Raw genomic sequence first — 64,495 nt, 5'->3', positions numbered from 1 at the left:
AAAAAAGTTTTGCTGATGAGGTTTATGTTAATCTGTAATACCACGATTGTAAATCCACTATGAATTACCCAATTTATAAATAAAATGAAGCAAAATTATTTTACTAATTTTAAACTCAGTATGTTTTCATAATTGTTCTGAATCTGATCTCTAACAAAATTCTTTCACAAAAATTCAATTATTTCAGTTTTTTTGCAATTTTTTTTTGTATTTTTGAAGAATTATAACCATATTTAAGAGTTAAAAGAGAAAAAATATAAATAGGATAAAACCATTTTTCTCATTTTGTTTGTTTGTTTATTATTTGTTTGAGAGCAGAGAGTCTGTTCTTTTATTTGATATATTTGTATGTTTATATATTTTTAGGAGAAAATTTTTCCTGGACTGCATTTTATGAAACTTTTGTAAAACTCACAAAAAATGCTGGCAGGCAACTAAAAAAAAAAAAAGGCTGGCGGGAAATGAGTTAAAATACACTTTCTATGTGCAGCTTCTGCGAGTAAAGAGGGTTGAATTTTTGTCTGTATTTTGTGTTTTTTATGATGTGTGTTTTTTATATTAATTGATGTATTACAGGTACTTATGGTTGTACAGCACTTTGGTACAATGTCCCGTTGTTTAAATAGTGCTTTAGAAAAAACTTAAATTAAACTAAACTAAACTGCAGTATGATAATAAGTTTACAAGTACAGTTTACTAAATGTACTAAATACAGCTCTGTATAATGTCACCTCTTTAGCTTTTAAGGCAAAATGTTACCCTAAAAAATATAATATAAATATAAGTGTATATAAATATATAAGTTATATATAAATAGTTTTCTCTAGAATATATTTTTAACCATCCTTTCTCACATTTCTTGGTAGCTTTTGTGTTTTAATGTAATATCGCCACCTATTGGTGGTACACAGACAGTAGATTAACCACAATCAGCTAAAGAATTCAAAAACAATATTAAATATCACATTTAACATTAATCTTGCTTTTTGACTCTTTAATAAAAAATAAAAAGATTTTCAAACTCAAATGCAAAAGTATTGTGACTAACCTCTTTGTGAAATCTCTGAGACATTAAATGTTGGGTATGTTGAGAGGTACCTACATCAGACACCTGCTCAAATCTCTCCTGACTTAATGACTGTGATGGGTTCATGGGGTCAGATTCATTCATCTGATGCTGCCGGTCACTCTGCATGTTTTCTCTATGCTGCTGGACAACAGGACACATGGTCTGAACTTTTGCCGAAGGGTCTGTTTGTTGACCTGAGCTGCTGGTTTCAATCACAGTTTGGTTTTGAGGTATTTCTGCAGACATTGCCTTTACTGTAATTTTACTGTAGAACTTCTGAAAGAGATTTTTGTTTGTTAGTTGTCATAAAACCAATCTGATCTATATATGCATAGTGCAACATGAGGGTCAAGGACAACTAAATCAAGCAAACTTTAACCCTTAACAACAGAAACGAGTCAATTAAAGTATTAGATGTCTCAGCATGAACAACTGAACGCAGTACAGCTTAATGTCAACAAAAACTGAACTGGAAAACAAAAACTGTTTGTGTCCATTTTACCTTAAGGTAAATAAAAGTAATGTATTAAATCATGCTTACCTTGTTCACTTCTTTAATCTTGTTTAAGTGTTCACATGTGGTTTAAATACACACAGCCATGCAAGCCCTGTGGCTGACAGCTTTAACTCTTAGTAGTTATAGTAACTGTAAACAATGAATGTTGATACCAGATTAAAGCAACAAACTTTGAATAGGCGTATAGATTAGATGAGGCATAAATGTTGTATTTTTTTTACAAGAAATCAATTTTAGCAAATCTTTTTCTTTAAACCCCTTTTGTCTTAAGATCTGAAAATAATAACATACCAAAAATGTTTACAAAACTCTTTAATTTTTAAAAAATCCCTTTCAGGGTTTTCTTAAAAGAAAACACCACAGTTTTTCAATATTTTGCTATGTTCTTACCTCAACTTAGATGAATTAATACATACCTATATTTTTTCAATGCGTGCACTTTTAATCTTTGTACAGCGCTTCTTGAATGTGTTAGCATTTAGCCTAGCCCCATTCAAATGGCTCCAAACAAAAGTTTTATTTTGTGCCACCATTAGGGTGGCCATTCGTGCCAGTTCCACCGGACACGTCCCGAACATGTTTTCGGGTGTGTTTTCCGGAAGTCGCGTTGCTCGACCGCATACGTCATCGAGGTTCTCACATTTCAGTTAAAATACATTAGAAAATTAAGATTTATTTCTTTTAAGACATACAATCATTGTAGGTTCATTCTTACCTTGAAATGTAACGGTTGCTTTTCTGAAATTGAACCCGAAATATTAAACCTTGATGACGTATGCGGCCGACCAACGCAACTTCCGGAGAACGAACCCGAAAACCTGTTCGGGCGGGACTGGCACGAATGGCCACCCTAGCCACCATACTTACTCGATTGCTCGAGTACTCAAGCGTGGCATCGATGATCGATCACAAAGACAATGATCATGTGGGTTTATTTATTTATTGTGGTTATAGCGGCATTTGGATGTCTGGTTAGCGTTACAAGCGTCTGTGGTTGTAAAGATTGGGTCTGGAGATGCGTGTTTGACGTTGTGTTGAGCTACGTGAGAGGTAAAGCTTCAACGGATAGGCTATAAACTGTACTTCTCTGCTTGTTGGGCTGTTTTAATACACTGTTTTTTATATTATGGTGTGAAATTATGTCATTATTATCTGTTAGCATGAAGCTTAGCACGGCGGTCGTCCATGTTTTCTGTTTAGGTTCCACTTCAATTGCCTGGAACGCTTTGAAGTAGGAGCTAGTACACTTCAGAATAAGGATTCAGATTTCAGAAAAAAGATAGGTATGTATTAATTTGTCTAAGTTGAGGTAAGAACATAGTAAAAAATAGAAAAACGGTGGTGTTTTCCTTTAAAAAATTAACTTGCCCCTATTGGTCCTGATACTTGATAGGCTGAGGATAACATTAGCAACACATAACAAACCACGAACAGCCTTTAAACATTTTTAACATTTTTGTGTAATTAGAGAGGCTAAACGTGATGGCGATACATAGTGCATGTTTATGCATGGGTGGAGTGTTTTGGCACTGTGATTCTGCTGGTTAATGCAATAAATGAATTTATTAATAACTTGTAATAATAAAACGCATATGGGATTAATAATAATTGAAAGTGATGAAGATGCACCTACCATCAGATGTTTATACCACTAGCATCTTGCACTGCTCCTAACTTAATTGTACCCATTGACTTCCATAGTAGGAAAAACAATGCTATGGAAGTCAATGGGTATTGGGTACCATCAGCTGGGTGCTTGCCATCATTTATCAAAATATCATCTTTAGTGTTCAACAGAATGAAGAACCTCATACAGGTTTTGAACAACGTAAGGGGGAGTAAATGAATACACAGGATTGTTATTTTTGGGTGAGCTATCCCTTAAAGGCTTCCTTTTTAGATTGAACTCTGATGCAAATATCAAACCTACAGGAATCTTTGCAGCCCTGTGGCGCGGCTACATACAGTAAGCCCATGGGTGACACTGGTCTACTCAGATTGACGGCTGGTCCAACCAGTTAGGAGAGATACAAAATATGTTTGTGGTAAAGCAGAAAAATTTACACATAAATGAAAATAACCGCATGAATAATAATCGCTTAAATACACATCATTCAGAAATGAATAACTATTTCACTGAAAAAAATGATTCATTGAATTTAATCAAGTGGTTGCAATCAATTTATTTAAGCTACATTTAAACAAAAGTTTTATATTTTATTTTACTTTACTAATCTTTTTTGTTTAAATGCAATTCATTAAATAAATTAATTAAATGAATTGATTGCAACCACTTACCTTAAATTTTTTTATTAAATTCAATAATCATTTTTTTCCAGTGTAGAAAGTTTATCATATGCATGTGTTTTTTTTAAACCTTGCAATGATTAACATTTTTATCTCTTACTTGACCATGTGACCAAACCCAACTTTATACAATCAAACTGACCAATCAGAAGGCCACCTTTAAACCTCACTGTACTGGATAAACAATCTCAGTCAACAGTCTGATTACCTCAGTGAGCACAGATGGTACAAGAAGTGAATGGGGTTGTGACAGTGAAATAGGGTGGACCTTGTAATTTGACCTTGGGTCAAATTTAGGAATGCATTACTCTAAGATCCACTCAGTTTAAAATGTCTGGCCTCGCCACTGACTTTACCCAGTAAAAATTTTGGCAGGGCAACTTAGAATTTGTACCACTTGCCAGACCAGGCCAGCAGAAAAAAACGACAACAACAACTTTGCGCCCTGCACCACAAAGATGGTTATTTTTTTCTTCATGATGAAACTGAAGTAGCGATTGTCTTATTTTCCCCGTGGTGACATATATCCAAGTGAAATGGCATTTGAAACTGAAGTTGAACTTAAAGGGGATACTTTTGAAAGATGTAAAATTAAGTGTCCCCAGAGTACATTTGTGAAGTTTTAGCTCAAAATATCATCTAGATAATTTATTATGGCATGTTTAAATTGCCACTTTGTATGTATGAGCAAAAATTTGCTGTTTTTGGGTGTGTCCTGTAACATGCAAATGAGCTGATCTCTGCGCTAAATGGCAGTGATATTGTTGGATAGTGCAGATAAAGGGGCATTATTATCCCCTTCTGACATTACAAGAGGAGACAAATTTCAATTACCTATTTTTTTACATGCTTGCAGAGAATGGCTTACAAAAACTAAGTTACTGGGTTGTTCTTTTTCACATTATCTAGGTTGATAGAAGAACCGGGGACCCAATTATAGCACTTACCCACTAAACAGGACGTCAGATAGACGTGCAGATCATGTCTATATTGGGTCCGTCGGTTCATGACCAATTCTGGACATCTATTCGACGTCCAAACTAGGTCCACTATTTCGGGCAACATTTGACGTTTTAACTGGGTAATTTTTTGGACGTCATTTGGACGTCTATGACAGGCCTATGTCTATATTACATGATCAGGCCTATAAAAATGTGTTTATTTACAAATATCAGCATTATTGTACCAACATGATTAATACATACGAATAGTCTATATTATTTTTACAGTACTGTTTTTTCTGCTTTCTTGAATTAAATACAAATTCAACTAAATGTACAATTAAAAATCTGTAATTAAATGTGTAGTTCGTGATATTAAAACTATATGACCATACTAACAATTTAACATGACATAATGCAATGCAATAAGTGTGCCTTATATATGATGTGAAGACATGGCTGTGTGGCCGAATGGTTACAGAGACTTGTTTGGAACCCAGAGATCCAGATTTCGAATCCCACAGCCGGCAGGAAATGACTGAAGTGTTTCGGTGTTGCAGTGGATGGGTGGAGTGCAGAGACAAATATGTCTTTTCGTTTTTTTCATGTCTCTTTTCCTTACACGGAGGTCCTACGGATGTCAATATTTACACGTGCAGAAGACGTCGCCTGGCGTTACAAAACAACCCCTTTTATGGACCGGATTCGGACGTCCAAAAATTATATGAAAAAGACGTAATTCCGACGTCACTTTGTGCAGTGGGTAAACATGGAAAAAGTCAGATTTTCATGATATGTCCCCTTTAAATTTGGCCGAGAACTGATTGGATCAGTTGAAGTTGGGTCATGTTGCAACCGTAGCCCTTTAGGAAGTTCAGACAGCATAAGTCCAAAAAGCTTGGCTGTCACGTGATTCATGGAGACTTCAGTTACTAACGGTATATTCACACGTGGCGTCAGCGTCAACTTTAAATGGGTGACGTCATGTGTTGCCGAAATTGTGGATCCGTCGGCGTCACGTTACTGCCGTTGCTCACTGCAGAAGTTAAATGTTTCTCAACTTTTCAAGCGCTAATGCGGGCGTCAGCCAATCGGATCGTCTTATGCAAATAACCTGGTGCAGACGCTAGCCAATTACATTTATGCAAGACCGGTGAACAGAGGAGAATGTGTTTCTGTCCACTGTGATTGGCTGTTGTCACTATGACAATCTTTTTTACTGCAATCCATATTTCCGCTATTATGCAGTATTTGGTGCTCTTACCCACCTTATAAAACACTATAGATTATTTCTTTCTTCTTTACGCCATTCCAGCATCTATGGCTATATTCATGGTGAGAACCGGTTAATCTATACACAAGTTGATCCAGACAAGTTAATCCATACACAAGTTGAGGGAGGGGCAATTTGGTATCTCCAATTTACTTAAACGGGCATTTGTAGTATTAAGTCACAGAATAAATTTGTGTATTAAATCTTTCTCTATTGTAATCCACCTAATGTGAAGCAAAGCCACATATATTACATTACATAATAATTATGCTAATGTTCATTAAAATCAGAACCAATAATGGTGGGTTGAGAACAAACTGCAAGGAAAACATAATATGACCTGATCAATGTCCTTGTTAGGATAATGATTGATAGATGACTACACTGTGATGTTTGTTGTACTCATGTTTAAAAGATTCAGAACCTCAGACTCTTTGCTCAGTTTGCTCATCAAAGCTCCCAAATGGGGGTTCAAAAGGCAGCTCTTTTATTCAGCCTTTTCTTCTTCTCAGGTAAGCCAATTGACTGTCATGTTTCTGCAAATATACTGCTGTAAAATAGATATACAGACTTTTGGTTAACTTAACATCTTTGACATTCACATTATCATGTGATGATAAATTCTGTTATGGCCAGTTTTCTTTATGATTGCATTAAAAGTGAAAACACTGGCTACACTGTAAAAATTTGCTGTAATTATGCAGTTGGTTGCCTTACTGTAGAAGATAAAGACTGAAAATGTGTCATGTTCATTTAACTATGAACAAACTGTAGCCAGTTAATAACATAAATGTAAAATCTAAAGTAAGTTACTGGCAGCTAGTGCCAGTAATACCCAGTAATACTGTAATTTCTACAGAAATGTTTTACAGTGTATGTGCAAAATTAAAACAAGCAAAGTGCTCAATACTTCATCCTATCACAGTCTTCTGATCGTGGGTGGGAGTTTTGTAAACAGGCAATTGTATTAAAATTGTTGTTTTAAACAGGCAATTGTATTTATTAATTTATCTAACCAGGAAGATCCAATTGAGATACAATACAGTGACAATAAAAAGTATGCGAACCCCTAGGAATTAACTGGTTTTCTACAGTGACTTGTCATAAAATGTGATCTGATCCTATGTGATCTAGGTCACAACAATAGACCAACACAATATGCATAAGCTGACAACAGACAAACAATTCTAATTTCATGTGTTTATTTTTGAAAACATACATTTAACATTCACAGTGCTGGAGGAAAATGTAAGTAGTGCACATTTGATTGATAAAAAGACACTCAAAACATTTTAAGATTGCTGTCCTTAGGAAGCATCAGCACTTTTGTTGCACTCCATAAGGCTGAAAAGGGATACAAAACAATTTCAAAATGTTTAGACATCCATCAGTCGACGGTTAAAGAAGAACCCCCGAGTAACAGCTAAAGGCTTGAAGACATCATTGGAGCTGGCACACATCTCTGTTCATGAGTCTACCATATGTTAGTTTTTGAGGCACGGCGTCTATGGCAGAACACTACAGAGGAAGCCACTACTCTCCCAAAAAACTCTCCTTCCATTGCTTTGAACCTTAAGTTTGCAAAATATTTTATGGACTGATGAAACAAAAGTTGAATTGTTCAGGAAGATTACTATGGCGCTAAAAGGGCACAACTTACCAAAATAAAAACATCATCCCAACAGTGAAGTATGATGGAGGGAACATCATGATTTGGGCATGCTTTGCTGCCTCAGGGACTGGACCACTTGCCATCATCTTGGGGAAAATGAATTCCCAAGTTTAACAAAATTCTTTTTAACCTGTTAACCTGAATCCCCGTTTTTGAACCCTACATAAAAAATGCCATGGCCGATCTCCACTGACTGTTATATACACTTCTGACACCTGATCTCTGACGTCTTCTTTTATGAGTGTCATAATAAGACTGTCTGACTCTAGCACCCTCCGGCTTCACGTATGAATGAAACACACTAAGTGTGAATGGCTGTAGACTCCAGCTGCTCATATCGCCATGTTTGTAATAAAAATGGATTAAATATCTCCCCTGCAGAAATTTGAAGTAAAAATATCAAATTTAATCAGTATTTCTCCAAATATGCATACTTTGAATTAAAAGCCCCGATGGATGTTGTTTTATCGAGTGCTCTCATGACGATCACGCACAAGTATTGATCAATGGGTGATCAAATTATTCTCTTTTTATCGCTTCTCAAATATGGAAAAGTTTCTTCAAAAATACAAAATTTTAAGCAAAAAGCTGAAATGATTACACATGTAAAGGACTTTTGTTAGAGCTCAGATTCAGAATGATGATCAAAAGATTCACAGCATTTTTACTATTTTGAATCAGTGGATGCTTAAAGGAATAGTCTACTCATTTTCAATATTAAACTATGTTATTACCTTAACTAAGAATTGTTGATACATTCCTCTGTCATCTGTGTGCGTGCATGTAAGCGCTGGGGCGCGCTGCGACACTTCAATAGCATTTAGCTTAGCCCCATTCATTCAATGGTACCACTCAGAGATAAAGTTAGAAGTGACCAAACACATCAGCGTTTTTCCTTTTTAAGACGAGTAGTTATACGAGCAAGTTTGGTGGTACAAAATAAAACGTAGCGCTTTTCTAAGCGGATTTAAAAGAGGAACTATATTGTATGGCGGAACAGCACTTTTGGGAGTACTTCGACTCGCCTGAAAAATCCGCTCCCCTTCTCCCTCTCATAATGGGAGAGGGAGGGTGTTACTGCGCCGAGTCGAAGTATTCCCATAAGTGCTATTACGCCATACAATATAGTTCCTCTTTTAAATCCGCTTAGAAAAGCGCTACGTTTTATTTTGTACCACCAAACTTGCTCGTATAACTACTCGTCTCAAATAGGAAATTTGTTGATGTGTTTGGTCACTTCTAACTTTATCTCTGTTTGATACCATTGAATGAATGGGGCTAAGCTAAATGCTATCAAAGTGTCGCAGCGCGCTCCAGCGCTTACGTGCACGCACACAGATGACAGAGGGATGTATCAACAATTCTTAGTTAAGGTAATAACATAGTTTAATATTGAAAATGAGTAGACTATTCCTTTAAGTGTTTTATAAGTTGGGTTTAAGTGCCACCTGGTGGATAATAGGGGAAAATACAGATTGCCAAAAAAACTTGTCGTTGACAGAGAGGTGTTTAGGCAGGCACGCCTAAACGGGAGGCACAGCAGGCCGCTAAAACGTGAGAAAACTATTTTAAAAGGGCGCTTCTCACTGCCATAAATGTGTTCTGTGTGATCGGCCCCTGACTGTCTGTTTAATCTCCTAATCAAAATAAGACAGAAAATTGTCTCACGCTCATTTGCTGGAGTTTGTTTCCTGTGATGTCACACTCTTCTGTTCTTGTTCTAGCTGCAGAAGATTGTTTTCACTGCACTGGAGATGACTACAGAGGCAAGATCTCCATCACTGAGAGTGGATACACCTGCCAACGCTGGGACTCTCAGACACCACACAAACATGAATTCATCCCTTCAGCGTGAGAAAATAGAACTTACTTAGCATGAATGAGGTTTAGTTCAATTTAATAAAAGTAGTAATGTTTCTTTTAAAATAGTTTTCCAGTGAAGTTCTTGGAAGAGAACTACTGCAGGAACCCTGATAGACTGCACATGCCCTGGTGCTATACAACAAATCCATCCAAACGCTGGGAATTCTGCTCTGTTCCTCGATGCAGTAAGCTTCAGTCCTGTTAGTCTGAAATTACTAATCAGTTATTTACTGGTTAATTTAATTATTGGTAATCTTTTTTTTGTAGCAACAGAACCGCCCACAGTTGTGCCAGAGCTCACCTGTTTTACCGGAGAAGGACGCTCCTACAGGGGCACAATTTCTGTGACTAAATCAGGGAAAACCTGTCAGAAATGGACATCCCAAACACCTCACAAACATGGCAGAACTCCAGAGAATAACCAATGCAAGTAAGCATCAATGCATAATTGGTTTGTTACAATTTAAGAAATTCTGTCATTATTACTGTAACACACTCTCGCATTTTTAGGAATTTTACTTTTCTGTGAAACACAAAAGGAGACTTTTCTTAACATATAACACAACAGTTAAAACAGTTCATTGTGACCACCTGTCAATTAGCTCCCCTCCCTCCCAAATCTAGGGGTCAATTTTTACCCCTAGATTTGTAATTGTTGGCACAATGTATTGGCTCAGAGAACCCAGATCAGCACAATGGGTGCCAGTGGTGCCACCAAATAACATAACTTCAGTCTTACTCTCATTGAAACTTACTGGGCCCTATTTTAACGATCTGAAACGCAAGTGCGAAGCGCAACGCGCAAGTGAGTTTGTGGGCGGATCTTGGGCGCTGTTGCTATTTTCCCGGCGTGAGAAATAACTCTTGCGCCGGGCGCAAATCAATAAGGGGTTGGTCTGAAGTAGGTTCATTATTCATAGGTGTGGTTTGGGCGTAACGTCAAATAAACCAATCAGAACGCTAGCCAACATTCCCTTTAAACGCAAGGGCGCAAGTTCCATGGCGGGTTGCTATTATTATGACGGATTTACCAGGCGCACGCCAGGAGCGGTTCACAGCCGAGGAGACCGACGTCCTTGTACGGGGGAATCGCACTCTTGCCAGCATAAATCGGGCACGCCGTGTAACGGGAGGTGGATCTGCCTCAGGACTTGACGCCAGCAGAGGACATCGCTGCGTCCACCCTCACCGCTGAAAGGGTTTGGGGGCTTTGAAATCGGACCCAAGAAACGCAAGCAAGGTCCAACCCCAAAGTACTCTTACAAATCAAGTTCATATACATTAAGGTTTCTTATGAAAACATTTTAATTATTATTTACATAAAATAAACGTAATACAGCCACACAACAAAGTTATGAAAATATTTTAATCGTTATTGTAACGGTGAATGACTCGGAGGAGTGGTAGAATCCATATGCAGAGTTTATTAGGCACACACAGTATAAACAATGGGTAAGGCAGAGTATCGTGGTCGATATAGGCAGGCAGTAGATCGATAACAAATAGGCAGTCCGTATCACAAACAAGTCCAAATCACAATCCAAGAGAACAAGGTCAAAAACAGGCAGTAATCATACACGTAGTTAGCAAAGAAGGCAATGACAAAACGCTTGGTAGAGACAGTGGTGAGCTGGCAATACTTCGCGCCATCTTAGACTCAAACAGGGGCTTAAGACAGTGAAACACCGGAAGTAGAGAGAGAGTAAGAGCACAGTCAATATTCGGGCGATGGCGCCCTCTGGGCATTGGATGAATGAGTGGCGGGTGTTACAGAATCCCCTCCCCTAGGAACACCTCCAGGTGTTCCTCGTGGTCGTCCCCTTGGTCGTGGTGCTGGACGATTGGGATGAGCACGGTGGAAGTCCCGGGTCAAAGATGGGTCCAAAATGTTCCTAGCGGGTACCCAAGATCTTTCTTCAGGACCGTAGCCCTCCCAGTCCACTAAGTATTGTAGCCGGCCCCCCTGCCTTCTGGAATCCATGATATCCCTTACCAGGTAAGCCGGAGCTCCATCAACATCCAGTGGCGGGGGCGGTTCCCTCTCCTCAGTGGCAGTCCCAGGAGCCGGGTGAGCAGGTTTCAACAATGACACATGGAACGAAGGAGAAATGCGATAATGAGCAGGCAACTCCAATCTGTATGTAACTGGATTTATTTGTTGCAAAATACGAAAGGGGCCTACATACCGTGGACTGAGTTTTTTGCTGGGTAGCCGCAACCGTAGATCTCTTGTGGATAGCCATACTTTCTGACCCGGTTGATAGTTGGGGTGGGGACGCCTCCTGCGGTCTGCTTTAATCTTCTGAGTTCTGATTGCTCTTTGTAACCTCACATGGGCGCTCTCCCACACCCTCTCGCTTCTTCTGACCCAATCGTCCACCGCAGGAACTTCAGATGGTTCACCAAACCAAGGGAACATGGGTGGTTGGAATCCTAGTACACACTGAAAGGGGGTGAGACCTGTAGATGAATGAGTTAATGAGTTCCTAGCGTATTCTGCCCAAGGAAGAAATTCAGCCCAACGTTCCTGTTCTTGGCTACAGTATGACCTCAGATAGCGTCCTAATTCCTGGTTAACTCTTTCCACTTGGCCATTGGCTTGGGGGTGATAACCTGATGTTAAGCTCACATTAATGTCCAAGTGCTTGCAAAATGCTTGCCACACACGAGATGTAAATTGTGGGCCCCTGTCAGAGACTATATCCTCTGGTATACCATAATTTCGAAAAACATGCTGAAATAATGCTTGTGCAGTTTCCATGGCTGTAGGTAGGCCCTTTAATGGTACAAAACGACAGGCTTTAGAGAATCGGTCACAGATTACCAGAATAGTAGTGTAGCCCTCAGAACTAGGAAGATCTGTGACAAAATCCACTGCCACATGAGACCATGGCCGCTGCGGGATGGGTAGTGGTTCCAGAAGACCAGCTGGAAGTTTTCGTGGTGTTTTGGATCGGGCACATACACTGCAAGCCTGAACATACATAGAGATGTCATTAGATAAATTTGGCCACCAAAATGAATTACGCACCAGTTCTTCCGTTCTTTGAATACCCGGATGTCCAGAGCTCAAAGATGTGTGTACCCACTGCATGACGCGTTGACGAAGGGCCTTAGGAACATATTGCCGTGCTGGTGGGCATCCAGGCGGTGTTGGTTCATTCTGTTGTTGTCTCTGAATCTCCTCCATGATGTCCCAACGGATCGGTGCCACAATCACTGACGGTGGTAATATAGGCCCCTGACAGGTGACCTTTTCCTCAGATTCATATCTTCTTGATAGGGCGTCTGCTTTACCATTCTTGCTTCCAGGACGATATGTTACTGTGAATTGAAATCTCGTGAAAAATAATGACCATCTGGCTTGCCTTTGATTTAAGCGTTTTGCACTCTTAATGTACTCCAGATTTTTATGGTCCGTGATCACCTGAAATGGACAGCGGGCTCCCTCCAACCAGTGTCTCCATTCAGCCAAGGCCTCTTTAATGGAAAGTAGTTCCTTGTTCCCCACATCATAGTTCTTTTCTGCTGTTGTTAATTTTCTGGAAAAGAAAGCACATGGATAAGTTTTACCTGGAGTGCCATGCCTCTGAGATAATACTGCTCCGATACCCACATCCGAAGCGTCCACCTCCACAATAAATGGCTTTTCAGGGTCTGGATGTTTTAGTATTGGAGCAGTGGTGAAGCTGGTCTTTAATCTGTCAAATGCTGACTGGGCTTGGGGTGTCCACAGTATTGTCTTGGGGTTACCCTTTAGTAATGATGTGAGCGGGGCTGCAATAGAGCTGTAGTTCCTGATGAACCTTCTGTAGAAATTGGCGAATCCTAGAAATCGCTGTAGTTCTTTGATTGTGTTAGGACGTGGCCATTCAGTAACTGCCTCAACTTTCTTTATATCCATTTCTACTCCATGGTGGCTAATCTTGTAACCTAGAAAATTAGTGTTGGATACATGAAATTCACACTTCTCCGCCTTCACATATAATTGGTTTGCCAATAAACGAGATAAAACATCCTTCACATGTTGAATGTGTTGCTCATGTGTCTTTGAAAAAATCAAAATGTCATCAATGTATGCTATGACATAGTGATTAAGAATGTCTCTGAAAATTTCATTTATGAATGACTGGAATACAGACGGTGCATTACAAAGACCATACGGCATCACAGAGTATTCATAGTGCCCTCTAGTGGTCACAAATGCCGTCTTCCACTCATCCCCTTCCCTGATCCTGATTAAATTATATGCACTACGGAGGTCAAGTTTGGTGAAGATTGTGGCTTCACGTAGTTGTTCCAATGCAGAGGGGACTAGTGGCAGTGGATAACTGTTCTTGACTGTTACAGAGTTCAGACCACGATAATCTATGCAGGGACGAAGGCCTCCATCCTTTTTTTCTACAAAAAAGAATCCCGAGGCCGCTGGTGATTTGGACGGTTGGATGAAACCTGATGCGAGAGCCTCTTCAATGTATTGTTCCATTGCCTGTGTTTCTGGTATGGTTAATGGATAAACCTTACTTTTAGGTGGTGAAGTGTTGGGTAGAAGGTCTATGGCACAGTCCCAGGGGCGATGTGGAGGCAGTTTAGTGGCCTTAGTTTTGCTGAAGACTTCACTGAATCCCTGGTATTCTGTGGGAATATAGACTGATTCATTGGTTACAGGGCTTTCAATACTTGTGGTGAGACATGAATAGTGAATTTGACCTTGTAAACAATTATTCTGACAGTAAGACGACCACCTAGTCAGCTCTCTGGAGGTCCATGAAATTTGTGGGTCGTGGATAGCAAGCCATGGATTTCCTAGAACAACTGGATTTTGAGGTGTGTTAGTGACATAAAATGAGATGGTTTCAGTGTGGAATAGACCAATCTTGACTGTAATGGGAATTGTCTGATGGGTAATACCGTCTCCAATGGGTTGGCTATTGATAGCAGTGATATTAATAGGTGGTATACAAGGCACTAGAGGGATATGAAGTTGATGAACCAATTCATGGTGAAGCAGATTTAATGCAGATCCAGAATCTATTAACGCTGAAACACATTGGGTAGAGCTGGCGTAAGAGAGGGTTAACATTAGGGTAAAGCATCTATGAAGCAGATTAGTGAAATTAATACTCACTTTGCTTGAAGAGGGCTTATTTGGGCAAAAACGGCACTGATGTCCGGCCTGACCGCAGTAATAACAGAGCCTGTTAACGCGTCGCCGTTCCCGTTCCTCCATGGATGGTTTCGTGAATCCAATTTGCATAGGTTCAGCGGCTTCAGATGGACTCAAAGCAGATGAAGATGTTAACATGGTCAAATGGCTTGTGGGGCTGTTACGAAGGAGGTTATCAATGCGAATGGCCATAGAAATCAGTTGATGCAAATCCATGTCAATATCCTTACACGCAATCTCTGACTGAATCCTTGGGTGAAGACCCCGCTTAAACATCGGCTTTAACGCCGTCTCATTCCATCCACTCTGTGCTGCGATCGTGCGAAAGTCAACAGCATATTCAGAAGCAGTGCGGTTACCTTGGCTGATATCCACTAGCTGCATCGATACGTCGCGTCCACCAGCTGGATACTCAAAAACTTCACGGAGTTGTTTACAGAAGTAAGTAAATGATGTACGTAGCGTTTCATCCTGGTCCCATACAGCCGCGGCCCACTCTAAAGCCTTTCCGGTAAACAATGACATCATGAATGAGCACTTGGTATTATCATGTGCAAAAGCCTCTGGTTGGTTATCAAAATATAACGTGCACTGTCGTATGAACCCTTTGCATTTCTCCGCTTTTCCATCAAACTTATCCGGTAATGATAATCTTACCGTCTCAGGTCGATTGGTGGGTAGAGAATGGATGTACCGTGTGAGATGGTCGTTCGCGGCCCGTAGTGTCGAGAGCTGGGTTTGAAAATCGGCAATCATCTCGTTCTGATAAGCGAACGCGGCCTGTAGTTGTGACATCTCCGCTGGATTCTGGTCAGGCGAAGTATTCTGTAACGGTGAATGACTCGGAGGAGTGGTAGAATCCATATGCAGAGTTTATTAGGCACACACAGTATAAACAATGGGTAAGGCAGAGTATCGTGGTCGATATAGGCAGGCAGTAGATCGATAACAAATAGGCAGTCCGTATCACAAACAAGTCCAAATCACAATCCAAGAGAACAAGGTCAAAAACAGGCAGTAATCATACACGTAGTTAGCAAAGAAGGCAATGACAAAACGCTTGGTAGAGACAGTGGTGAGCTGGCAATACTTCGCGCCATCTTAGACTCAAACAGGGGCTTAAGACAGTGAAACACCGGAAGTAGAGAGAGAGTAAGAGCACAGTCAATATTCGGGCGATGGCGCCCTCTGGGCATTGGATGAATGAGTGGCGGGTGTTACAGTTATTTGCATGAGAATAAATAAAAACTATCACCACAATGCTCACCACTATGATTCCCCTTATCTCGTGTATTAATATTTTTAAGTGTAACAATTTATGATTTGCAAAAATAACTGTTGCATCTGTGTAGATTAGATAAGCAAAGTGTGTGCGCGTTGTGCACCCTATACATTATGGTCAAGCATGCGCCCTTAAAATAGCATAATGAACGACGCGCAACGCGCCACTGACTTTAAACTTTTTTTTTCTGGTCAGTGGCGCAATTGTTTTTTGAAACTGCAAAATAGCATCAGGGATGGTTTGCGCCGGAACACGCCTCTTTTTTGGCGCTGAACCACCCAGGGAGCGCAAGTTCATTCCCTAGTTTGCCGACGTGCTTCTGTGACGGGAAAAACCCGCTGTGCGCCGGGGCAAAATACGAATGATACATGCGTCACGGACAAAGTCAATTGCGCTGGGTGCAAGATAGAGCCCAAGAAGTTAATAGCCATTCATGCTTTTATATCATCAAGACACTTAAGTAGTGGACCAACAGTTTCATTCTTTTTAAGAGGGAGATAGATCTGACTTTCATCTGCATTAAAGTGAATGGACATACCATGCTTCCTAAGTACAGACCCCAGTGGAAGCAAATACAGAGAGAACAGAAGGGGGTCTAAAACTGAGACTTGTGGAACCCCAAAAGACAGCAGGGCAGAGGAGGACACAGCATCTCCACAACTGACACAGAAAGTTCTACTCTCCAGATAGGACCATCCAGATATAAACCATTTCAGTGCCATGCCTTTAATGCCCACCCACCGCTCCAAACGCGACATCATAATATCATGGTTCAGTGTGTCAAAAGCAGCTGTTAGATCCAAAAGCAGCAAAATAACACAATCCCCAGAATCAGTTGCTAGAAAAATATAATTAAAAACTTTAAGAAGTGCAGATTCTCTGCTATGTAAAGTTTTAAAACTAGATTGGAAAATTTCTGAAATATTGTGGCCATTAATTGACTACAGACTATCTTTTCAAGGATTTTTGCCAGAAGAGGTAGTTTAGATATAGTTCTAAATTTTGCGAGATCTGCGGGATCCAGCGCAGGTTTTTTAATTACAGGTTGTATAGAACCATTTGAGAAAAAGAAAGTCCTTATAAGGAAGATGCGTCACTCCACTGCTATATTTGCAATGCCTCCAGGTCTTGTTAGAACAAAACATAAATGTCTTGTTGATTCTACTCATGCGCAAGGTCCATCTGCCAGAGGTTTCTTATTAAATATTGGCTCTTTTTACTGAGAGGCGGGACTAGAGCGGCCATTCTGACTTTTGTGATCTCCCCCATTCATATCAATACCAGTGATGCATTTTATTAATATAAAATTTCTTTGGAATCAGTAAATGATTTTCAGTTTTTTTGTAAATTATTCTTTTAAAATTAAGAATTATTTAATTCCAGAGGTCTTGAAGAAAATTACTGCAGGAATCCTGATGATGAGAACGCACCCTGGTGTTACACCACAGACCCTGAAACCCGTTGGGAATTCTGCAATGTGCCCAGTTGTGGAGATCAACCTCAACCTGGTCCGAATTGGAGTCAGTACATGAATGAGATGAATGACTACCTCTAAGATTTTTGTATTGCTTTTTCATGCTATGGAGGTTAGAATAGCCATTTGAATAGCTATCAGCATCTCTTATGGTTATAAAATGATTTGGTTATACACTGTAAAAAAAGTAAATTCAAGTAAATTCAACTTTCTATTAAGTTTTGACATAAAGGGATCATATTATGAGATCTTTGGTGTCCCCAGAGTGCTTATGTGAAGTTTTAGCTTAAAATACTCAACAGATACAGCGGGGAAAATGTCTAATTATTTATTATGACTCAACTTGTATACTTAAATGTTCTGATTTCTTTGTATGAGTTCAATATTTTGCTTGATGGCTACATCTGGTGGACATTTTGTGTCAGTAGCCCACTTAGAAATCCCCTTGATGATAAAAATGCTATGTCAAATACTTATTTTCCCCACCGTAATTTATTATAGCATGTTAAAATTCCCATTTTGTATAAACTAACAAAAATGTAAATAAAACAATAATACAACAGAGAAAAGTTTCCCTTCATTTAAATGCAATGTCATACTTTTGTATCTGTTCTTGCTGTAGCTGCAGAGGATTGTATGCACTGCACTGGAGACGACTACAAAGGCAAGATCTCCATCACTGAGAGTGGATACACCTGCCAACGCTGGATCTCTCAGACACCACACAAACATGATTTTGTCCTTTCAATGTGAGAAATTACCACTTATTCACTTAGTATTATTAAGAAATTGTTCACTTAGTTAAAGTAAACAAAATGTGTGTTTTTATAGTCTACCTGTAAAACATTTGGAGGAGAACTACTGCAGGAACCCTGATGGACAACCCAGGCCCTGGTGCTATACAACAGATCCGTCCAAACGTTGGGAACATTGCTCTATTCCTCAATGCAGTAAGCTTCAGTCCTATCAGTCTAAAATCATTGTGTAAAATATTCAGTTTAACAATTATTGGTCATCTTTGTCTTGTAGCAACTACACCACCCACAACTGTACCAGAGTTTACCTGTATTACTGGAGAAGGACGCTCCTACAGGGGCACAATTTCTGTAACCAAATCAGGAAAAACCTGCCAGAAATGGACATCACAAACACCTCACAAGCATTCCAGAACTCCAGAGAATTACCTATGCAAGTAAGCATCAATATAACCTTTTGAAGGTGCTGAGGTATTTAATTAGTATTTTAGAAATTCAGATCATGTTGACCACCTCTATCAAGCTCTCCTACCATTTAACAAAACAATTCCTTTAATGTTGAGAAACATTCAATTCCAGAGGTCTTGAAGAGAACTACTGCAGAAATACTGATAATGAGAAAGCACCCTGGTGTTACACCACAGACCCTGAAACTCGCTGGGAATACTGCAATGTGCCCAATTGTGAAGATCCATCTAGACCTGGTCTGTACTGAAGTAGTCATTACATGGCTCCAACTTATTACATAAAATGTAGATTCAATAATGCTGAATATGTTGTCAACTTTGCAGCCAGCCAACGCAAATGACATAAGTAAGGTTTAAGAATTCATTGATGACAATTAAATAGTTGAGAGTATGACAATGAAAAATGTTGAAATACAGTTACGGTACATTCACATGGGGCGTAAGCGTTAATGCTTCTCATTTACTTTGAATGGGTGACGCCATGCATTGCCAAACTGAATTGTGGATCTGTCTGCACCGGGTCACTGCCATTGTTTGTTACATTTCTTAACTTTTCAAGTGCCAACGTGTGCCTCTTGGCTACACTTCAGACACGCCTTCCGCCAAGCATTAACCCTTACGTCTCATGTGAATCTACCATTACAGAGACGTTAAGATCTATAGAAACATTTGTGTTGAAATCTTAAAAAAACAAGACATAAAATCACCACCTTTATGTAATGAGATTTGTTTCCTGTGATGTCATACTTTTGAATTGCATCCAAAGATTGTATGCACTGCAATGGAGAAGACTACAGAGGCAAGATCTCCATCACTGAGAGTGGATACACCTGCCAACGCTGGGACTCTCAGACACCACATAAACATGATTTTGTCCTTTCAATGTAAGAAATTACCACTTATTCACTTACTGTAATAAGAAATTGTTCACTTAGTTCAAGAAGGCAAAACAAATGTGTGTTTTTGTAGTTTACCTGTAAAACATTTGGAGGAGAACTACTGCAGGAACCCTGATGGATCGCCCAGGCCCTGGTGTTATACAACAAATCCGTCCAAAAGCTGGGAATATTGCTCTATTCCTCGATGCAGTAAGCTTCACTTCTGTTTGAAAATCATTGTGTTAAATAATCAGTACAACAATTATTGGTCATCTTTGTCTTGTAGCAACTACACCACCAACAATTGTACCAGAGCTCACCTGTACTACTAAAGATGGAGGCTCCTACAGGGGCACGATTTCTGTAACCAAATCAGGAAAAACCTGTCAGAAATGGACATCACAAACACCTCACAACCATGACAGAACTCAACAGAACTACCCATGCAAGTAAGCATCAATGCAACAGTTTGAATAAACAGGCGATGAGGGAGATTGAGGTATTTTAAGAAATCTGTCATAATTTACTTCCTCACATTGTTGGGAAAATGTATATCTTTAGTTAAACACAAAGAACACTTTAGTAACACAATAGTTTTCAGAGACCAGATCAGGCTCTCTTACTAAAAAGTAAAAATGTGGTTCCACTGGGTGGACATGAAACCAAATGAGAATAAACAATTTTCTTTTTTGTGTGAACTTTCCCTTTAACATTATGAATCATTCAATTCCAGAGGTCTTGACGAGAATTACTGCAGGAATCCTGATAATGTGCAAGCGCCCTGGTGTTACACAACAGACCCTGAAACCCGCTGGGAATACTGCAATGTGCCAAATTGTGGAGATCAACCTCAATCTGGTCTGTACTGAATGAGCCATTACATGAATAAAAACTATTGTAAAATCTATACCCCTTCCCGTTTTTTTATGGCCAACAACTGGTAAAATGTTACATGCATTAAGAAGATAATATGTTGCTCTGTAAAACACACATGATGCACATTCCCATCAAAAAGTCTAAAATGTGGATAATTAGCAATATAACCTAAACATTGCTTTGGAGAGCAAGTTGTTGGGGGATGCGTTTCTAAACCACACTCCCGGCTTTGGCAGATCAGTCTTAGAATTAGGTACACAAACTTCCCTATTGTGTCTCGGTGCGTTATTGTTCATTCATGTAGCAGTTATCAGTCATGTGCACATGTAGCCCTCAACCTGTGCAGAGCACATGCCCTTTTTGTCCTTACACTCAGTTCCCTTTTTTTGTGGAGGTGTTTAATTTTATTTATTTATTTTCTTCAATAAATCAATGCTATTGGTCTCCCTTTATGTCTGTCTACCTGTTTTACAAATATATTCAGCCAATTAAAGGTATAAAAATCTTGTGACAAAATCTTTTTGGATCCACTTAAACTGTCAGTCAAACCTCTTAACTCCGCCCCCTGAGTGCAGGGTTAAGTGCAGATTGAGCTGAAATTTCACTGCAGAGCAGCTTAAAGTCTTGCAACAGTAAATAAATATCTTGTTGTTTGAGTACATTGTTGTCTCTTTACAAAAGAAACACTAGTATGTCTACAACGGCTCATATTTTATGAATTTGAGGCCTAATGATAGACAAATTGCACATTTGCACACATTCGCTGGTCAAAAACCGGCGTAACGGCATTTAACTTGAGTGATCCTTGCCGTCAGCTAGGTAAAATATATTTCTAAGAAATGGCGAAAGGAAGGAAAAGATGTGGTAGAAAAAAGTGTACAAGCAATAGTGATAACCGCACCCTGGAGAGGATTGTCAAACAAAACCCATTAATAAAGGTGGAGGAGATTCAGAAAGCGTGGACTGCAGCTGTCGCATTCCTTGGGCCCTATCTTGCACCCAGCGCAATGGACTTTGTCAGTGACGCATGTATCATTCGTATTTTGCACCGGCGCACAGCGGGTTTTTCCCTCCACAGACGCACGTCGGCAAACTAGGGAATGAACTTGCGCTCCCTGGGCGGTTCAGCGCAAAAAAAGAGGCGTGTTCCGGCGCAAACCATCCCTGATGCTATTTTGCAGTTTCAAAAAACAATTGCGCCACTGACCAGAAAAAAAAGTTAAAAGTCAGTGGCGCGTTGTGCGTTGTTCATTATGCTATTTTAAGGGCGCATGCTTGACCATAATGTATAGCGTGCACAACGCGCACACACTTTGCATCTAATCTACACAGATGCAACAGTTATTTTTGCAAATCATAAATTGTTACACTTAAAAATATTAATACACGAGATAAGGGGAATCATAGTGGTGAGCATTGTGGTGATAGTTTTTATTTATTGTGTGGCTGCGTTAAAAAATTCTCATGCAAATAACAATTAAAATATTTTAATAAGTTTGTTGTGTGGCTGTATTACGTTTATTTTATGTAAATAATAATTAAAATGTTTTCATAAGAAACCTTAATGTATATGAACTTGATTTGTACGTTTACTTTGGGGTTGGACCTTGCTTGCGTTTCTTGGGTCCGATTTCAAAGCCCCCGAACCCTTTCAGCGGTGAGGGTGGACGCAGCAATGTCCTCTCCTGGCGTCTGTGTAGAGGCAGATCCACCTCCAGTTACACGGCGTGCACGATTTATGCTGGCAAGCTTGGGATTCCCCCGTCTCCTGGCATCATTGTAGCGCTTGGCGCAACGATGGGGATGCCAGCCGATGAGACTGTGGCTATTTCCTCTCACGCCTGTTTAACCTACGCTGATTTGGGCGGGTTTCTTCTATCCCTATACAGAACAACGTCTCTGTCTTTGACTGCTCTTACAAGAACGTGTGGGTCTCTTCAGCTGTAAACCGCTCCTGGCGTACGCCTGGTAAATCCGTCATAATAATAGCAACCCGCAATGGAACTTGCGCCCTTGCGTTTAAAGGGAATGTTGGATAGCGTTCTGATTGGTTTATTTGACACTACGCCCAAACCACACCTATGAATAATGAACCTACTTCAGACCAACCTCTTATTGATTTGCGCCCGGCGCAAGAGTTATTTCTCACGCCGGGAAAATAGCAACAGCGCCCAAGATCCGCCCACAAACTCATTTGCGCGTTGCGCTTCGCACTTGCGTTTCAGATCGTTAAAATAGGGCCCCTTGTGTCAAGCCACTCTTGAACAACAGACAGCATCAGAAGCGTCTCAAAGACAAAAAGGACTGGACTGCTGCTGAGTGGTCCAAAGTTATGTTTTCTGATGAAAGTAAATTTTGCATTTCCTTTAGAAATCAGGGTCCCGGAGTCTGGAGGAAGAGATGAGAGGCACACAATCCATGTTGCTTGAGGTCCAGTGTTAAGTTTCCACAGTCAGTGATGTTTTGGGGTGGAATGGCATCGGCTGGTGTTGGACCACTGTGTTTTCTGAGGTCCAAGTACAACGCAGCCGAATACCAGGAAATTTTAGAGCACTTCATGCTTCCTGCTGCTGACAAACTTTATGCAGATTTCATTTTCCAACAGGACTTTTTCTAACATGACCTGCACACAGTGCCAGAAGCTACCAGTACCTGGTTTAAGGACCATGGGATCCCTGTTCTTAATTGGCCAGCTAATCTGGGCTGTCATAACACCTGAGCAGTGCCACAGACTGATCGACTTTATGCCACGCCGCATTGCCCTGACTAAATATTGAGTGTTGTACATGCTCATACTTTTCATGTTCATACTTTTCAGTTGGCCCAGATTTCTAAAAATCCTTTCTTTGTATTTGTCTAAAATAATAGTCAAATTTTCTGAGATACTGAATTTGGGATTTTCCTTAGTTGTCAATTATTATCAAAATGGAAAGAAATAAACATTTGTAATATATCAGTCTGTTGATAATGAATGAATACAGGCTCGGTACAGGTGCGTTATTGTTCATTCATGTAGCAGTTATCAGTCATGTGCACATGTAGCCCTCAACCTGTGCAGAGCACATGCCCTTTTTGTCCTTACACTCAGTTCCCTTTTTTTGTGGAGGTGTTTAATTTTATTTATTTATTTTCTTCAATAAATCAATGCTATTGGTCTCCCTTTATGTCTGTCTACCTGTTTTACAAATATATTCAGCCAATTAAAGGTATAAAAATCTTGTGACAAAATCTTTTTGGATCCACTTAAACTGTCAGTCAAACCTCTTAACTCCGCCCCCTGAGTGCAGGGTTAAGTGCAGATTGAGCTGAAATTTCACTGCAGAGCAGCTTAAAGTCTTGCAACAGTAAATAAATATCTTGTTGTTTGAGTACATTGTTGTCTCTTTACAAAAGAAACACTAGTATGTCTACAACGGCTCATATTTTATGAATTTGAGGCCTAATGATAGACAAATTGCACATTTGCACACATTCGCTGGTCAAAAACCGGCGTAACGGCATTTAACTTGAGTGATCCTTGCCGTCAGCTAGGTAAAATATATTTCTAAGAAATGGCGAAAGGAAGGAAAAGATGTGGTAGAAAAAAGTGTACAAGCAATAGTGATAACCGCACCCTGGAGAGGATTGTCAAACAAAACCCATTAATAAAGGTGGAGGAGATTCAGAAAGCGTGGACTGCAGCTGTCGCATTCCTTGGGCCCTATCTTGCACCCAGCGCAATGGACTTTGTCAGTGACGCATGTATCATTCGTATTTTGCACCGGCGCACAGCGGGTTTTTCCCTCCACAGACGCACGTCGGCAAACTAGGGAATGAACTTGCGCTCCCTGGGCGGTTCAGCGCAAAAAAAGAGGCGTGTTCCGGCGCAAACCATCCCTGATGCTATTTTGCAGTTTCAAAAAACAATTGCGCCACTGACCAGAAAAAAAAGTTAAAAGTCAGTGGCGCGTTGTGCGTTGTTCATTATGCTATTTTAAGGGCGCATGCTTGACCATAATGTATAGCGTGCACAACGCGCACACACTTTGCATCTAATCTACACAGATGCAACAGTTATTTTTGCAAATCATAAATTGTTACACTTAAAAATATTAATACACGAGATAAGGGGAATCATAGTGGTGAGCATTGTGGTGATAGTTTTTATTTATTGTGTGGCTGCGTTAAAAAATTCTCATGCAAATAACAATTAAAATATTTTAATAAGTTTGTTGTGTGGCTGTATTACGTTTATTTTATGTAAATAATAATTAAAATGTTTTCATAAGAAACCTTAATGTATATGAACTTGATTTGTACGTTTACTTTGGGGTTGGACCTTGCTTGCGTTTCTTGGGTCCGATTTCAAAGCCCCCGAACCCTTTCAGCGGTGAGGGTGGACGCAGCAATGTCCTCTCCTGGCGTCTGTGTAGAGGCAGATCCACCTCCCGTTACACGGCGTGCACGATTTATGCTGGCAAGCTTGGGATTCCCCCGTCTCCTGGCATCATTGTAGCGCTTGGCGCAACGATGGGGATGCCAGCCGATGAGACTGTGGCTATTTCCTCTCACGCCTGTTTAACCTACGCTGATTTGGGCGGGTTTCTTCTATCCCTATACAGAACAACGTCTCTGTCTTTGACTGCTCTTACAAGAACGTGTGGGTCTCTTCAGCTGTAAACCGCTCCTGGCGTACGCCTGGTAAATCCGTCATAATAATAGCAACCCGCAATGGAACTTGCGCCCTTGCGTTTAAAGGGAATGTTGGATAGCGTTCTGATTGGTTTATTTGACACTACGCCCAAACCACACCTATGAATAATGAACCTACTTCAGACCAACCTCTTATTGATTTGCGCCCGGCGCAAGAGTTATTTCTCACGCCGGGAAAATAGCAACAGCGCCCAAGATCCGCCCACAAACTCATTTGCGCGTTGCGCTTCGCACTTGCGTTTCAGATCGTTAAAATAGGGCCCCTTGTGTCAAGCCACTCTTGAACAACAGACAGCATCAGAAGCGTCTCAAAGACAAAAAGGACTGGACTGCTGCTGAGTGGTCCAAAGTTATGTTTTCTGATGAAAGTAAATTTTGCATTTCCTTTAGAAATCAGGGTCCCGGAGTCTGGAGGAAGAGATGAGAGGCACACAATCCATGTTGCTTGAGGTCCAGTGTTAAGTTTCCACAGTCAGTGATGTTTTGGGGTGGAATGGCATCGGCTGGTGTTGGACCACTGTGTTTTCTGAGGTCCAAGTACAACGCAGCCGAATACCAGGAAATTTTAGAGCACTTCATGCTTCCTGCTGCTGACAAACTTTATGCAGATTTCATTTTCCAACAGGACTTTTTCTAACATGACCTGCACACAGTGCCAGAAGCTACCAGTACCTGGTTTAAGGACCATGGGATCCCTGTTCTTAATTGGCCAGCTAATCTGGGCTGTCATAACACCTGAGCAGTGCCACAGACTGATCGACTTTATGCCACGCCGCATTGCCCTGACTAAATATTGAGTGTTGTACATGCTCATACTTTTCATGTTCATACTTTTCAGTTGGCCCAGATTTCTAAAAATCCTTTCTTTGTATTTGTCTAAAATAATAGTCAAATTTTCTGAGATACTGAATTTGGGATTTTCCTTAGTTGTCAATTATTATCAAAATGGAAAGAAATAAACATTTGTAATATATCAGTCTGTTGATAATGAATGAATACAGGCTCGGACTGGTAATCTGTACAACCGGGCAAATGCCCGGTGGGCCGGTCGACACGTGGGCCGGTGGCCTCCGAGATTTTTTTTTTCATGCCAAAATGTTTAAGTTATTTATTTTCGGCCTGTCATGTATAAATGCAGTTGCATTTGGATTTGGGGGAGGGTGATAGGAAAATATTTTCGGCTTCTTCATGACAGGTTCAGTGTGTGTTACGATCGCGCACCCATGCCCCACCCCTCAAATGGATTTGTCCAGCTGCTAGGTTTATGGGGAAATATACAGTGATGATAGCGCATCATTTAGCCTTGCACTTAAGAAAAATCATTATGGACAACAGAGGCTCCAAAAAGAAGAAAGGGGGAGCGGAGAAGATCCGCGAGAAAAAGTCGCCCAGGTATATTAACAACCGCCCAAATATATCTGGCATAACTTTTTTTGTTCTTCCGTGATAATGACACTATTTGATAATGACATTTGAGTGCGAGCACGTGTCTCTTCCAACGAGTTCGGTATGTGTTCGCGTGCTCTCTGTTTCTCTATGAATTGGGTGTGAGCCGAGGCAAGCTCAGTGTCACGTTGTGTCCATGTTTCTGAACTTGAGCAGAGTTGTATGCATTAGAGGTCTTCACAGAGGACCCGTAAAGTTCCGGGTCTATGTTTTAAAGGGGCAGTTGGGTCTCGGTCGGTCCCAGTTTAATTATGCTTCGGGTCCTGGGTCTGATCAACCAGTCGGCGCTAATGCGTTAAAGCTCTGGTTTCTATGGCTATAGGCTATAACAACTGGCTCTTGTTTTGAAAGTCACAATGCACTTTCTTTCTTATATTTTTATAAATATTATTAATTAACCATCTTTGCTTTTTGAGCAAACATTTTAGATATAAGAAATGGTAATCTTTTAATCTGCAAGAGAGAAATAGAAAGAGAGGCACTTTTACTGCTTCTGCTCTATCTAATATAAAGTGAAGAAAGCTACATAAACCATTATAACACCGGTCACATTTATAATCTATAGACCTATTTATAATCTATAGACCTGCACTGTCTATCATTAATATACTTTACATATTATTGTATTCAATAGAGTTTGATAAAAGGGGTCATCTACACAAGTATTGCTTCATATAACAGTGCAAAAATAGTAAAGTGTTTTTGTGGTGCTTCGACAAACAGTGTCAGCTTTGTTCATGGCAAAGAGAGTTTGAGGTGGTTGAATTTTAACTATACTTTGAAATTAATATAAATGTTCAATAAATCTAAGCATTGGGTTAGAGAGGCGATTTTGGTATCTGTGGGCTTGTGTGTGGAGTGGGGGGGGGGGGGTGTCGTCGGTCCAGTGGTGGGCCGTTTCACGAGGAAATTGCCAGGGCCGAATTTTGTTCCCAGTCCGACCCTGAATGAATATAATATACAAGTTTCACTAATAAGTGAAATAAATCAACTTTTTGATGATATTCTTATTATATGACCAGCACCTGTATTTTATCACGCAGAATGTAATGTTTGTGTGTGTGTGTGTGTGTATATATATATATATATATATATATATATATATATATATATATATATATATATATATGAAGGGATAAGTTCAGGAACAATTAAACTGCAACTGTACTTTTGACAATGTTTTATTTATTTTTTTATTGTTTTAAGGAAAGTGTCCTGCATGTAGAAGCCCTGATACCCTGAATATCTATATATTATCTATATAATTGTCATTAATAGTGAATAAATATAAAGTTTCGAGACAATTATTATGTGCTCTTTATGGGGAGGGGGTGCCCTTTTTTAGTTTTAAGAACATGCCCCTCAAAGGGTCTTTGCATGGCCCTGGCGGTGATCTGACTCTTATCTCTAAAATAAAATGACCACATAGCTGGTTTGTGCACGACTTACAGTTACGTTTTGAAGTTATGATATAAAACGTCAATACAGTTGTATGTATTGTGTGTGATATTAAATGGCTGTTGAAGCGCTGTTGCTTTGCCTGTTATATAATACTTTTGTGTGTGCCCACGTGTGTATCTGATTGAAGTCTAGTGCTTGTGTTTTTCTTTGGTTTTGTTGCCCTATTTTTTGCTCTTATATTTCAGTGTTAAAGTTTGTTTTTTATTTATTTTGTTTCCTTTCCCACTAAACACAGGATGTCGGATAGACGTGCAGATCATGTCTATATTGAGTCCGTTGGTCCATGACCAATTCTGGACATCTATTCGACGTCCAAACTATATCCACTATTTGGACGTCCAACCATGACCCTACTTGGACGTCATATTTACGGGCAACATTTGACGTTTGAACTGGGTAATTTTTTGGACGTCATTTGGACGTCTATGACAGGCCTATGTCTATATTACATGATTAGGCCTATAAAAATGTGTTTATTTACAAATATCAGCATTATTGTACCAACATGATTAATACTTACGAATAGTCTATAGATATTATTTATACAGTACTGTTTTTCTGCTTTCTTGAATTATACAAATTCATCTAAATTAAACATACAATTAAAAATCTGTAATCAAATGTGTAGTTCGTTATATTAAAAGTATATGACCATACTAACAATTTAACATGAAAATATTCTCACCTATTCTCACAATGTTAAGTTCATGCTATGAATGCAATAAGTGTGCCTTATATACGATGTAAAGATATGGTTGTGTGGTTAATGAGACTTGCTTGTAACCCAGAGATCGATAGTTTGAATCCCACAGCCGGCAGGAAATGACTGAAGTGTTTCGGTGTTGCAATGGATGGGTGAAGTGCAGGGACAATCACCTGTTTTCGCTTTTTTCATGTCTCTTTTCCTTACACGGAGGTCCTACGGATGTCAACATTTAGACGTGTAGAAGACGTCGAAAAAAAGAGCGTTACAAAACAACCCCTTTTATGGACCGGATTCGGACGTCCAAAAATTACATGAAAAAGACGTCACTCCGATGTCACTTTGCGCAGTGGGTTCTTTAGCATTTTATTGGGTGGTTCATTTATTTTGTTTTGGTATAATTCTATTGAGACTCTTCATTGTATTTTGAGTTATTTTGTTTGTCACCTGACACTCCACTATTTGTTTTTTCTAGCCTTGAGTTCGATTTTATTAAACAAATAGTTTAATGTTAGGTAAAAGAAAATAATGTCTAAACAAATATCTAGTTCTGATAAATGACATGATCAGTAACAGTAATATTGACTGACAAACATAACACAATCCATACAACTTCCGGAACACGCGCCCGAAATCCTTGCCAGGACGCGTCCGGCAAGAATGGCACGTATGGTCACCCTGGTATAACATCATGTGTGCTTTTGGGTCCACACTTCAGTCACAAGCGTTAACACTGATGCCTTGTGTGAATCTTTCATAAAGGGCAATTTTTTCCGTGCCCTGCCATACCACATGACAGTAAGTAAAGATAAATTGTTTCAAGAAGGAGATTTGTATTTTTGATTAAAGATTATGAGGGCACATGAATTTTCACAAAATAATGAAACTCACAAATAAGTCATTTGTAAAAAAAAATTCCAAAGAGAATTACAGTTTTTCAATTTAATTTCATTGTGATTTTAACCAATTTAGTAGATAATAACATTGTCCTCCGCTTTTTTGTTACATACAGCAAACATCTCCTCACTATCTGCTTGCTGCCTGTCCGCTGATCAAACTGTAAAAAAACGCGATCTCTGTAGACAGCCCAGGCTTCACAAACGGCAATAACAACATAGTGGCCAAACCTATAGCACCACAAAACAAAACAAAGTGTTCCAGCCAATAAACCACAAAAAGGATTTGAGGGTGGCGGTTGGGCGCGTTCATGAAAGCACGGAAGGTAGGGGGAGGAGTTAGCTACTAAGTCTGTTTGAAAACAATTCAAACGTCAACAAAAACTAACGTCTCGCAGATTCGCTTAGAACGCCTTTAAAGTGTAATTTATACTCGTGCGTAGGTTCTACACCATAGCTATGCAGTAGGCTTTGGGTAGCTCTGCGTATCTGGACACGCACCTCGCCAGATATGTAACAATTCGTCCATTCTATGCAGACCACATACGCTGTGATTGGTCAGCTAAAACCCTCCAATCAGGTAAAAGAAAATCAGGCATCTTCTTCATAGGCATTTCGGCTTGCGACGGTAAGAATGGGCCAAGTCTCTGTCTATTTACCTACCCAATTCTCATGCGTATAAATAGCACGAAGTGTGAAAACTCATGCAATACATATGATACACCAGTCCTTCCCGTTCACTTAAAACGGCGAATCTTTTTTGTCATTTTATTTATTGGTTTCTCAAATTTTTTTGCATAGGATTAGCGTTAGATTTCAGATTCAGGACGTTATTTAATATACAGGTTTCTCTGTGTTTTTGTCTATTTTTAAGCCATGGTAGCTTGGAGTTGGGGTTAGAATTGGGGTTTGGGTTAGGATGTCATTTTATGTAACAAAAAGATGTTCTAGCCCTAAACCCAAGCGAAAATAGAAAAGGTAAAAAATAGAAAAACATTGAGAAACCAATACATAAACAACAAAAAAAGATGCACCGTTTTAGCCAACGCTACACCGTGGGACCTACACACAACTATAATGAGCCCTTAGGAGAAAACGCTTCCCTGCCAAGGAAATTGTTTTACAGCATTCCATATTTCCGCTATAATGAAGTAGGTGGCACTCTTACCTTATATTTAGCTTATAAATCACGATAGCATATACTTCCTCACATTGTTGGGAATATTGATAGCTTTAGTGGAACACAAAAGACATTTTAACTAGGGATGCACCGAATCCAGGATTCGGATTCGGCCGAATACTGGGCTTTTTGACGGGGTTCGGGTTCGGGCGAATCTTAGATTTTTTTCCACCGAACCGAACCCTTGGCTTGCGTTACGCTGGTCGACGTCACGCGGCCGTTGATTACACACATCGGGTGCTGACGTGGAGATAATAATTTTTTTTTCGGTGAGCCTTAGGGGCGGTTCACATTTCCTGGACGCACCTGGAAAAAACTAGCGCATCACACCGCATCGCTTTCATTATGCATAGGCTTATGGTAATTGTCAAAATAGTTTTTTCCACTTGTCATCCTGTCATAATGGTGCCTATCCTTTTTTTACAGTTAAAATCAAACAAAATGAAAAATACACCTCTGTGGATGTGGTTAACTTCATTAATGTGTTTTACTGTGTTAATGGAATAATGATGCGAGTAGGATTCGGTATTCAGATTTGGATTCGGCCGAATCTTAAACAGTGGTTTCGGTATTCGGCCGAACCCAAAAAATCTGGATTCGGTGCATCCCTAATCTTTAACACAATATACCACCTCTATCCTAAAAAGTAAAAATCTGGTTCCACTGGGAGGACATGAAACCAGATTTGAATAAATAATTTTCAGTTTTGTTTAAACTCTTCCTTTAAAATTATAATCATTTAATTCCAGAGGTCTTGACGAGAATTACAGATTTTTTTTCAAACATCTGGTTTGTACTGAAAGAGCCATTACATGAATAAAACTTATAGTAAAATGTGCATCCTTTCCCTGTAATCTATTTTTTGTGGTAACTGGTAAAATATGTAACATGCATTAAGCAGATAATATGTAGCTCTGTAAAATACACATGATGCACATTTCCATCAAAAGGTCTGAAATGTGGACAATCGGCAATAAAACCTAAACATTCCTTTGGAGAGCAAGTTGTTGGGGGATGCGTTTCTAAACCACACTCCTGGCCTTGGAAGATCAGTCTTCGAATCGGGTACACAAACTTCCCTATTGTGTCTTAATGCATTACTGTTAATTCATGTTCCGGTGATCTGACCCTTACCTACAAAATAAAAAATTAACCAATAGGTTGTTTGTGCACGACCCACAGTTACGACATAAAACTTCAGCATCGTATTGTGTGTAATATAACATGGTGTCAGGTTAGAAAACATGCACGGCAAGTCTCTTAAATCCCACAAATGTTGATATTTTATGAAGATTTGCATGTTGTTTCCACACATTTAGGGTGACAGCGGTGGGCCTCTCGTCTGCAAAGCCCAGAACAAGTTTGTTCTACATGGTGTGACATCATGGGGGATTAATTGTGCTAAAGCAAAAAAAACTGGAGTCTATGCCCGTGTCAAGTTTGTTGACTGGATTGAACAAAGCATGAAAGAAAACTAAAAAAGTTACATCTTAAACAAAAATATGATGCCATAGTTACGGATCCTGATTAAAAAATGTAAACAACATTCACTGCTCACTGTCACAGTCTGTACTACATTTCTGATATGCAAATGCCAGATGTGGTCACAAGTGAATGTTGTTTTTTTACAACAATTGCAATACTGAAAACACACAAAGACCAGTAAAATCTACACAACAAAAGCACCAGTCAAAGATGCTCTCTGTTATGGGTTTCTCTATTTATTAAATGGTCCTGCATTGATCCACCCATTCATGCCCCCCCTCAAATACATAGATGTAATGCTGCTGGTTAGTAGCTGTCTTTTTTGAGGTTTGATTACACAGAATTTATAATATGTTAATGTATTTTATTTACATTTTGAGAACTACTGCAGTACAAACACTTAAACACAGAAGCAACAGTTGTTTTTGTTTGCGTATTATGTTACATTTAAAACTTTCTCAGTTTTGCATGACTTAAATTGCCATGTAGTTTATTTTACTTTTAATTAGGAATACAATTATTTGAAAGCATTACTGAATGATACAGTAATTGAGGGTTCAGAACACATTGATGGACGAACATTAAATGACCTGATCCACGTGTCAGTGGTTGACTGAATAACATATAATATTACAAATGTTTTTGCCAAAAAAATATCAGGCAAAATTGAATAATATGACCCTTTTCTACTCTTTTTAGGGCCCGAGCACACCGGGGTGTGAGGACCCTATTGTTCTTCAAGGAGTTATTATTATTATTTGTTTTTTGTTTTGCTACTGTAGTGAGCCTTGCACATTCCTCCAGTCAAAGTAAAACTGCAGCATCTTGTTATCATTGACTTTATTTACCGAATCTAAATTTTTTGTAATAACTTTAAGTAATTGAATGACTACTTCAGTGCACACCAGGTCCAGGTTACTCTTCACAACTGGGTACATCGCAGAATTCCCAATCGTCACTACTGTGTCCGGTGTAGCACCAGGGACCTAGGCTACTATCAGGGTTCCTGCAGTAGTTCGATTCAATGCCACTGGAATGAAAAAAAATCTTAATGTTAAAGCAGTAGTTCACTTCATTACATCAGAATCCATAACCTGACAGCTTTCTCAAAACCAGTTCATTAAAACAATTTCATTGGTTCTTACTTGCATGGGTAATCCTCTGAAAATTTTGAATCTATGTGGTTAAACATAGAACTCCACCACCGGCAGGTTTTCCATGATTTGGTCTGGGAACTCATACCTCTGTAGGAGCTTCCATCTCCAGAAACACAGGTGTGCTCAGGTTCAACTGTGCGTGGTTTATTTGCTACAACAAAAATGATCAATAATTAATTAATGCATTTTTTACACACTGATATCAGAGTGTCAAGAGTAAAGCTTACTGCATTGAGGAATAGAGCAGTATTCCCATCTTTTGTCTGGATCTGTGGTATAGCACCAAGGCCTGGAGTCTCTAGAAGGGTTCCTGCAATAGTTCTCCACCAAGTTCTGCTCAAAATAACTAAAAAAGCATATTTTGTGTACTAAGGCCCAATTCTAATTTATACCCCTACGCCTACGCCTCACCCCTTCCCCTTGCTCCTTAAAACAGAGTGGAATGGGGAAAAACTGGGACACCACTACTACACCGTCATACTACATCATATACCCTATACGTCAAAGTGGATGCAATGTTTATCAAAAACTTAAAAGATGCCACCCTCACCTATAGTCATATACGTTTAATTAAAGTCTAAAATCTAAAAAGTGGAAGCCCAAAAGCAGCACACCACACACCCCTCTGCTAGCACTCTCGTCCTCTATCTATTCATGTTCTGGTTTCCCCGGTGTGTTCGCAATCGCTGTAGTGGACTGGCAATTTGAAGCACCAGGAGTTTTCCCTGGTATGCCGTCTTTGGAATGCGATTAGACCGGGGGAACCAGGACGCCATCAGATGGGGGAACAGGGATAATTTGAGTCAGGGGCGGGTCCGGGGCAGGTTACATTTGTCTTTACAAAGGTCACATAGAGAATTAAGACATCCCTATCCCTTCACCTGAACGCGCTAAACAAAGTGGTAGGGGAAAGTGTGGGGGTAAGGGGTAGAAATGAAATTGGGCCTATATTTTGAAACATCATCTTATTCATGCTGAATAAGAAAGATTTATTACTATGCAGGGTTGAAACCATGTTTGTGGGGTTTCTGAGAGTCCCAGCGTTGGCAGGTGTATCCATTCTCAGTGGTGGAGATCTTTCCCCTGTACTCGATTCCTTTGCAGTTTGTACATTCTTCTGCAGCAGTTCAGGAAACACATGATAACACAATCAATCTCCTTAAAAATGGATATGAGCACATTTCTGGTCGGTCTCAAACCATTATATTGCCATCTCTTAAACATAATTTTATGTTTGATGATCCCTCGAGTTGGCTGACTTTGAAACTGATCAGATGTTCAACATTATTACAATGATAAAATGGTAGGTTATAGCTTGACTGAATCTTTGAAAACAAATGTACAGTACACATCCTTGTTTTTATATGTATAGTATATTGCATTTACAAATTACTTCCAAATAAAGAAAAATAATTATTTGTGGAGTCAAGATTGCCAGGAGAAAATAATACACTGAAAGCCCTAATGCTGGTTTGTATCCAAAAAGGTCAACCATTCATGATTTAGCATTTTGGATCTATAACTTAATTATTTTTGTTCATTTAACTTAATAAGAAATTCAAGTGCAATTAATTATTAGTTCTTCTTCTTCCTTTATTTCTTAACCTCATTCCAGCATCTACGGCTATATTCATGGCGAGAACCAGTTAAAGGCGGAGTCCACGATGTTTGAAAGCCAATGTTGATATTTGAAATCACCTAAACAAACACGCCCCTACCCCAATAGAATCTGGACCTTCTGTTGATAGACCCGCCCCTCACATACGCAACCCGGCAAGGATGACGGTTAGTAGACACACTCCTTACTGCTGATTGGCTATAAGTGTGTTTTGGTAGTCGGCCCGTCTCCTTTTCCAAAGCGTTTTTCAAACATTGTGGACTCCGCCTTTAATCCATACACAAGTTTTATTCAGACAAGTTGAACCATACACAGGTTGGGGGAGGGACAATTTTGGTATCTCCAATTTGCCTAACTTGCATGTTTTGGCCTGTGGGAGGAAACCGGAGTACCCAGAGTAAACCCACAATGACACAGGGAGAACATGCAGAAACTCCATACAGGAAGGCCACCTGCCCTAGCCTGCCCGGTGACCTTCTTGCTGTGAGGCAACAGTGCTACCCACCGAGCCACTGTGCCGCCCAATTATTAGTTCAAAATGCTGTGAGCAATACCCATAAACCCTTGCACCTGAAAACTTTTAATGATTTAATTTTAAAATTTACACTCTTTGTAGCATTATTGATGTTTATTGATGTTACATCGTTCAGGTCATCGTTGTTTGCTTTGGTATGCAAGATGAACCACATTCAATTTATTGTATTTCTCTCCACTATAATGAAGATACATGTGAATAGGTCATTGAAATTTGGCTCCCTTGTGATGTCAGAAGGGGAACTTATTATAATAATACCACCCCTTAATCTGCACTATCCAACCACGACACTGCGATTTGGTGCAGAGATCATCTTATTTGCATTTTAAAGGACACACCCAAAATGGCACATTTTGCTCGTACTACAAAGTGACAATTTTAACATGCTATGATAAATTATCTGTATGGTATTTTGAGCGAAAACTTCACATACGTACTCTGGGGACACCAAAGATTTATTTTACATCTTTAAAAAGTCTTGTGAAATGTCCCCTTTAATTGAATTGAGGGAACAACTTTACTCACTCAAATGAGTTCAGTCAACTTATTAGGGTTTTCAGGGTAGTCAATATCCTCCTAAAGGTTCTTTGCTTACTCACTGCAAAAATGAATTTTTTCTTACTGAGTATTTTTGTCTTGTTTATCAGTATAAATATGTAATGCTGGGTTCAGACCAGCCGCGGTAGAGGTGTCAAGCGCGAGTGATTCAATGTTAAGTCAATGTGAAGACGCGTTGACACGCGTCTGGAGGTCTCGCGGCGCCAATGAGGCGTTTATCACGGCGCGGTAGATGCGTTTCTGCCTCATTCGCACGTCTTGTTCGCGCAAATGCCGCGTTGCTGCGGGAAACACACGAGTTAAAAAATGCTAACTTTGGCAGAAAAACGTGCCGCGTCTACAAATCAGGAGCTTGCTCTAGTAGTGACATGATTACAGGAAGCGAGCGAAGTCGCAGAAGCCCCTCCCATGATACGAATTTCCATGTGAATGTCTCGATGACTAGAATTTCACGTGCGAATAAAATGAGTAAACTCAGAATGTTCAAGTGGCAAGAATATGACGCCTCAAACGTGGCTGGTGTTAACCCACAGCAAGAATTCTTACCGTGGGTTAACACCAGCCGCGTTTGAGGCTTCAAAGTCGCGTCTATCGCGTCTAGTTTGCCACTTGAACATTTTGAGTTTCCTTGCTTCATTCGCGCGTAAAATTCTAGTCATCGAGACATTCACACGAAAGTTCATGTCATGGGAGTGCCTTCTGCGACTCCGGTTGCTTTCTGTAATCACATCACGCGGCACTTTTTTCCACCAAAGTTCAAATTGCTCAATTCGCGCGTACCAGATGTGCAAATGAGGCGGAATCGCGTCTACTGACGTATGGGCAGAGTTTAGTAATTCGGAGAGTTGTGTAGACTTAAGCTGAGTGCTATTGGTGCAGGACAGGTAACGTCAACATGTATATTAAAGTCACCAAGTAAGATGACTTTAGAGGATGTAGTACAAGTTAAGGTTAGTAATTCACTGAGTTCAGAGAAAAAGTCATTATGCTGCTTGGGTGGCCTATAGATTAGGATGATTATGAGGGGACATTTTGAGCCCACCTTTAGAACCATATATTCAAAAGACTTCGTACTGTGAAAGTCTAACTGGGAGAGTGCCATAGAGTTTGGTGTAAGCAGATTTAGATGCAGAAAGTCGTTCGGTGTTTGCCAAGTCACGGTAAGAAATAACATATCCAAATTGTAGTCAGTAGTTAGTTCATTCAAATAGGGGCCCTAATCCGTGATGGAGTGACAGTTGAGTAAAGCAAAATGGTTTTGCGCCTCTATGTTTCCAGCTGGGCTAGGGTCAGACTTATTCATGTATGTAAGGGATCGTGGTGGGTGAGAGTCAGTTTGCAGGCATTGCGATTTGATCTAAGCTCTATTTATTGACCAAATACACGTTGTCTGGTAAACATCAAAAAGCCTACGAACTGATCGGTGCACTTAAAGGGGTCGACAGAGGATCTCAAGTGAGCGGCAACGCTCATAAGACGCAGGGTCGAGCCGTGGGTGTGTATTAAGTGCGTTGAGTTCACAAGCCAGGTAACTGGCACCCATGTTTGCAAGTAATCCAAAGATAACAGGACCCAGAGAAAAGGCAAATAAAGACGCTTTTGGTGTATTAACATTAGTCGCGAGAAAACCAGCTATCAGCAGGACCACGTTAGCCAGAACCGCTGCCATCACAACATCTATAAAAGCTTACGGAGAAGAAAGCTACCCAACCAAACATTAAGCTAGGAAACGACTGATAGAAGAGTGTTAACTCAAAGTAAGTTAGATTAGATGGGGGACAGAGGGGTGAGAGGGCTCGCAGCGCCAACAGCTGAGAGATCTCCAGCAGCGACAAAATGCACACCAGGACAAGTAGAATTAAATCCAGTTTGGCATAAAATTAAATCCAGTTTTAGCGTAGTCCGAGATGCAAAACAGGTGGAAAGTAAGATCCAGAGACCTACTTTACAGGCTTAAGAAAAATAGTGAAAGAGTAAACAAACAAACAAACAAGTCCAGCGTGGAGCAGCAGCCAAACGTGCACAGCGTTTCCCCAACCGGAAGTGATGGAAGACCTCTTACCCATAAACCTCTTAAATCCTCTAAACAAGACTTAAAATCTTAAACCACTTTGCTTATCAAATTAATTAATCTCAATTTAAGAAATCTTAGATATTTATACTGGAAAAGAAGACAAAAATCAGTGTAAACAAATGATTTTAAACCAGAATCTACAGTTTGAGTCATGTAATGACTGCTTCAGTACAAACCAGTTTTATCTTCACAAACAGGGACATCGCAGTATTCCCACTCGATCTTAGGGTCTGTGGTGTAACACCAGGGCATTTTTTTACCATCAGGGTTCCTGCAGTAGTTCCTTTGAAGGCCACTGGAATGGAATAATTCTTCATGTTAAATCAGTTTATTACACGGCTCTTTGAAATGCTCGATTTAATATTACACAAAAACATAAATATAAATATGTGTTTTCATAACATGTATGATATTATATAATATTTACAAATTAATAAATCAAATAGTGTGTTTGTGACATTTGAACGTCTTATATTAAATCCGAAAGTAAGCATTTTCTATGTTTGTATTAGTTAAAAATATGAAATAAGATATTTTTCCTTACCATACTTAATAAGGTACATAACCATGTAATAATCAAGATAATGTACAGGCAGCCATTATTTTTCAAATAACAGCCGGCTCCCTATCCATTACATGAAACGTCATCCCAGAAATTGGCACGTTGACCGAAACAGCATTTTTCTCGCATTGAATTTAAGAATGCTATTTTTTAAATTGAAGTAATTCTAAAAATGTTTCTTTTTTGTAACATAAAAATCAACATAGCCTACACACAACAATGTTAAATGAAGAAATTCAATTAAATAATGATGAAAGTATTTTTGTGTAAAAATACATGTGCTTATTCTAACTGTTGTAGTAATACTTACCTGCATGGGTAGTCTTCTGGAAGTGTGGAAGATATCTTAGAAATATTAGATGTCCATCGCTGACAATTTTTTTCTGATTTGGTCACAGAAATAGAACCTCTGTAGGAGCTGCCATCTCCAGTAGCACAGGTGAACGTTGGTTCAATTGTGGGTGGTTTAGTTCCTACTAAAGAAAGATGACCAATAACCCAATTGAAAATTTAACACATAGATTTCAGGCTGACAGGAGTGAAGCTTACGACATTTAGGAATCGAGCAGAATTCCCAGCCTTTGGATGGATCTGTGGTATAGCACCAAGGCCTAGGTTTTCTATCAGGGTTCCTACAATAATTCTCCTCCAGGTGCATGTCATCTGAACTACAAAAAACAAATTCACATTTTGTGTGTTGTTAATAAATCTTTAAAGAATATCTCATTCATCCTAAGTAAGTTATAATTTCTCACAGTGGAGGAACATAAAGATGTTTGTGTGGCGTCTGAGAGTCCCAGCGTTGGCAGGTGTGTCCCCTCTCAGTGATGGAGATGTTGCCTCTGTAGTTTTCTCCAATGCAGTGCAAACATTCATTTACAGCTAGAGCAAGATATACAAGAGTGTGACATCTTCAGAAAACAAGGGGTAAGATTTTTTCTGTCTTGTCTTTTTATGATCATAACATTATTTTTGAGATGCGTGTGCGAGTACCTGTGTGCGTCTCTTTTTTAAACTCTACGACTTTAAACTAAATTTGCAGTTAACACTTTCAGTGACTTTTTGCCCCAAAGACAGAACAATTGACCTATGGATAAGCCACGCCCCCTCCACTCACTCGGACAAACAATCAACATTCGGTCACAGGCGCTATGGCAGCTGTCACAGTAGGAGACATTTCACAGGAGGCAATTGATGATTTTTGGAGACAGAAAGACTAAATATCACGTCGAAGTCACCAAAACGGAATTAACTATGCATTGGAGGGTTATATCAATAATTTTATTGTTGAAAAGGTCGATGAAAAGCTTCAGCTCCACGCAAAAATGTACAGGTCACAGTGTAAACGCGATAAATCGCATCATGATCAAATTAAATATGTACAGGTCTAAGTTGCATACGTTTTCAGGACAAGCCTTCTTACCATGTTTACCAAGAGTACCTATCTGCACAACATGCTATTACAAATAACATTTGTTGTCTCGGTTATTTACAGATACATTAATGAAGCTAAGTGACATGATGTACAACGCAGCTTACGTTAACATTTTCTAATATTAGGCAAACGTTACATTAGAGATGTTAAAGATAACGCTCAAATACATTGTTGAATTAGCTTAGAACAGATGTAGACATCCTTGTTTAATTTATCCACGTTTAGTTGGTGTTGTGGTTTACCGCATAACTTAATACAGAGCAGACACTTATTTCGGTTGAGATGTGGCTTGGGAAAGGGTAAAAATACGGGTAAAAATACACAAAGTCGCCCAGCATCTCGAGATACTTAGTGTCAGAGTTTAAACTTAAAATGACAAGAAAAAACATATAAAATGAATGAAAACTGACTAACTGCAATGCATTTCAATGGCCGTGAAAGCAGAGAATGTCCAAGTGTATTAGCTAACGCACTGTGATTGGATCATCGCGTTTGGGGGCGTGGCTTAGCCATAGGTCAATTGTGATTTGGAGATCTACTCTGCTTCTCTTTTAAACAAGACATTGCGGGAGTTTTATGCCTCTGTATAGTCTACCGCTGGACGTGAATACAACGTTGCAAGTTTGATGTGTCAGGTATAAAACATCACATTACAAAATACAACATCATACGTGATAAAAGAAGCAGAGTAGATCTCGAAATCACAATTCTTCTGTCTTTGGTGCAAAAAGTCACTGAAAGTGACTTAAAGGATTAAAGGATTTTAATGCACAACGCAGAGGCAACTACCCGATGCGAAGGGGCCTCAACGTTGTGCATTAAAATCCTTTAATGCATGGCTAGCCGTGGATTATGTCTTACGTAAGAAAACTGACCACATATTTAGCATCATTAGTGTCTACAAAGACACAGTAAATTTGCAGATTTCAGCTGAAGTAAAATCGATGATTAAGGTAAAAGCAAATGTACCCATCGTTTCATAATTTTCTACATTACCTCACACTTAGAAATGGCTATTATATGATAACAATTCATTCTCACATTCATAGTAATACTGCAGTATCTTGTATTTCTATAGTCTTTGTTTTAATATAGAATCTATGTTTTATGTAATGCATTTGAGACATTTAATAATACAGACCAAGTCTAGGCGGATCTTCACAATTGGGTACATCGCAGTATTCCCACTGGGTCCTAGGGTCTGTAGTGAAACACCAGGGACCTTTTCTATTATTAGGGTTCCTGCAGTAGTTCCCTTCAAGACCTCTGCAATTACATTGTCCTTAATGTTAAAGCAGAAGCACACCAGTCTGTTATTGTGGTGAAATCTCCACACCCCTTAACATGACGAGACACAAATCGAAACATTTTAAAGGATTAGTCCATTTTCTTAAAAGAAAAATCCAGATAATTTACTCACCACCATGTCATCCAAAATGTTGATGTCTTTCTTTCTTCAGTCGAGAAGAAATTATGTTTTTTGAGGAAAACATTGCAGGATTTTTCTAATTTTAATGGACTTTAATAGAGCCCAACATTTAATACTTAACTCAACACTTAACGTTTTTTTTCAACGGAGTTTCAAAGGACTATGAACAATCCCAAACGAGGCATAAGGGTCTTATCTAGCAAAACGATTGTCATTTTTGACAATAAAAATAAAAAATATACACTCTTAAAGCACAACTTCTCGTCTAGATCTGGTCGTGATGTGCTAGCGTGACCCGACGCAATACGTCATCACGTCAAGAGGTCACAGAGGACGAACGCGAAACTCCGCCCCAGTGTTTACATGTGTTGAGAAAGAGGACCGTTCCGACGTTGTAGTATGTCAACTGATACTAATTAATGTTTTTGTGTCAGTTTATTGTTTACAATGGTACGCAAATGTGCATTTTATATATGTTACACGTGACCTCCCTACGTCACCACGCTTTTACGTTAGGTCGCGCTGGAGCGGACCAAGTCGAAAAGTTGTGGTTTAAAAGTACATATTTTGTATTTTTCTTGTCAAAAATGACAATCGTTTCGCTAGATAAGAACCTTATGCCTCGTTTGGGATCGTTTATAGTCCTTTGAAACTCCGTTGAAAAAAACTGTTAAGTGTTGAGTTAAGTATTAAATGTTGGGTTCTATTAAAGTCCATTAAAATTAGAAAAATCCTGCAATGTTTTCCTCAAAAAACATAATTTCTTCTTGACTGAACAAAGAAAGACATCAACATTTTGGATGACATGGTGGTGAGTAAATTAACTGGATTTTTCTTTTAAGAAAATGGACTAATACTTTAAGTGTCAGTCATGTGGCCTCTTGGGCAGTCCTTGGTCATGGTGGCTGATTTTAAGGGAATTTGATGTAGACAAAAATGACTGTATCTGATTTTTTGCATACTAGTCAATTTTATTTGTGTAATTCTCATTTTATTTATCTGTGAATCATTTATGTGCAAGATTTTGTCATTTGCAAAAAAGTGACAAACCTATTTCTTGGGAGTGAATTTAAAGTAAATTTAACATTTCTAGCAAAAGTCAACATTTCAGTCACCCTCAAAAGGTAATCATTTAAACTGTTGCAGTGATTCTTACCCACATGGGAAGTCTTCCGGAAGTGTAGAATGCAGTCTAGCAATGTTAGATAACCATTTCTGGCAGGTTTTCCCTGAAACAGTCACAGAAATCTTGCCCCTATAGGAGCGTCCTTTTCCAGTGGCACATTTGAACTCTTTTTGTACAATTGTGTGTTCAGTTGCTACAAGAAAAATTTACCAGTAGTTGATGAACTGAATATTTGAAGTCAATTTCAGTCTGACAGTAGTGAAGTTTACCGCATTCAGGAATAGAGCAGAATTCCCAGCGTTTGGACGGATCTGTGGTATAGCACCAGGGCCTCCGCTTTTCATCAGGGTTTCTACAATAGTTCTCCTCCAAGGCCTCCTCATGTAAACTACAAAACACATATTGTGTACTTTAACAAATCTGAAGAACTTTAACAAATCTAAAGAATATCTCATTCATGCTGTATAAGTGAACATTTCTCACACTGAAGTGATGAATTTGTGTTTGTGTGGTCTCTGAGAGTCCCAGCGTTGGCAGGTGTATCCACTCTCAGTGACGGAGATCGTGCCTCTGTAGTCTTCTCCTCTGCATTGCATACATTCATCTGCAGCTAGAGCAAGATCAGATACAAAAGTGTGACATCACAGGAAACAAGCATTAGACTGCTCCAGCAAAACAGAGGTTGTATTTTGCCTTGTTTTTAATGATCATGACTTCATTTTTGGAAATTTTAACAAATATTTCTGAAGATGTCAACATTGATGTTACTGTATTGTAACTTTACATAACAATTTTTCTGCCTTGATCATTTATTTGCTACCGTGCCCTTAAGGTGACATTGGAATAAAAAAATCTAAAGTTTAGTTTCATGTGCTCACGTGAAACTTCATGTGCTTACGCAAAACCTTCATGTGCAGACTTTTTTTAAAGTTTACTTTTGCGTGCTCACGTGAAACTTTCACGCGCGCACGTGAAACTATCGAAACTAAACTTTTAATTTAATTTAATTTTTGATCCATGTCCCCTAAGGGGCTCCGTAATTTGCCATCTATCAAACTAAATTTTATAACCATACAAATGGTCCCAGTCCTGGGGCCTCATTTATAAAGCGTGCGTACGCACAAAACGGGGCTAAAAATGTGCGCAATTAATGGGATTTGGCGACACAGATGACGTTGTCCACTACAGGAGTGCGAGATGGCCCCGACAGATGGATAGCATCAAATATCCATTAGATAACCCCAGAACACAGTGTAAACACCGCAAAAAATGATTTTCAAAAAAAGTAGTATCTTAGTATTTTTGTCTTGTTTTTAGTAAATATATCTAAAAATTCTTAAATTAAAATGTTTTTTCTTGATCAGCAAAACGACCCAAGAAAATAAGTCTAAATAAGACCAAAAATATCAAATTTAAGTGATTTTGTGCATAAAACAAGCAAAAAAAATCTGCAGATGGGGTAACAAAATCACTTTAATTTGATATTTTTGTCTAAAAACTAGACTTATTTTCTTGCGTCGTTTTGCTCATCAAGAAAAAGCATCTTAAGAATTTTTAGATATTTTTACTGAAAACAAGACAAAAATACTAAGAAAATGTTTTTTTGCAGTGAATAACCAAATATTTTCCTTAATTACTGTGCATTTTTATCATCAAATGTCAAAGTGTGAAAATACAGCCATCAAGCTCCCGGACAATGGTTTCTCTCTATGTTATCTTTATAATAGTCCTAATTATGATGTTCATAACAAAACCTGCATGTGTTCGCCTATTACAATAAAATAAATATTTACTCACACGTGTACAAGTTAATGCAAGTCTGTAGCTAAAAGGAAATTAATTTATGTTTTTAAATTTAAATATTAATTTTTTTATATGTCTGCTGTTTGTAAAGTAGAACTGCTGGAGAACAGTCCGCATATATCAGACACGTGCACAAAAAGAGCAGAATACACACATATATATTTTATTTAAGTGATACCTCTCATTTTATGCTGTGATTTTGGCAAGGTGTAGGCATATAATTGCTGTAAAAATATATAAATGCTGCGGTGACCCCCGTGTGTAATGCTTGCGTTTATTGGCTGGGCGCATTTAGCTTACGAACTATAAATTGGATGCCAGTCTCATTAATATGAGGATATTGATTTGCATTGACTATTTATGGTAAAAATGGGCGTATGTAAGGTGGGATATGAGGCAGATTCACGTGCGTTTCAGGGGATCTGTGATTTATAAAAGGAAAATTGCTTGGTGGTGTGCGTATGCATGGTTTTATAAATCTGAATATTTTTTGCATACACTATTTTTGGCCTTTGTGCATACGTAGACTTTTAGTAAGGATCCTACGCACAGTTTTATAAATGAGGCCCCTGGTCCATTGGCTGGCTACACAATTGGGCATATTTCCAGCATCATTATAGTGCCTACAATGATAAAGTTGCAGTTTTTAGTATGTTAGAATATCATATAGCGAACCATTCATGTCATGCTCACAATAAAACATGTCAGGAAAATACAGTAGTTCATGGCCTCTAAGAGCGTCTGTACTTAAAAACATGATTTTGTACCAGAATCTACATTGATATACTCTAATAAGTGCAGTACTAGTTCAGTACAGACCAGGTCTAGATGGATCTTTACAAATGGGCACACTGCAGTATTCCCAGCGGGTCTCAGGATCTTTGGTGTAACACCAGGGACCTTTTTTACTATCAGGGTTTCTGCAGTAGTTCTCTTCTAGGCCACTGGAATGGAAAAATTCTTCATGTTAAATCAATATTTCACCTCATATTACTTTTGTCATTCCAGAAACATACAATGTACTGTTTTTAGATGCTCTAAAAATGTTTGTTTTGAGTTCAAAGGTGCCAAAGAATGCATTGAAATAATACACTCACCTAAAAGATTATTAGGAATACCTGTTCAATTTCTCATTAATGCAATTATCTAATCAACCAATCACATGGCAGTTGCTTCAATGCATTTAGGGGTGTGGTCCTGGTCAAGACAATCTCCTGAACTCCAAACTGAATGTCAGAATGGGAAAAAAGGTGATTTAAGCAATTTTGAGCGTGGCATGTTTGTTGGTGCCAGATGGGCCGGTCTGAGTATTTCACAAACTGCTCAGTTACTGGGATTTTCACGCACAACCATTTCTAGGGTTTACAAAGGAAAGGTGTGAAAAGGGAAAAACATCCAGTATGCGCCAGTCCTGTGGACGAAAATGCCTTGTTGACGCTAGAGGTCAGAGGAGAATGGGCCGACTGATTCAAGCTGAGAAGAGCAACTTTGACTGAAATAATCACTCATTACAACCGAGGTATGCAGCAAAGCATTTGTGAAGCCACAACACACACAACCTTGAGGCGGATGGGCTACAACAGCAGAAGACCCCACCGGGTACCACTCATATCCACTACAAATAGGAAAAAGAGGGTACAATTTGCACAAGCTCACCAAAATTGGACAGTTGAAGACTGGAAAAATTTTGTAGTTAATGCCACGGCCTACCTGAGCATTGTTTCTGACCATGTCCATACCTTTATGAACACCATGTACCCATCCTCTGATGGCTACTTCCAGCAGGATAATGCACCATGTCACAAAGCTCGAATCATTTCAAATTGGTTTCTTGAACATGACAATGAGTTCACTGTACTAAAATGCCCCCACAGTCACCAGATCTTAACCCTATAGAGCATCTTTGCGATGTGGTGGAACGGAAGCTTCGTGTCCTGGATGTGCATCCCACAAATCTCCATCAACTGCAAGATGCTATCCTATCAATATGGGCCAAAATTTCTAAAAAATGCTTTCAGCACCTTGTTGAATCAATGCCACGTAGAATTAAGGCAATTCTGAAGGCGAAAGGGGGTAAAACACAGTATTAGTATTGTGTTCCTAATAATCCGTTAGGTTAGTGTTGTCATGACCTGATCTCTCTATTTCTTGTTTTATCCGAGTTTGAGAGATTAGGTGGTGACAGTACGTGTCTGCCCTGAGAGAGAGTTGTGTGACATGCCCTTCCGCGGTCCACGTTTCTCTCAGGGTTCGTGAATTGTTTCCCGCTCCCTTATGTTTGATTTAGCTCCAGGTGTATGTTATTAGAACTCCCTATTTAATACCCTTCTGTCCTGTCCTCCGTGCGTTGGTATTCGTCTGTATTCCCTGCAAGTTTCTAGCGTGTATTCCCGGTCCTGGTCTTGTGTATGTTTATGAAGTTTAGTGTTCTCAGTGTTTATGTTACTCAGTTTAGTTCTCGTGTTTGTTACTGTAATGTTTTACCCCCTCGTGGGTGTTTTTGGTTCTGAGTGTTTGTTCAATTAAAGTATTCTTTATTTTAAGTCTGCGTTTGGGTTTTCCTGTCTTCCTCGTGTTCCAGCCGTGACAGAATACCAACGCCTAACAAAACCCAGCGGACTATGGACCTCAACCCCAACATCGACTATGCGGCTTTCAAAGGCACAAGACTGGTTCGACGCGGGGGAAGCAACGCGTGGAGAGGTGCCACGGCCAGAGGGGCTTTCCATGAAGGAAGGATTCCTTTTCCAGCCCCTCTGGCAACCATCTCGGAGCGTCGGCGAGTGGGAGTGTTTTCGTCAGACAGGCCCCTCTCGTCTCTGCCACCGTTGTCCTGTCCACCCGACAGTCTCAGGGGGAAACGTGAGAGACATGCCTCCTGGGACTCGGCGTCGGGTGGATCATCTACGGAGTTGTGTGGCCCGGCCGTGCTGTCTCCCACTCCTCCGGCGCTTTCCGCTCCTCGTCCTAGACGGAAGACGAGGAGGAAGAACACCTCTCCCATGCAATCAGTACCATCTACTTCCCCCAAGTCTCCAGAGTCGCCGGCGCGTCCTGAGTCGCCGGCGCGTCCTGAGTCGCCGGCGCGTCCTGAGTCGCCGGCGCGTCCTGAGTCGCCGGCGCGTCCTGAGTCGCCGGCGCGTCCTGAGTCGCCGGCGCGTCCTGAGTCGCCGGCGCGTCCGATGGACGTGGAGGAATCCGCCTTTTCCGGCGGATTGGAACCGCCTGGTCCGTTCCGGTCCTCGTTTCCTGTGCCCCCTGTGCTCCCTGTTTCTGAGTCCCCTGTGCTTCCTGTGCCCCCTGTGTTCCCACGTCAGCCCCCTCCCGTTGTTGTGAACTCTGGTTTTTCCCCCCGGACTTCTCCATCTGTCACCAATACCATCAAAAAGACCCATAAGACTGTAAGGACACAAACTGAGTTTCATAATACAAACTTTGCTGTTACTCCCCCTCCTCTTCCATGTATTTTGTTTCTGTTAACCCATCCCAACCCTGTGATTATGTTGTCATGTCTACCATTGGTTTTGGTTTCTTTGTTTTCCTGGTTTTTGTCTCATTTTAGGTCCTGTGTTTAGTGTCTCCTCCTGAGGGCGTCTAGTATCCGCCCTTAGGGGGAGGGTACTGTCATGACCTGATCTCTCTATTTCTTGTTTTATCCGAGTTTGAGAGATTAGGTGGTGACAGTACGTGTCTGCCCTGAGAGAGAGTTGTGTGACATGCCCTTCCGCGGTCCACGTTTCTCTCAGGGTTCGTGAATTGTTTCCCGCTCCCTTATGTTTGATTTAGCTCCAGGTGTATGTTATTAGAACTCCCTATTTAATACCCTTCTGTCCTGTCCTCCGTGCGTTGGTATTCGTCTGTATTCCCTGCAAGTTTCTAGCGTGTATTCCCGGTCCTGGTCTTGTGTATGTTTATGAAGTTTAGTGTTCTCAGTGTTTATGTTACTCAGTTTAGTTCTCGTGTTTGTTACTGTAATGTTTTACCCCCTCGTGGGTGTTTTTGGTTCTGAGTGTTTGTTCAATTAAAGTATTCTTTATTTTAAGTCTGCGTTTGGGTTTTCCTGTCTTCCTCGTGTTCCAGCCGTGACAAGTGTATGTTGAATAGTTCTCTGATATCTGCATACAAGCTAAGTGGCTTTATTAAATGCAAACACTATCCAAAGACAGTTTTACATGTCCATTGACACCTTAGGATTTGCCTTTAAAATTAAATGCTCTATTATTACTTATTTGAAAGAGTCATGAATAATAATGTTGAGCTCTGCTCTGATTGGCTGTTTCACAGAGCAGCTCCTTTCATTAGCTCTCTGTGTGTGTAAACAGACCTTATATTTAAGTCTGTAGCGACAAAGAAATTGAATTTTAGGAATAATATTCAAATCAATTCTATTTTATTTATATAGTGCTTTTCACAATAAGTAAATGTATCAAAGCAGCTTTACATTAGAAGCAGGGGAAAACACAGAAAATTGACAGACAACATAAGTAGCAAAATACAGCGGCTATGAATAAGATGATGTAACGTATAGAAGAGGGTGCTAAGTTAAGCCAATGTTGGGTGACTCCCGTAAACCCCTAAGAGAAAAACCTTCCGCAGAGGAAAAAAACCCTTGAGATATATCGACTGTATGTATATACAGGCTGTATGACATTTATTTTTTTACAATTTTTTTATTTTCATCTCCCTTAAAACCAATAATGTAACTGTCACATTGTTTCTTACCTGCAAGGGTAATTTGTTGGAGTTACACTATGCTTATGAGGTGTTTCAGATGTCCATTTCTGGCAAGTTTTCCCTGATACAGTCACATAAATGTTGCCCCGGTAGGAGATTCCATCATCAGTAACACACGGAAGCTTTTGTACATTAGCTGGCGGTTCAGATGCTACAAATAAAAAACATTATACTTAATGAGCTTAAAAGAAATGAGCAGATTCTTTGACAGTGATTTCAGACTGACAGGAGTGAAGTTTACTGCATTGAGGAATGGAGCAGAATTCCCAGCGAAGGGTTGAATTTGTGATCCAGCACCAGGGCCTAGGCTTGTCATCGGGGTTCCTACAATAGTTCTCTTCCAAGTGCTTGCCAGGATAACTATGAAAACACACATTTTATGTACTTTTGTTAAATGGACAATGTCTTGTTCATGCTGACAGGGCTCAACTCTAAGGATTTTTTCAGCCGGCCCAGTCGTGTTTTTTTACGTTTTCAAAAAATATATGCCGAATTATTGTTTTTAGTGTTTTTGACCCATGTAACCTTGCTATTCACAATCTCAACGCGTGATGCCGTCAGATCTAGACACAGCACCTCAAGAAGAGTCAAGAAGTGTTTTTTACTTTGTTGTTTGTTTAATGTTTATTCACTTAACTTGTTTAAGAGAATACTTATTTGAGATAATTTGAGATAAAGTGTTTACGTTCAGATGAAAGAAAACTTGAGTATTTGCACGCTGTCAAAACTTTTTGCGGCTATTTGCACACTGTCTAAGATGTAGCTTGTATCCCGTGGAATTAAGTCCAATTTATATTCGCGCTTAAGGTCAACGCAGTAGCTGCGCCGTAGGTTATCCGTAGCCTCTGCGTAGCCTGACGTGCACCTCACCAAATTTTTAACAGCGTGTCAGTTCTACGTGGACCGCAAGCACTGTGATTGGTCCACCAGAACCCCCCAGTCAAGTAAAAAAACTGAATCATAAGTATTTCCATTTGCAACGGTGAGAACAAAGATGGGCCAAGTTGAGGATAGGCTTTTTCGCGATAGTCGATGAAATGGTGATTACCGGTGCTTCAGCCTCTCACCGGTTAGATCACTTGCCCACTGAGACACCGTCTTTCACCGTCGTTTTGATATTTTCATGTAATTAAATAATTTAGTTTCGTTAGAGAGAGCAAACACACTAACAACTGAATGTGTCTGCTGCCTGAATTCAGCGGAGCTGAACGCGCGTCACGTCACAGAGCAGCAGGTGTCATATTTCATTTATTCCTATCAGAGTGTGCGATGCAGCTGACTGACCAGACGATGGCAGAAGCCGCGTGCTTACTCGTTTTTGTTATAATATACATACATGATGTTTAATATAAGCGAGATCGTTTTGTTGTTGCGTTTTTTATCAAGAAAAATAATAAACCCATCATTCAAGCAGGGCTTTATGGAGAAGTAGCCGGTTGCTCTGCTTGGGACTGGTGAGAATTACCTGCGCACATTAATTCAAGCACTTAATTACCAGCTGTTGCACTCGCATTGCACGCAAATTCATACTCGATTTAACGCAGCGTACGCAAGCACTGCATTTAAACAGTTGCGTAATTCAAAAGTGAAAGTAAAATGTGCACGTCTGCATGCGCATTTATAAGCCCCTCCCACTCGGTGATACCGGGATCACCGTGTTTGTGACGCGCTGATTAATCATTGAAGGACGCTGTGTTGTGAACCTAATCCATCCCCCAAACTGACCACTAAACCCAACCGGCACTAAAGTGTTTACTACGGTCACATAATCTGACGGTTCACAGATATTGGTGTTACACCAGACGCACGCTTTGGATGTGCGCACACACAAAACCTCTCAAGCAGCATATTATGAGTAGTCCACGCCTATCTGGAATGTAACGGTTCTGTCAACTACTGGCCCAAGAATCTCTCATGCTTGCCCCGGGCCATCATGCGCTCATTATCACTGAGCCCTGTAATTAGGGGGTTAATTTCTCACGCTGAAGGGTCGAAGCTATGATTCGCGGGTGTCTGAGAGTCCCAGCGTTGGCAGGTGTATCCACTCTCACTGGTGGAGGTCTTGCCTCTGTAATCTTGTCCTCTGCAGTGTATACATTCATTCTCATCTAATTTAGAGAAGATTTAAGAGTATGAGCTCACATGCAACAGTCTTCATCAAATAGCAAGTCATTGGCAAATGAAGTGTCTTGTTGTCTATGGTTACGATCTTATGAATTGGGTAGTTACAAGTTTAATATTCAATGATATTATTAAAGGGATAGTTCACCCCAAAATCATAATTTTATCGTCATTTCATAATATATTTTTTTAACTATTGATGGCACATGGACCTTTTTGGCAATGTTTTTCATTCCTTTCTGGGGAAAAGAATTGTGAAACTAACTAAAGTCAATGGGACAGACAGACGCCTCCAGGATTCATCTAAAATATCTAAAAATGTCTTCTGAAGACAATCAATGCACTTGGTGGTTTAGAACGACAAGAGTAAGTGATTTATGATAAAATTATAATTTTGTGGTGAACTAACCCTTTAGGGGTGTTTCTGACTGTTTAAATATTCTACAATATTTATGTTTTCAGAAAAAGTACAAAATAGTTAATTTGTACATATAGAAACCCAAACCATATCCACATCACAAATGTGTCTCACCTTTTTTAATAATAACCTCTCCTTCCTGCTCAGGATACATTGGTGGGTCATCTTTATCTGGAAACATTGTAAAAAATAATACGTTGAATTTACAAAAAATATAGTGCATCATTTTTGCGTGCCTCTTTAAAAGCAAGTTTCACATGGAATTTGAAGCAATTTTAGCTAAATTTTTTTAGTTTGCAATGCTTACATTTATTGGTTGGTATCACATGGGATTTAAAGCAATTTTAGCTGTTTATTTTGTGTTGGTGAGACACAATATTTTAAGGTATTTTTCGACTGTATTTTAAGTTATTTCTACCATTAAAGTCTTGTTTATAAAATTACACAATTAATACAATTAATACATTAACTATAAGAAAAGACACAAGACAGTAAAAAATTAAAGGATTTTTTTATTTTTAGAACTTTTTAAAATACAAAATCTATTGTTTTAAATATTTTTGATTAAGTAAAAAAATTATAGAAACAAGGCTAAACTTTAAAATAATAAAACACTGGATTTACTTGAAAATCCGGTGCATCATTTTTGCATCCATTTTTTAAGGACGTATTATGTGAAATTTTAAGCAATTGCATAAATTGCTTAAAATTCCATGTAAAACTTCATAAAAAAATGGAGCTGTAAGACATTAACATTTATAAAAAAATAAATAAACAAGACATTTCGTAACAATAACATGAATCAGCATGTAATATCTATTGTTGTATGCAGTGTTATGTTGCTAACAGCAGGGTTCCCACACCTTAATTTCAAGGACCTTTAAAGGATTTTTTTTGAGAAATGAGACGCACCCTAAATGTGGGGACACATTTCAAGTGAGAGCAAGGTAACATCATGTTACCTTTTAAGATACATTGTAAAAGTTTCCTTTCGAGGCAACTCGTGCTGCGTCACTGCGGTGACACTTTAGGGACCCCTCCAAGGGCAAGGCTGTGCTCTGCAATTCTCCAGAAGTGTCAGAAACTGTGAGCTCCGCAGGCAGCGCATTTTCAAAGATCGGGCTGATCTGCTTGGCGAGAGCACAGAGTAGCTTCTAATCAGGTATCGCTTTCCCCGAAATATACTGCTTGATTTGTGTCGTGATTTAGGACCAACGTTGGAGCGAGAAACCCAACGCACGAAAGCTATTCCTGGCACATCCAACGGCTATCCACCCTGGGATTTTTAGCAACTGGTACATTTCAGCGTGAGGTTGGAGACATATGCAGCATTTCCCAGCCATCATTGAGTCAAATTATTCCGGCGGTGTTGGATGCGATTATTGTGTTGGCCCCAAACTACACCCAGTTCCCCTACATAAATCCAAAGCAAGCCAAAGTGAAACGGGGCTTTTATGCTATCGCCCGATTTCCCAACATAATAGGAGCCATAGATTACACTCACATTGCCATCAAAGCACCATCCACAAACATGTTTAATTACGTTAACAGAAAGGGGTTTCTTTCAATTAACGTGCAAGTTATTTGTGATGCAAACCTCTCGTTGTTAAACGTTGTTCCGCGCGGTCCTGGGGGAACACACGACTCCTTTATAATGCAGAACAGCTCTGTGAGTCTGCGTCTCCAAGAAGGCGCAATTGCGGATGGCTGGCTAATTGGTGAGTTTTACACTACAACATGTTTAAATTGCTATTGCTCGGCTATGTATAATTTTTAAAGAAATGTTCCTTATTAGGTGATCAAGATTACCCGCTGGAGCCGTGGCTAATGACCCCCCTAACCAACTCAACGACCCAGCAGGAACAGAATTACAACCATGCCCAACGCCGCTCAAGGGGAACAGTTGAGCGTGCAATAGGATTAATAAAAGGCCGATGGCTGTGTCTGTCCAACACGAGGGGGACACTGCAGTATCGGCCAGAAAAAGTGTGCAAAATTATCATGGCTTGCTGCGTGCTACACAACTTGGCCATCAGGCAGGGTGTCCCTCTGCAGGAACCCCCCAGACCAGACGGCACTATGCCCGACGCAGGGTTCCTGCCACGTCCCAATGCCACTGCCATTCAGGCAAGATAGAGGATCATACAGACATTTTAGGTAAGTCTGGCCATTGGCACATTTTTACACATTTATTTGAAGTTGTTTTGCAGTATGGAAAAAGAGTCAATGCTTTATGGATTATTTGCCATTTTATTTGTGCCAGAGGCAATCTGTTTAAGAAACTCGTTAATTTGCAACAATACACTGGTTATGTTGCTCAGTTGTTCTTTTAACTCATTCATTTGGTTGTGTCCTCTTGATTTTGCAGCATCGCATCAGTCAGCACTCTAGGGTGACGGCGCATGGAAGGGGCAACGGACGGCACGGCTCTACCACCTCTACCGGCTCCTCCAGCTCCTCTGTAACCATGGGTGTTACTAAGGACACATGGTCATAATTATTTAAACGCATTAATTCAATTGTGTTACACTTAAAATAAAATGTTTACACAGCCTATTCCAGTTGGTTTGTCTTACCTTGCGTTTGGGTGTTAGATGGGCCGGCTTGTTCTGGCACAAAAGCATCAGTGTCCCCATCACAAGTAATCCCAGACAGAGCTGTGTCGCCAATGATGCTGGCTACGCGGCTGTCCAAGGGAGAAATTTTCTCTTGTGGTCTGTCCTCCTCCAGTTGCACTGATTTCACGTCGATGTACGCGTTTTTTGGCGGATAATTTAATATCAAAACACTTCTTTTTTTATTTCTGGAACTGTCCTCTCCTCAGACTCCACGGAATTAACTGCACTGGTGACATGTTCCCATACTGAATGTTTCCTTTTGTTGGTAATTCCTCCCACAGTAAGTGAACCAAACAGTATGTGTTGATTGGACTCAACCTCATCAACCGGTCCCTCCATTTCTGTGTCGTTAAAGTTACGCTTTTTTGCTTTTTTTGCCATTATTGCGGTGAGGAAAAAAGTACAACCACGTGACTTATAACGGGAGGTGTTGTCACCATATATGGTTAAATGGGGGCGTTTCGGAATGCAAATGACCATGAACGTGCACGAGCATGGTGCTTAAGAAAATGTGGGATTTATCAACAATGATTAATTACAGATGTGCGTACGAACCACGTGTGCACGTTTGATAAATCCCGATTTTTTTTGTACTTGCACACATACAAAATTTCATACAAAATATAGAACATTTTCTACTCACTGTTGAAATATGAGGCCCAATATCTACTTCGATCCTCACATCTGGAAACACTGCAGTATTCCCAGCGTCTCTCAGGGTCAGAGGTGAAACACCAGGGACCTTTGCTCCCATCAGGGTTTCTGCAGTAGTTACCTCGAAGACCTCTGGAATTTAATGATTTAGAAAAATTTTTACCTTTATTTGATAGACAGCATGTAAGGACAGGACAGGAAAGTACAGGGTGGAGAGAGGGGTTTGGGATTAGAAAAGGACCTCAAGCCGCGATTTGAACTTGGGTCGCCAAAAGTGCATCTGTCAGATACACTGCAAGGATGCCACTGTGTTGCTGTCTCTAAAAAGCAACTCTGTTGGCTTACATTATAATTTAAGTAAGAACGTTATTTCATTACATCTTTGATGAACATTACTTTTGACCAGTGGCGGCACGTGACTGCTCATCTGAGGGGCGCAAATTCAAAATGTGTTCGGAGTGTCATGTGTGTTTCTAGTGTTTTCAAAATACTGTATGTGTTTGTTGCATCATGTTAACCATGTGCATCACGTGTTTTGTCAAAATAAGTGCCTGCTGCACACGCGTCAAAACCCTATAGTTATGAGATCAGGTTGGATGGGCTACATACATGTTATAACGAACGTCGCATCGTGCCCCCTCGAAAAAAGAAGTCACCGGCCGCCACTGCTTTTGACTGATTGGCAGAGGAGGTGATGTCTACATCTCATCATTCCATGCTACTGGAAAGAATCAAGAAGATCAAGCTACGCTTTGTTATTGACCTCTAGCAACAAAACAAAAAAATGTAATCTACCTAAAAATGATTCCATCAAAATTCTCTCACTGATGCTTACTTGCATGGGAAGTTTTCTGAAGTCATGGAATGCACGTGAGGTGTTTGAGATTCCCAGCTTTGGCAAGTTTTCCCCGATTCAGTTACAGAAATGTTGCCCCTGTAGAAGCTTCCATCTCCAATAGTACACGTGTGCCTTGATACAAATGCAGGTGGTTCAGTCACTGAAAGAGAAAGACCAATAATTGATTTCTGAATTTTTGACAAAAAGATTTCAGATTAACAAAGAAAAGCTTACAGCATTGAGGAACAGAGCAGAATTCCCAGCGTTTGGACGGGTTTGTGGTGAAGCACCAGGGCTTAGGCAGTCCATTGGGGTTCCTGCAATAGTTCTCCTCCAAGTCCTTCTCAAATAATCTACAAAAACATAGAGTAGTTTATACTTGTACTAAATGGACATTGTCTAGTTATGTTTGTGCTGCATGCATTAATTTCTCACATTGCAGGGTTATAAAAATGGTTGTGTGGTGTCTTAGAATCCCAGCGTTGGCAGGTGAATCCACTCTCAGTGATGGAGATGTTTCCTCTGTAGTCTTCTCCATTGCAGAGCATACAATCTTCTGCAGCTAGAGCAAGAGTGTAATATTATGGGTAATTATCAAAAAACCTCCTCGATCAGAAGACCAATAGTGTACAGCAAGAACATGTTTTAAGATTTGCACAATTTCAGTCCACCAACAACAACCCAAACCATATCCACATCACAGATGTGTCTCACCTCTTTTAATAATAAGCTCTCCTTCCTGCTCAGGATTCATTCGTGGGTCGTCTTGATGTGGATAGGATAGACAGACAGAGTGATTAAAGCTCAATTCTGATTTATAGTTTAAATCAATATTTTTGTTTGACTGTTTAATATCAGATTTAAGGGTGAACTGCTCATGGTCCTGAACTATTTGCATTTTAGATTTCTCGAGTCCCAAGGTTTTTTTCTAAGTCAGCGTATTTCTCTGTTAAGATATGTCAGTACAAAGTGTTTTTAAATTAAGGTAGCTCAAACATGCATTTTAGTCTGTGACTAGGATAAGCCCTGTATGGAAAACCTTCCCAATGTTATGTAAGAAGTTTAATGCCTGATTTCACAGACAGGGCTTAAGCCTAGTCCCAGACTAAAATGCAGGTTTGTGCTATTTTTACTAAAAATAACTGGCTCTGACATATCTTAACATATGTCCGTGTCATTGTTTTGTCTCAAGATTGTTTTGTCACGCCAGTAATAATTTTTAAATACTTATTTATAAAATCAACTTAAAAATCCTATTTTAACTAAGGCATGGTAATGGCTTAAGCTAAGAATTATCTGGGAAGTTATTTAACGACTTCAGTACAAACCAGGTCTATGTCGATCCTCACATCTGGAGACATTGCAGTATTCCCAGCGGGTTTCAGGGTCGGAGGTGTAACACCAGGGACCTTTGTTACCATCAGGGTTTCTGCAGTAGTTTCCTCGAAGACCTCTGGAATTGAATGATTTAGAAACATTTTTACCTTTATTTGATAGACAGCATGTAAGGACAGGACAGGAAAGTACAGGGTGGAGACTGGGGTTTGGGATTAGCAAAGGACCTCAAGCCGCGATTTGAACTCGGGCGCCAAAAGTGCATCTGTCAGATACACTGCCCTAGATCATCGGCTCAGAAGTATTTGTCTTGCAAGCCACTCTGTTGGCTTACATTATAATTTAAGTAATAACGTTATTTCATTCCATCTTTGATGAACATTACTTTTGACCAGTGGCGGCTCGTGACCGCTTCTCTGAGGGTTGCAAATTCAAAATATGTGTGTTTCTTGTGTTTTCAAAATATGTGTTTGTTTGCTTCATGTGAACCATGTGCATTACGTGTTTTGTCAAAATAAGTGCCTGCTGCACACGCGTCAAAACCGTTTATGATAAAAGAGACGCTTACGTTTACAAAATACACGCAAGACACTCCCTTAACAGTAAACTCTGATTCGCATGAGATTATACAAGTATCTGGCAAACGCGAGCGTCTCTTTTATCATAAACCCTTTAGACGCGTCTGCAGTAGGCACTTATTTTACAAGACAAGTGATGCACATAAATTCACTCGACGCGCCGAGCACATATTTTGAAATTACAAACCACACACATGACAGGCTTAGCCTGATCTCACGAATTTCTATGTTATAGTCATGGAATATTTTGCTCATTTATCCGTGTCATTGTCATGAATCTCCGCATTTTCCGTGTCTGTACCATGGACTTTCTTTTCCGTGTAAGTTTCACGTATTGGTTACTCAATTGTTTTTCCTATTTTCTTACCATTGTCGCTTGGGTTTGGGGTTAAAACGACTTTCTGTTACATAAAATGACATCCGAACCCAAACCCAACTCTAACCCTAACGTCAGGCGACAATTGTTTAAAAATCCGGAAAAAATTGTACAAACCAATAGTTAAATGACATCCTAACCCAAACCAAGCGAAAATGGTTTAAAAATAGGAAAAACAACTGAGGAACAAATACGTGAAACTGACACGGAAAAGAAAGCCTGTGGTAAGGACACGGAAAAATTCAGAGATCCGTGACAATGACACGGATAAATGAGCAAAATATTCCGTGACTATAGACCGTTTCATCGGGCGCACGTGCGGTGAGGCGATAAGCGTCTGGTCTGAACTTTACTTCCGGTTTCTGTTTGTTTAATGTTCTGACTAGTTGCTGAAATTGAACTCTTAAATACCTTGTCGAAAATAACAAATGTTTATTTTGCTTGCTATATTAATAAACTACTTTAAAAGGACTTTGTTGTTATTTATTCTTCGCTGAGTTTACCGGAAGTTACGTAAGGACCACGATAGCCGCTTGTTTATGTTGTTACTGCTGAAACTGTCTATACCGGCATGTTGGACGGGCTACATACATGTTGTGACGAACGTCGCATCGTGCGCCCTCAAAAAAAGAAGTCACAGGCCGCCACTGCTTTTGACTGATTGGCAGAGGAGGTGATGTCTTCATCTCATCATTTCATGCTACTGGAAAGAATCAAGAAGATCAAGCTACGCTTTGTTATTGACCTCTAGCAACAAAACAAAAAAATGTAATCTACCTAAAAATGATTCCATCAAAATTCTCTCACTGATCCTTACTTGCATGGGAGGTTTTCTGAAGTAATGGAATGCACGTGAGGTGTTTGAGATTCCCAGCTTTGGCAAGTTTTCCCCGATTTGGTTACAGAAATTATGCCCCTGTAGGAGCTTCCATCTCCAGTAGCACACGTGTGCCTTGATACAAATGCAGGCGGTTCAGTCACTGAAAGAGAAAGACCAATAATTGATTTATGAATTTTTGACAAAAAAACAAATTCAGATTAACAAAGAAAAGCGTACAGCATCGAGGAACAGAGCAGAATTCCCAGCGTTTGGACGGGTTTGAGGTGAAGCACCAGGGCTTAGGCTTTCCATCGGGGTTCCTACAATAGTTTTCCTCCAAGTCTTTCTCATGTAAACTACAAAAACATAGAGTAGTTTATACTTGTACTAAATGGACATTGTCTGTTTATGTTTGTGCTACATGCAATAATTTCTCACCGTGCGGGGTTAAAAAAAATGGCTGTGTGGTGTCTGAGAGTCCCAGCGTTGGCAGGTGTATCCACTCTCAGTGATGGAGATGTTTCCTCTGTAGTCTTCTCCAGTGCAGTGCATACAATCTTCTGCAGCTAGAGCAAGAGTGTAATATTATGGGTATTTATATTATGCATGAGCTTGATCAAAAAAACCTCCTCGATCAGAAGACCGATAGTGTACAGCAAGTACATGTTTTAACATTTGCACATTTTCAGTCCACCAACAAAAACTCATAACTGTCACATTATTTACATCCATACTGTCAGAAAAATGGTCCCTAGCTGTCACTGGGGCAGTAGCCTTTGGACATAAAGGGGCGTTTCCCAGACAGAGGTTAGATTAGTCCAGGACAAGGCCTTAGTTACTGTATACTGTATAAACATGGCTTGCACAAAACAAAACTACACTGCAAAAAATTTGTACATTTCAAAAATATCAAATTGATATGATTTTGTGCATAAAATAAGCAAAAAATCTGCCAATGGGGTAAGCAAATTTTTCTTGAATTTTTCTTGAATTTAGTGTTTAAGAAAAATTTTCAAGATTTTTTTAGATATGTCAGTGCAAGATGTTTTTATTAAGATTAAGAAAGCTCAAACATGCATTTTAGTCTGGGACTAGGGTAAGCCCTGTCAAGGAAACTGCCCCAAAGTGTTAATATTAGTACATCAGAGGTGCATATGGGTACCCACACTGCAAAAAATGATTTTCAAGAAAAAAGTTTCTTAGTATTTTTGTCTTGTTTTCAGTAAAAATATCTAAAATTTCTTAAATGAAGATGCTTTTTCTTGATGAGCAAAACGACCAAAGAAAATAAGTCTAGTTTTTAGACCAAAAATATCAAATTTAAGTCATTTTGTGCATAAAACAAGCAAAAAAATCTTCCTTGCAAACAATTGCTTGTTTTATGCACAAAATCACTTAAATTTAATATTTTTGGAATGGAAATAGACTAATTTTCTTGGGTCGTTTTACTCATCAAGAAAAAGCATCTTAATTTTTAGAATTTTAAGATATTTTTACTGAAAACAAGACAAAATTACTAAGAAAATGTTTTCTTGAAAATCCTTTTTGCAGTGCAAGAGTTCAAATAGGAGCTATTTACAGAGTAGTGTCCCACAGCTTGGGACCAATTTTTGACATTTTTCTGACAGTGAAATAAACAAAAAAATAGACTAATAAGTTAAATACTTTAATTCATGTTTATTGGCTTACCTGAGAAGAGGAAGAGACAAAATAAAAGAACTGCCGTTTGAACCTCCATTCTGAAGCTTTGGCAATCACAGAGGCACTGAATCTTTAAAACAGGAGTAACAAACACGACTTTGGCCAATCAATCATTATCCTAACAGGGACATGGATCAAGTCATGTTATCTTTGTCAATCATTGTGTTCTTGAACCCAACATTAGAGTTTTAGATCTCATAATTTACAAGAATGTTTAATAAATCAATTGATTTAAATTTCATTCGTCAGATTGCCTGTTATACTTAAATTATTAAAGTAAAACAGGAAGGGAAATCAAAATAAGACAGTTTATTAAAATTAAGTGAAATTCCACAAAAATATTCTCCCCATCAGTATCACAAATCAAGTCAACTAAGAGGCCAACAGCTATCTTAATGGGATAGTTCACCCAAAGAAACACAAATTCTGTCACCAATTACTCACCCTCATGTTGTTTGAAACCTGTATGATGTTTTTTAATTCTGTTAAAGAAGACAATTAGATCAATGATGGTAAGAACACAGCAGTTAATTGTATCCGTTGACTTCCACAAATACTATGGAAGTCAATGTATGCCATTAACTGTACTTAAGATTTCCCTCTGATTTTAGGGTGGGTTCAGGTTTAATTTGCAAAAATCTTGCTCTTGGATCAACACAATATGTTTTTTATCCTATGTTTGTTCTTGTATAGATTGGTGGTGGAGCATTGCGTTATCAGCACAAAAGGTCATTGAACCCAGGGAACAAACCGCTATAGTCCGTGGTGTAGTGAGGGGTATACACATGTATACGGAGTATACCCACTTTTTTATTAAAAGGCACCCTTCTTTTTGTGACCCTGCTGCCCCAATCAGGATTTCTTTTTGCAATTTCTATAGCATGGCGTCTTTCTTATGGACATTAAATGATGAATTTTCCAGTGTGTTAAACCTTTTTTGACCTATTTTACATGTAAAGGAAAATCTGCCTAATAATTCTGCACACCTGAATATAGGGTGTTTTTCCTCAAACCATCATTAACAATAATATATTACTTATCAAATTAATGGTAGTTATTAAAATAAATTTGTTTTGAAATTGGTAAAAGGTTTTTGGAAAAAGGTTATTGCAGTGTACTTAACATAATTTTGCAAACAGCCATTGATCTGTCACTTGTGTTGTTGACGACAGTGTTTTAAAAGCAGTTCTGCTTACCCCAGACCACTCGCTTTAAGGTTTTGGTCTTATTTTTACAAATACACACTGAGGCTACATGCTCCCAAAGAGCCTGAAACTTTTTTAAAGATGTGAATGAGCTAGCCTTATGTCATATATAAAAGAAACAATGGGCTGCTGATGAGGTGTCTCATGGGCTGGTTTGTCTGGAAAAATACATCTCAAACAAACTTTTTTGAAAATGCATTACACTGCCAACGTGCCTTGCAGCGCCATTAATGAATTAAGCAAAGAAAGAAAGAAAGAAAGAAAGAAAGGGGCAGCGATGTATGAGTGTTATGGGCTGGTCAGACAAAAAAGTATGAAATGTATCAACCCAAAAAAGAATGTCGGCCATTAATCACAGAAACGTCCAAATCCTGATTTGAAGCAAAAATGTCGTGCACAAGGCACACATCGAGAGTACAGGCACTACTAGTCCATCCAAGCTTGCGCCAGTCCGGGCTCCTCAACGCAGTAAAGGCCGAGGCTGCCCCTCCTTCTCGCCGCAGCTCTTTGCTGTATTGTAGCTCATAAAAGTAGCCGTAAACAGCTTGCGAAGTCACACACTTCCATATCATATTGATTACCCTCCGCTATTATTGTAACATGAAGTCTGACTCGCTCCACATCGTCTGTTAGCTTAGCTTAGCATTAATATGGTGGCATTCGTGGTATGTTCTTGTATCCAGGGCCGGCGTCAAGGGGGGGCATTCGCGGGCAGTGCCCCCCGAACAGGTTGTTGTGCCCCCCCTACAAAGTTTTTTATTACTTTAATATATATCAAGAATAATTAAAATAAATTAAACATTGAATGTTTCATGACTTGTAATGTAATCAAATGAGGAAAATATAGTTGATATATGTTTTCTTTAATTAAAATAGACAGTTTCTCTGATTGAGTGTATTGCCGCGTCTCACCCGTCTTACGTCTTTAGCATATTTGTGACTTGATACTAGCAACGTGTTTTTTCGCGGCATTTTATGGATCGTGTAAAATATAGATATTAGAACATTTAGAACGAACCAGCACCGCCTGCTTCATCTGACTTCATGCAAACACAGACTGGCTCAAACTCAGAGATTAGAGGTCGAGGTGTAATATACAAATCTACAGGACACTGTTTTAAGGAATTTTTATGTTCGTACACGCCGTCTTCAGCTATTTCAAAGGTAAGTTAACGTTGTTTTAAATTACGTAAGCTTAAATGTGAAGTGTGGCTATAGACCGTTAACAGCCTTATGACGTGATTATGGTAAAGCGGCTTTTTTAAAGCTAGAACGCGCTGTGCGCTGCGCTATGAAACCCATTCATTTCAATGGCTTGCGTCGCGCGAGGGCGGTTTGTTGTTGCGTCGAGTAGCGCGAGCGCAGCGGAGCTCAGCTTGCGCTCACGCCGCGGTCAAAGTTCAATAGTTTTGCGCATATTTTGTGGTTTTTTGCACTTTATACGGGAAATGAGCTGACAGTCTGTACCAGTTGTATGAGTGTGTACTTGCTGTATTTGTTGTTTTAATGTCTTGTTTTTGCAAGTTATTGTTGCTATTGCGTGCCCCCCGTTGGAAGCCGAGTGCCCCCCTGTTAGTTATGGTCTGGCGCCGGCTCTGCTTGTATCCCACCCACTGATCTGTAATAGTTCTGTAGTGTGAGTGGGTCCCACCAATAGCCCCCCCACACACACACACCCTCAACAAAGATATAGCACTTCCTTCTTTCAGTAACTCAAAATGACGATTTTTACATAATTGAAAGAAGGGAGTGTAACACTGAAATCTGTATTTCTCCCATCTCAGGGGAAACTGAGGGAATGATGCACGACCATTCAAAAACATGGGGAACCCTGGGTCCTGGAGGGCCACTGTCCTGCAGAGTTTAGTTCCAACCCTAATTAAACACACCTGAATTTCATTTCCAAGTGATCCTGAAGACTTGAATTTGATTTTTCAGGTGTGTTTAATTAGGGTTGGAACTAAACTCTGCAGGACAGTGGCCCTCCAGGACCAGGGTTCCCCACCCCTGCTTTAAACAAAGTGATTCCACTGATTAAAATAATCAAGCAGCCACAAGGAAGCTAAAGGAAGACATCTTACAGGAGACTAAAAGTTCATGATACAAATATACAAAAAATCCAAATACTGAGAAAATGGCCTTTAAAGTTGTCCAAATGAAGTCCTTAGCACTGCATCCACTCACAAAAATAAAGGTTTTTATATTTTGTACATTTCCACAATAATAATATTTTATGGAACATGACCTTTACTTACTATCCTAATGATTTTTGGCATAAAAAATATGAATTTTGAGCTATATAATGCATTGTTGCTACAAATATACCTGGGCAACCTATGGTTTTGTGTGTACTGTATATGACCTGATCAATGTGCTTGTTAGGATAATGATTGATA

General features: G+C 39.6%; 2 protein-coding genes across 2 annotated transcripts; one reads left to right on the top strand and one right to left on the bottom strand.

The window, feature by feature from the left end:
* Positions 1-6,486: 6,486 nt before the first annotated feature.
* On the top strand, positions 6,487-22,985 carry LOC141279855 (plasminogen-like). Its single transcript, XM_073811351.1, has 14 exons — positions 6,487-6,619; positions 9,504-9,630; positions 9,709-9,827; positions 9,910-10,072; positions 17,475-17,611; positions 18,188-18,314; positions 18,397-18,515; positions 18,595-18,757; positions 18,900-19,024; positions 19,554-19,671; positions 19,757-19,875; positions 19,952-20,114; positions 20,399-20,523; positions 22,912-22,985. Exons 1-14 carry the CDS (start codon positions 6,571-6,573, stop codon positions 22,968-22,970), a joined length of 1,713 nt encoding a protein of 570 aa, XP_073667452.1. The 5' UTR covers positions 6,487-6,570; the 3' UTR covers positions 22,971-22,985.
* A 10,244-nt stretch (positions 22,986-33,229) lies between these two features.
* Positions 33,230-61,344, bottom strand: LOC135738297 (apolipoprotein(a)-like). The gene is made up of 27 exons (XM_073811488.1): positions 61,339-61,344; positions 59,632-59,759; positions 59,431-59,549; positions 59,191-59,353; positions 57,413-57,537; positions 56,799-56,849; positions 56,520-56,646; positions 56,319-56,437; positions 56,082-56,244; positions 55,236-55,378; positions 52,089-52,145; positions 51,417-51,543; positions 49,662-49,795; positions 49,424-49,586; positions 45,521-45,645; positions 43,382-43,508; positions 43,168-43,286; positions 42,929-43,091; positions 41,485-41,609; positions 39,664-39,790; positions 39,458-39,576; positions 39,219-39,384; positions 38,523-38,641; positions 34,558-34,678; positions 33,789-33,907; positions 33,550-33,712; positions 33,230-33,434 (listed from the first exon to the last, which is right to left on the bottom strand). The coding sequence occupies exons 1-27, from the start codon at positions 61,342-61,344 to the stop codon at positions 33,320-33,322; spliced, it is 3,333 nt and encodes a 1,110-aa protein (XP_073667589.1). The 3' UTR covers positions 33,230-33,319.
* Positions 61,345-64,495: the final 3,151 nt, after the last annotated feature.

The sequence above is a fragment of the Paramisgurnus dabryanus genome, chromosome 12 (assembly GCF_030506205.2).
Source record: "Paramisgurnus dabryanus chromosome 12, PD_genome_1.1, whole genome shotgun sequence".
Lineage (NCBI taxonomy): Eukaryota > Metazoa > Chordata > Actinopteri > Cypriniformes > Cobitidae > Paramisgurnus > Paramisgurnus dabryanus.
This window is presented reverse-complemented; position numbering and strand designations above follow the sequence as displayed.

Bases quoted from the DNA above. Each gene is read 5' to 3' on its own strand.
- LOC135738297 (XM_073811488.1), bottom strand. The intron at 56,245-56,318 runs GTAAGCTTTTCT...TTTCTCTTTCAG, and splicing joins CTGCTCTGTTCCTCAATGCT to TGACTGAACCACCTGCATTT. The intron at 34,679-38,522 runs GTTTGTACTGAA...GAACTGCTGCAG, and splicing joins TGTTTGTGAAGATAAAACTG to AAGAATGTACAAACTGCAAA.
- LOC141279855 (XM_073811351.1), top strand. From the start codon at position 6,571: ATGGGGGTTCAAAAGGCAGCTCTTTTATTCAGCCTTTTCTTCTTCTCA. The intron at 19,672-19,756 runs GTAAGAAATTAC...GTGTTTTTGTAG, and splicing joins CATGATTTTGTCCTTTCAAT to TTTACCTGTAAAACATTTGG. The intron at 20,115-20,398 runs GTAAGCATCAAT...ATTCAATTCCAG, and splicing joins CAACAGAACTACCCATGCAA to AGGTCTTGACGAGAATTACT.